Source organism: Cyprinus carpio, chromosome A12 (assembly GCF_018340385.1).
Source record: "Cyprinus carpio isolate SPL01 chromosome A12, ASM1834038v1, whole genome shotgun sequence".
In the NCBI taxonomy this organism is placed as follows: Eukaryota; Metazoa; Chordata; class Actinopteri; order Cypriniformes; family Cyprinidae; genus Cyprinus; species Cyprinus carpio.
In genome coordinates, this window is record NC_056583.1 from 4,261,855 (window position 1) to 4,333,577 (window position 71,723).

General features: G+C 36.0%; 1 protein-coding gene and 2 pseudogenes across 1 annotated transcript; 1 reads left to right on the plus strand and 2 right to left on the minus strand.

Moving 5' to 3' along the window:
- Nucleotides 1–3,109: 3,109 nt before the first annotated feature.
- LOC122147101 (histone acetyltransferase KAT7-like) lies at nucleotides 3,110–3,887 on the minus strand. The gene is made up of 3 exons (XM_042768235.1): nucleotides 3,737–3,887; nucleotides 3,521–3,610; nucleotides 3,110–3,351 (listed from the first exon to the last, which is right to left on the minus strand). The coding sequence occupies exons 1-3, from the start codon at nucleotides 3,884–3,886 to the stop codon at nucleotides 3,253–3,255; spliced, it is 339 nt and encodes a 112-aa protein (XP_042624169.1). The 5' UTR covers nucleotide 3,887; the 3' UTR covers nucleotides 3,110–3,252.
- Nucleotides 3,888–8,252: 4,365 nt separating this feature from the next.
- Nucleotides 8,253–29,691, minus strand: LOC109071155 (annotated as a pseudogene).
- Nucleotides 29,692–33,502: 3,811 nt separating this feature from the next.
- Nucleotides 33,503–36,211, plus strand: LOC122147102 (annotated as a pseudogene).
- The last annotated feature ends 35,512 nt before the right edge of the window (nucleotides 36,212–71,723 follow it).

Sequence of the window (71,723 nt, forward strand, 5' to 3'; positions counted from 1 at the left end):
TGAAACCATTGCAAAAGACATTGTTATTGAGTCATAAAAAAAGATATAATGCAGTACGGATGGAACATGTAAGTCCTAGTTCCTTTGTGAGGCGTCCATTTCAGAGAGCTGGGGTCTATTGTCTTTTGTGTTGCCCCTTTTTGTCCTCTTTGGCCTTCCACCGTCATCAGGTCCTTGTACATTCAAACAAAAGAGAGCCAGAGTAAGAATAAATAAAGCAAACATTCACTTTTCAAAAACATCCTGCTAAACAGTGCCTAGAGATGCCACATTTTACAATGTAATGCCATATACATTGCCAATACTCATATATAGGCCGTGGCACAGGGTCATACACACGAGACACAGTAGGGTAACACACAACACTAACAAATAATCCAATAACACTCCAATGAACAAGCAAAACACAAATGTACATTTACTGATGACCAAAAATAAGAAGAACGAAATAAAATATAATCACACAGTGACTTCTTGGAATGTCCTTTGTTCTATTGTGCTTCAATTTTTCACTTAGTCTTTATCTTTCCCCTTGCAAAAAACTGAAACATTTGACTGTTTACTGCTAAAATGACTACTGTAGTTGTAACTATTTACAGTTCATTTCGCATTTATGACTAATGCTTAACAAGGAAGAGTCAAATCGTATTTCACTGGTCAAATTGGTCGCGCAGAACATACTGCTGTGAGCACTAACTGTCTAAATTTTCTGTATTTGTTGAACGAATTGTAATTATAGTCTATTTTAATGCAATAGTTCTAAGCAAAACAGCAACAGTAATGGTAATTTACTATTAAATAACGCTTATTAAAAAAAATTGCATTTTTACTTTTAAAAATGTAAGAAATTAATTAAAGATTAATCCATTATCAGCAAAATAGTTGACAAAACACACCCTATAATTAAGAAAATATTATAATTATATATTTTACAGCTCTAAACATCTGTGCTTTTATAAAGTAAGAATTTTCCTGATACCGGTCGCTTCAGGACCAGATGCTTTCCCTTTCCAGTACTTGAGCTCGAAGTTGACTGCAAGAGTAGCTGACAATGTCCACAGGAATTCATCACTGCCGTCTCTTGAACTGATCTCTGAATCAAGACGGGAAAAAAGGGGCTTTGACATAGAGCACAGTGAACATGCCTCTAACATCTCCCTTGTGTGGCAGGGAAGCTAACTTACCCTTGATGGAGATCTCTTTGGCCCTTGAAGTTGCACATGTACCGCGCATCACTTCCCTTCCATTACTGCCGATAACTGAATGAGGGACCCAAATCTGAGAGAGGCGTTCTGGAGAACCCACCTTCTCTTCATCAACCTTCTGACGACAGGTAAGCCTAGAACCATGACAAACAAAGAAAGACCTGTGATGCAAGTGTGTGAGGAATAACATGCATCAGAGATAACGACATCACAACTGCAACCGTTCTAATAAACTCCAATATTAATGGGAACGGTTCAGTTTTAAAAACTTGCAAATGGGATATTTCAAGTACTGATGCCATAGAGCCTCATGTATCCATGTTGCTGACAACCAATGGTACTGCAGACTGCAGATATACAACTGGATGTCCACAGAATTTTAACATTTAATTGCAAATCTATGTGTGTGGCACTCATTCAGTTGCCAAAAAATTAATGTACATTTATTTGATTGCATTTTAAAATTTAAACAATGTTTTAAGAATGAACCTTAATTTGCTTAGCACTGTTTGAGAATACATTTGTTTCAAATTTTATAAGCCAAAAAAAAAAAAAAAAACTTTAATAGGCCCTTATTAGTGTAACAATTTTAGAATACAATAAAGGACTAATTACTAAATATTATTATTTATCTTTTTTTTTTTTTGAGCTGATTAGACATGCGTTTTTGATTATTAAAATATATTGAAGCATTAAAATGAAATATTAAAAACAAAATATGGGGAACTAAAATTCATAGAGGGCGTAAAACAAATTTGTCATACTTTTAATAATTTTTTGTTACGAATGTATCAGTTTTTCAGATTTCAAGTTAATTGGGGCCATGCTTTTAGATTACCGCTTGAGCTTCCAGAGCCCTGAATGCAAACTCCTACAGAGCTAACACGTACTCACTGAAATCAAGAAGCATCTTTGCCGTACCCTGCTCAGGTATTGTGGCTAGCAGAATTACAGGAAACATTGTAATTCATGAATGACGTTCTTCTCCTGTACATAAAGGAGAATCAGTTTTAGTCAGTGTGCCATATTACATGACACTCTTCTGTCTTGACTTAACATACACCACAGTCTAACATTTTCTCAAAATGTTCATAAAAAAATATCATATATTTGCATGTTCTGCTGGTTCGAAGACTTTCATGAACTCATAGGTGAAGTGCTCTCAGTCCTGGTTTATCACCCACAAAACAACTTAAGACTGGTGTAGATTATTATTTTTTTTTAATCACATAATTGGGCCCTTAGACTGGCACTCAAAAACATGCTAGCCGATGCCTAGTTACATATTCAAACAGAAAACGCAAAGATCAAAACAGATGTCTAAATTAATTGGGCCTTGCTTCCCTAGTTTACAGCAGCATCCACTAGTGTGTAGTCAGCTGCTACAGCTACACCAACAGTTTGGTTGACGCTGTAAAATTACAAAGTAAATGAAAGAAAAGGCGACAGGCTAAAACATTGATTTTCCATGTGATGCTCATCAATAACACTGCGGAACAAGCCACTGAAATAAACTGAATTAGAATGGGTTTATGGACAAACTTCCCTTGAGTTTGTGTGCTATGTTTTGTTGTCCCTTCAAGGTTGCTGTGGAAAGAATAAGTTCATCCCCCACTTTACTGAGACAGACTTAGCAGCAGCAAACAATATTTTTTTCTATATAAACATCTTGACGGACATGTTGACAGTGTGTCACGTATGACACAGAAAATTAAAGTTGTTTGCGTCTCATACCTTTCATTTTTCCTGTTCCTCTGCCTACGTCTCATTTTCTTTAAAACGCATTTTGTGTGAATAGCTGATTAGGACTAGTGATATGATTGGGCCAAAAATTATTATTTGTGCTGGCTAATGAAATGAAGCTTATGGCTGAAAACAGCCAAAAATTGGCTAATGGGAAGCTGGCCTGAAATGCAAATGTATTGACAGAAAGAGCTTATATTTTTTGAGCATTTCAGACCAGATCATGTAATTCACAACATGTAGCCTCAAGCACCTCATTACCTTTGAGAAATATCCCACGAGGTGACAGCCTGTGTTATCAGCTTCAGTCATAGACATAAACCAGGAAAGGCTCCACATCATAGTACAGTGTTTTATGGTCCAGAAACAGCTTGGCCAGCAAACAAAGATTCTGGCAGTAGATCTGTTGGGGGGGGATGTATAAAATTCATGTTTATCAAACAAACCCATCAAGAGCCTAGAAGTTCATATAAGAGCAGAAATAGTCAATGCAACAAATCAACAAACACATCCAGAACTCTTTACATTCAAACAGCCACAACCAATGCATTACATTAACACCCATTGCCCACCTTGTTCTTTTTCCCATCAACCTCAAACACGGAGATGGCTCCTTTTCTGTAGACTTCATCACCAGGAGGGTGTTTCCACACACATTTGGCCTGCACAGATCACATATGACAACATGTCAAATTTAACCTCCATATAGATTCAGCCAGTACTACCATTTGACTAAATGTTTAGACATGCAACCATAACAGAGATTATTAGAAAGTTTGATTTCATACCATGTGTCTGCGCAGAATGGTCTGACTCTTCATATACTTGAGGCAGAACTCACAGATGTACAGACGCCCCAGACGTGCGTATTCCTCAGGGTAGGGAGACTGGTACCAAGTGTCTAGCTCATAACGGCCAAACAGGATGGTCTTGATCATGTTACTGGCCCTCTGTGATCTGGACCCTGCAAACGCAGTTTCTCCTACAAACAACAAAAACCTCAGACATCACATTTCTACATAAAGCTAAATTAGCTGAAATAAACACCACAAGAACATGGGACACACAGTAAACTGCACTAAGTAATATGTGGTAAACGCATTAATAATCGTGATTAGTCTTTTCACCTCACTAACTCATAAGCACTATATATTATAGAAAATAAGGATCTCTAGCACAAGAGTTGAAACCTTTATTTAGTTCACAAAAATTGAGCACTATATCAGTTGGCTACCAGCAGGAGAAGCGAAACATATAAATCTGGTGCCCCCCCTCCAAAAATAAATAATAAAAACGGGGCTTATTGCTGAACCCTGTGGACTCCAGGATAGGAAACTTGTTAAATGTGTAAACCCACCTTTCGGTATGATCTTAATATAACCATGTAGACAAAGATCCAAGACTATGCAGTTGGAAAGAGCATAAATTTAGACATCATAGTTTGTGCTCGACAGTGTTCAGTTCTGTTGATAATTATTGAGCCAGTCTAGACAATGATGAATTGCTTGACTCTAAAACAAAAGTGTCTTCTCTGAGAGGCGCTGGGCCTAGGATATAAGGTTCATAAACCCATCCTTTCAACAGATCACGTATACTAAGTGGTTTAAACAAAGTTACAGTATACAATGTTATTCTGAATATATGAATACATACTGAACAATTAATAGAAGTGAGTTTAGTCAAACAGAGGGATTCGTTTGCCCCAACCCTGTCTGTGACAGTCTCAAATGCCTAAGTCAATCGGACTCGGCTCTGAACACAAAGATTGTAATGTCAGAAATGTAATTAATTTACAGGTAATATCCTCTGATACTAGATATATATGTTCAACAAAAGGAAAATGAGGCCAAAATATTCCCCTAATGGCATTTCCAAACATATGGGCTTACGTATAATCGAGTTTGATGTACTGCTTGCGTCAGAAGTACTCAGCCGAATTCATTTTGTTTGTGCTACATTATATCCATAACAATCTTCCTAGGAGGGCCTTACTAAGGGATTTAAATAACAGAATAAAAAATAAAACACTGTTTCATGAATCTTTTGCCTCTTCATGACGTAGTGAGGGGGCGATTAATCAAGACCTGGGAACTACAAACACAGGAGTCATTGAATCAGCAAGTCAAGTGGTGGTTATTATTTTGCATAATGCATATGTGAATTGATTGATCGGCCAAGAGAGGATGGTGTGGCGAGGGTGGTTTTTGGGTCTGAGAGTAGGGAGGGGGTGGTGCGTATAACTATAAAGCAGCCGCCACCATGTAAAAACAAGGAAAAGATCTGTGATTTCAGAAGGACTCTGCTGGCTGATAGATATGTACTGACGGGGAAAAAAAATCTGCTAGCTGAGGAAAGATTTTTCTTTTGATCTTTTAAGCTAATTTTAGTATTTTTGCCTAACGTTAATCATTTTATTTACACCCACTTTTGTTCCTGTATGGAGATTGGAAACTCTCAGCGTTAATGCTCAGCACCATACTCGCTCTTGTCTGTAGTGTTCAAGGATTGTCGTTCACTCTCAACAGATGACCAGGGATTCAGGATAACTGGGAGGTGAGTGATGGTTATTTGATGTATATTAAGGAATCATAAGGGTTATGATTAATAAAATAATGTGTTTTATCCACTACACATATTGGTACTTGATTTTTTTTTTTTTTTTTTATTCCAGTGTAAAAAACCAAAAATATACAATGCATATTCCCCATCCATCAAAATGCTTTGGTTGTTAACAGGATGAAACAGTGGAGGCGACACAGCCAGCCATAGTGGCCCCAGTCTACTCAAAACTGCTCGAATCTCAAGCCGTTCTATGGACTCAATGGGGAAAACGCTCCAGTAGATTTAGCTTTGGTTTGTTTGCAGTCTAGGGTATTCTAAAACACACTACAAGAATTCACATTCTGTTTAAGTTTTTAGGTATTATTGTTGCACGTAGTACAATACTTACACCAATAAAAAAAAAGAAAAAAAAAAAAAAATGGTGACTAATTTAGAATAGTGTAAAAAGTCTTAATGATGTTGAAAATAAGGCAGAACATGTGTCAAAATATTTAAACTATTAGTGCGCTACATTTCAGTTGTTCTTGCAGAATTCACTTTTTATTACTCACCAAAATTATTTTTTAAACAATTGTTAAAGAGGTATATTTACGATAATAGATAATAATAAACAGTTTGGACCGGTTGTAGTAGACTGATTTATTTTCCCACCTTTTAGAAGTTTTCAGCTGTGAAATGGAACGACGGAGCAGAAGGCAGTAAAGTCACCAAAATTAAATATTTCATAGATTACAATATATTTTTATATATAATAATCAATTTATAAAATTACTATCACAGTGGTTTCTGCAGGTTTTATGAGGTCAATTAAAGACTTAAGACTTTTTTAAAGAAAATTTAAAGAATAAATCAAAAGGGAAACACCATAGTTCTTAGTGGAACGTCTAAAGAGCACACACTGAGTTGTATTAGCAAGCTTGTTCGAAACATATAACCCCCACTGTATTTTAATAACTATTTTTGTCTGGTTTTCAGCGCAAATGTCTAGATTCTTAAATAAATATTCATACAACAATGAATAGATTCATAGTTCGTTGAAGCATCTAAACTCAAGCCATTCTCAGAAGGACTCCATGGCAGGTTTCACAAAAGGGGGGGTGTTTACTTTAAACTGAGCTAGTTAAATTAATATATTTAAGCAACCTTTTTACCAAAAAATGCTTTAGAACAAGAAACATTTAAGGTGTGCATTGACACAGAACAATGACACAGACATATTTTACGATAATGTCAGAGCAAGGTATTCCAGCGGAGAAGCTCAAACATGCATTTAGTCTGGGGACTAGCTTAAGCCTAGTCGGTGATGAAAACCGGGGGATATCTGTCATTTTCATGATCTGATTTAAGGATGTCCTTAGGGAAACCCAGACAAACTATTGAGGAAGATATTTTTTGTTTTTTTTTTGCCGTGTATGCAACATCTGAAATGCAAGCCTATGAATTTGAGATGTTCCCGCTCCTATTTGAGACCGTTCTAAAGCCTTCAAATGTGGACGGGACTTTTAAGACCAGAAGAAAAAAAATGTAATCCCAACAGGACTGATTTTGTGGAATGTCTAAAGTCTTGATTTAAAGACATTGTATTAAAAACGCACTATTCTCAAAGGGCTAAGGGGGACAGTTTGTTTGTGGGTGGGACTCATGGGCAAGAGATCTTCAGGAGGTATGGCTTTCCCATGCTCGTACTCTACACCACGTAGTAAATGTTTTCACACCGTCTCTCCTTAACAGGTGTTGGTAATTATTTGCCAAAGAAAATAAAAACGCATGTGTTTTACACAGCACTGCTCGGTTCTACAAGGTGAAAAAATGATTTTAATATTAATTTGCAGGTGATTTCAGACGAACATTCCAGAGTCTAGCAAACACAGCAATGGACAAATCTGGAGATTTGAACAAACAACAAACAGGGAGACTCTGAAGAAGAACTGTATTTATGCAAAAAAAAAGATGAAATGAACCCAAGCAGTTTGTGAAATAATGTTGTTTTTCACACAGCAGCAACTGCGAGAGGAATGGACACAGACTGCAGTGTATTACTGATGACATTATTCAGCCTCTATTACAGACTCCACGGTACTATTCGTGAATCACTATATCATTATTCTTGACTCTTAACTGGCACCAACATTATATTTCAAAGAACATCAGTTGGGAGTATTTGTAAGCACGTAAATGTCTTGCTTCGGTATCACAATGTGATGTAGATAAAAGAAAAGTATCCAAACAGGAGTTTTTTTTCCCCTCCCCAGTGCTGATTTAAAATAAAAAATCATTGTCACAAATAGCTTTCAAACAAAGAATATCAAGAAAATAAACGGTGAAGTGGGTGTACTTAACGCATATCTAAAACGTTTTTGCAAGCGGCGCCACCCCCCCCCCCCCCACACTTTTTTTACTACATTCTACCTGATTGAGAAACCATTTTTATGCTTTGGTGTGAAACAAAAAAATGTAACTGTAAAAATTACAATGCTGGGGCAATAGACACTACGTTGGCCCAAAGAAAAAGATAGTGAATGAATAAAAACTAAAATAGGCACCTGTAGAAACACAACAAGAGAGAGATTCACAGAGTTACAAGTGGCCATAAAGAGACCAAAAATGACACAAACAGCTGAAAACCATTGCAAAAGACATGGTTGATGGAGTCATAAAAAAGAGAATAATGGCAGTACGGATTTAGACATGTAAGTCCATTAGGTTCCGTTGGGAGGGGTCCATTTCCAGAGAGCTCGGGGTCTATGGTTCTAGTGTAATGTTGCCCCTGTTGGTCTCTTTGGCCTTCCACTCGTCACTCGGGTCCTGTACCATTCAGAAACAAAGAAGAGCCAGAGTAAGAATAATATAAAGCAAACATTTCAACTTTCAAAAAACATCCTGCGAACACAGTTGGCAGAGATTGCACTTTTACAATGTATGCCCATAATACCATGGCCAATACTCATATAGAGACAGTGCCCAGGGTCATACACATCAGACAGGTAAAAAATTAGGTACACCACCACTAAACTAATCCATAAACATACAACCACCTGACCACACAACACACACACACACAACAACCACACACTCCGTCCATTTTAAAATGCAGTTGAGGCAAAATCGGATAAGAAGAAGCGAAATAAAATAGATAATCACACGACAGACATTCTGTGACATGTCATTTTTCTATTGTGCTGGTCATAGGTTTCAACTTAAGTCTTTTAGTCTTTCGGGCCCCGGGTGCAAAAAACAAGTTTTTAAATTTGACTCTTTATACTGGGGGTAAAATGTACATACGGTCGTGGTAATCGTAAGTTACCTTTTCTTGTCCATGTTAGGTATCTAGATGCTGTTACACCAGTGAAAGGGGTCAGAAAATCGATAGTTTCACGGGTCAAATTGGTCGATGCAGGGGAGAACAATACGTGTACGTGGTGTGATCATAAAGCTTGGCTCAATAGTTCCTGGTTATTGGGTTGACGGAATAGTGCTATTATTCATTGTAGAGTCCTATTTGCATGCAATGGATTTCATACACAAAGAGACATCAACGTAATGTAATTCTATTAAAACAACTTTATTAAAATAAAATTGCATTTTTACTTTTAAAAATGTAAGGAAAAATTAATTAACTTGCGCTTACTCCATTTAGATCATAATCAGTTGACAAAACTACAGCCCTATAATTAAGAAAATATTCATCAAATATATTCTTTATTTTACAGGGCTCTAAAACCTCTGTGCTTTAATTAAAAGAAAGAATTTTCCTGATACCTGTCGCTCAGGACCAGAGGCTGCCCTTTCCAGTCTTGAGCACTGAAGTGGACTGCAGAGATGACAAGTCCACAGGATTCAACTGCCGGATCTTGACTGATCTCGAACAGACGGGAAAAAAAAGGGTGCTGTGAAGGCCCGCACGAGGGAGCCATGAGACGGTCGCAAGTTCAAATCGAAGCTAGAAGGAACCTGCCTTCTAGACCTCACTAAGCGACGCTCCCTGGTAGGTCCGGACTCAGGGGACGCCCAGTTAACTACCTTGATCCCCTGATGGCAGCATACTTCTCTTTGCACTTAGAAGTTGCACATGTACCGCCCCGCACGGAAGCAGCACTTATTCCAGTAGCTCCGATAACTGATGAGGCCCAAGATCTGAGAGAGGGCGTTCTGGGGAACCCACCTCTCTTCAACCCTTTTGACAGCAGGAACCTAGAACCATGACAAACAAAGACTGTGAGCAAGTGTGAGGACTAACCGCCTCAGAGTAGTGGATAACGACCATCACAACTGCAAACCGTTATCTGAAAGAATCCAATATTAAGGGAACGGTTACAGTTTTTAACTTGCAAATGGTTGTATGCAAGTACTGATGCATAGAGGCTCATGCTATCCATGTTGCTGAAAAACAACAGATGCGTACGGCAGACTGCAGATAAAACTGGATGTCACAGAAATTTTACATTTTAAGTGCAAATATATGGTGTGGCCATACTTGTTTGCCAAAAAAAATTTAAGGTTACATTTTATTTGATTGCTTTAAATGTAACAATGTTTTAAGCGTCTTAATTGATTAGCACTGTTTTGTAAACATTTGTTTCAAATATCTAAATCAGAAAAAAAAAAAAAAACTTTGAAAAGGCCATTATAATGTAACAATTTTAGAACTACAAGAAATGTGAATACAAATTACTAAATATTATGATTTCCTGTTTTTTTTTTTTTGGACCTGATTAGACATGCTTTGTGATATTAAAAATATATTGAAAGCGATTGTAAAGAAATATGTAAAATAAAATATGGGGGAAAACTAAAATTCATATAGGGCGTTACAGACAAATTTGTCAATACTTTTAATAAATGGGTCCTTACACTGTATCAGTTTCATGATTCAATTAAGTGGGCAGCTTTGATTCCATCTGGATCTATCAGATCAACTGAATCTGCAAACCTCTACAAGATAACACAGGTACTTCACTGAATCACAATGAGCATCTTTGCCGTAGCCCTGCCTCTGTATTGTGGCATAGTCAGGAGTACAGGAAACATTGTGATCGGAATAGTTCGTCCTGTACATAAAGGACGAATCAGTTAGTCAGTTGTGCATTTACAGGACACTCTTTGTCTGACTTAACAGACACCCAGGCAACAGTTCTCAAAAGTGTTACATAAAAAGTAGCATTATATTTGCATGTTCTGAGGTCGTGAGCTTATCAGAAACCTCAATAGGGTGAAGCTCTTCAGGTCTGGGTAGATCCACCCACCAAAACACTTAAGACTGGTGTAAGAGTATTATTATTTTTTAATCACATTAATTTGGCCCTTTAGCTGGCCACCTCCATGCTAGCCGATCCTTATTTACATATTCAGAAAAGAAACGGCAAAGATCAAAACGATGTCTAAAATTAAGTGTCATTGCTTCCCTAGTTAAAGCGCATCCACTTAGTTAGTCAAATAGCTGCTACAGCTACCAACAGTTTTTGTTTGACGGTCTGTTTACAATTAACAAATTAAGAAGAAAGGAGGCGACAGGCTAAAACATTTATTTTCCAGGTGATGCTCATACAAAAATAACATGTACTGCGGGAACAAGCATGAAAAACTGTAATAGACTGATAGTTTTGACTAGACAGTCACCTGTAGATTTGGTGCTATGGGTTTGTTTTGTCCCTTAAAGGTGTTTGCTGTGGAAAGAATAAGTTATCCCCCACTTCCTGCGACAGACTTTAGCAGAGCAAACAATATCGTTTGTTCTAGAAAAACATGCTTGACGGGACAGTGTGACAGTGGTCACTATGACACAGCAAAATTTAACAAGAGAAGTTGTTTTGCGTCTGCATAACCTTTCATTATTCCATGTTCCTCTGCCTACCGTCTCATTTTTTAAAAGCATGGTCAGGAATAGCTTGATTAGGACTCGTGCTCAGGATTGGGGCAAATAAATTTCAGTATTTGTGCTGGCTAATGAAATGAAGCTATGGTGAAAAACAGCCAACAAAAATTGGCTAATGGGAGCTGAGCCGTGAACATGCAAATGTAGATGGACAGAAAGAGCTTATATTTTTGAGCATTTCATGACCAGTAATGTAAGTAACAAACATGTCAGCCTCAAGCACATCATACATTTGAGGAAATATTCCCAGAGAGGTGACCCCAGCAATGTGTTATCACTTCAGTCATGACATAAACCAGGAAAGGCCCACATCATTATGTAACAGTGTTTATGGTCCAGAAACCAGCTTGGCCCAGCAAACAAAGATTCTGGCAGTAGATCGTTGGGGAGGGATGTATAAATTCAGTTATCCAAACCAAACCCATCAGAGCTAGAAGTTCATATAGAGCCAGAAATAGTCAATTGCAACAACATCAAACAATACAAATCCAGAACTATAGTTTACTTCCAAACAGCCAAAACCAATGCATTAACATTAAACACCCATTTGCCCACTGTTCTTTTTCCCATTCAACACTCAAACACGGAGAGGTCTTTCGTAGATTCATCACCAGCAGGGTGTTTCCAAACACATTTGGCCGCACAGATCAATAGACAACAAACATTGCAAATTTAACCTCCATATAGATTCAGCCAGTACTACCATTTGACTAAAGTGTTAGACATGCAACAATAACAGAGAGTATTTTTTAGGAAAGTTTGATTTTCAACCATGTGTTCTGCGCCAGGATGGTCTGACTCTTTCATATACTGGAGGGCCGAACTCACAGCTGTTACAGTACGCCCTAGACGGGAGGATTCCAGGGTAGGAGAATGGTACCAAGTGTCTAGCTCATAACGGCCCAAACAGGATGGTCTTGATATGTTCCTGCACTCTTGTGATTGACCCTGCAAAAGCAGTTTCTCCCCAAAAACAACAAAAAAACCTCAGGACATCACATTATACATAAAGTAAATAAGCTGAATAACACACAAGATACTTCTGACTGGACGGTTAAACCCAAAATCTAGTAAAGTAATTTAATACACGTAAGTATACCATCATGTGGTATTTTTATGAATACAAAAAAAATTTCTATAATTACATAACCAATCGTAGTGTCATAATTTAAATAATTAAATTATGACAGGTCAAATGCTGTTTTCTTTATTTATATTGATGGAATTGAACCAAGAAGTGAGATTTTAGTTGAGACTGCAGTGGGGCTGCACTGCTTTGGTCAGAGTGTGTAAACTGAGAGGCCTGTCTGTTATCCAGATCCTCTGCTGCCCAGGGCCCCTGAGCTTTTCCTGAGAGCTCCAGATCATAATCACTGGTGATGTTCTCCAGCAGCGTGTGGCACGCGTGGTACCGTTTATGTGGCTGTCTGTGGCTCCTGAACAGTCATAAAAGAACAGATGTAGATTGATCACAAGACAAACATCATAATACCACCCAACCCAACCACTAAAATAAATGGCACGTATAATTCATAAAAAAGACAAATAAACCATTTTTACCAAGAGTAAAATGTGGTTGCCTACAATATACATCACTGCAGGACACTATAACTTATATATATAAAAAAACATTAATCAGGGATGGAAACTCACCAAGTATTTTAAAAACTTTTTGTGAGCCTCCTTATTATTTTTAACTTTACAGGCGTGCAATACGTTCAATTTTAAAGATACTTTCATTCACAAAGATGACATGAAAAAAAAAAACGTATCCCTGGGGGAAACCAACGACTTTTAAGATGTAAAGAATTACCATTATAGAATTACCTCCTAACCAGTAGATGGCAGCAGAGGATCACACATTAGCTCAGGTGCTTTTCCACTCACTATTTTTTTTTTTTTTTATAATGTCGTGCTTCAAATTAAAAAAAAGCAAAATAAGCTAGAATGGTTAACTATTCAAATACTTTAATTACAAATTAAGTTTATTGATGTACAATAATTACATGCAGTGAATATTTTGAATCTTTTTAGGATTTAATTTAAATCTACACATTTTTAAAACATTTGCCGTAAAAAGGGGACACACTCTAAAAGAGTGATGTAAGTTTTATCTGTAAATACTCAAAATCCGGATATAATCAAGACTACCATGGTATGCTTTTTTTTTTCAAATAATGGGACAGATCTGCGAGGTGTGTAGGCTCTGTGAACCTGTGAAAACAAAAATGAGTTCTAACCAGAAGCTGATTCGACTACCCCGAGAAGCCGAGCGATCACCACACCTTTCACACCTCTGATGGCCATGCTTTCAAAAGGATTCTCTGAACCACTGTAAACAACATTATAAATAGAATATTTTGGTATTGGATCAACTTCGAAAACCAGAGCGGCCTTTTACAAAAAAACACACAGGTCATTTGAAAGGGAGTTGCCCTGCGGAATGGGTTCAGAATTAAGTTGGTACTGGTACTGTAGAAAGACTCCCCCTCCCAACCCCGAAAACAATTTTACCAAACTCCTCAGATCTACATGAATCCCGAAATGGCGAATGTTGCCGAAAGGTGAACAGTTTAGAAGTCCTTGCAATTTATAAACAATTTTAATACATCACTGAAAGGATGATGTTACCATGTACTTCTCTTTTGGTCTTTGTCGAGTCCAGAATCCCTCCTCTGTCCTCATCTCCATGACTATTTCTTTATATCGGAACTTGTCTGGGAGCTTGGTGCCTGGGAAAGAGCCAATGCAAATTAATAATTGCTGCATCCCACTTACACAAAAAGGTACATTGGGTCTCATCCAGATAAAGCTACTTCATGATAGCCTCATCCGTCATCACCTCACTGTGGATCCCACAGAATTTAGGGCTTTGCAAAACAATCACAACCTATCGTAGAAAATAGAATGGCACCATGCTGCTGACGTTAGGCCTTCACGGCAAGGTCTTTTAGTACAAAGCATGCATGCATTTAAGAGGCATTAACAACGTGTTTGATGTTTGTTTAGTGTTGATGCGAAAATCTGCTGGCGAGCACTACTGATGTCGAAAGTTAGCGTGTCTGTTCGCCTCGTTTCTGCCCCTGGGACTGCGCTTCTTCCTCTTGTTTCCTCACGCTCGATGGCTTTCACCTGAATCAGGACAACAAGCACCACCAAGATAAAACAAACCAGAGAAAAGTGCTAAACAATACGGAAAAGAATAAACCCCACAATGGCCCATGTTTAATAATCATTGTATTTTAGTGGTTGAACAAAATGATGTTTTTAACTGTCGAAGCTCTTTCCATGCAAGAAAAATATACAAAATAAAAAAGAAGAGTCACATAAAAGCAGACCAAGCAAATTATACTTAAACGGCTTTCTACCCCCGCCTACCCCCCTCTTTGCATATTGTGAGAGAGTTCCGTATTGGTATAGATCATCTCGGATGGGCCATTTCGCTGAATGGCGAAATGTTCGCTCATGTTTCGTGTTTAAATGTTCTGTATACAAAAAGAAATCAGGAACGTTTCCTAGATTGTAGCTTTAACCTGACAACATCATCCACTCAAATTTAAATGTTTTTAAAAAACTGTGAATTGTTCTTTTCATAAGCTCTTGTAAACCAATTCGCTGGATTTTCTATTCCGTCGCGCCACACTGTCACGCCCCGTGGACTACCATTTGGTAAATTATTGTAGAGTTCATTCCTGGAGAATGATCAGCGTGTGGGGTAGACAGTTGTCTCATTGGAATCCGTTGCTTTAGCTCCGTGACGTCCATGTTTCCTCGCTTCTGCCCCCCCCCTCCGCGGAAGGTGCCGTTTTGCGCCACTCGATGTGTGTGATGGATCCACCTGCCGGGAGTCTTTTGGTTCTTTAGGTCACGCTCTCATCCCGTGGGAATGCATTGGGGCTGGATATGTCGATTTCTGATTCGGATGCGGGGGCATTGCATGTGGGTGTTCCTGGGGGAGGATCGTCTCCTCAGCTCTGCTGCTAGTTTCACATCTGCGTGGGGCATCTTAGAACAGAAATAACATCTGCAAAACATGTAAAGGTGTCAAAAAAGAAAAGTGCATACACTCTAACCAAAACTGTAACGCCTTCATGAGAATACAGGAAGAAAAAGACAACACAGTCATGTCTTATGTTCAGTATGTGTGAGTTGTATGCATATTATCTCTCTATCTATCTATCTATCTCTATATATCTATCTATATATTATGTGACGTGTGTGTGTGAATCTGGATCATTTGTATATAATTTCTTTTTGAAGCAGGCTACCTTATTCAGCCGCCAAACTTTCGTGAATAAACTAACTGGAAAAAAATCTCTGATTGTTTGCTGATAGACAGTTCTTGCTGAGCAACACACACCCAGGTATGGTCCATTTATTGTATTTTTTTGAGTAACTTTTTCTTTATTTATATATTTTTGTCTGCAAATATATCTATGTGACTGTGTATCTATAGCCTCCCCCATATTCGTTCTAGTTTACAGCCCATCTATATTTATCATTTGAGGACTACAGATCGCAGTTGATTTATTTCTCATATTTATTTTTGTCTGCCCTTTATACTTGCTGATTCTCCGTGGCTGTCCCCCGCATACCAATTATATTTATTTTTATCTGCGGGCCGAGGCCGCAATGGTATGAGTTTCTGAAAAATGCCCTACCCCATTCCATGGCCCCACCCACACCTTCATCTCTCTATATTACAAGCCCCATAACGACGAATCTTGTGAAGTAAATCCCCGGAAGTAAATAACAATATTGGAACTTTCTTTTCTGCATTACTTAAGTTAATAACCCTCGTGAGACCCCACATTGACACAAAAAATCATTTGACACCACCCACGGCGAACCCGCTCCTAGCTCCTTATGGTAGACACCCCCACTCTCTCCTAGTATGAATTTCGCGACACACACATGTCCTATTCTCTTTAACCATATTAGTGTAAACATATGTTTCCTCTTTCTGATATCACCTGTCATTCCTTCTAACACATATGTCCTATCCACAGAGTATCAAAATCAACACTTTCTGGACGCGTTTTGGGACAACTGGCATGTTTTTGACGACGAAAAATCATATTACTAAAGCCCTCCCACCCAACCTTCCACCCCCTGACTAACCCCTGTCAATCGCCCCGCCACCGCTTAGACCCGCCTTCTAAGGACGCGCGCACCCCTCCTGCAACGTTTGAGGTGCCTGTGAGTGTATACCTCACACCCCGCTCTTGAATTGCACTGTCTTCCCGACTTGAATCAACTCGAAATCAGCCACGATTACGCTCGAGCTTCGACTGCACCTCGGCCCGCCTACCTTCTGCCACTGCTGGATCCGTGGTGCGCAGCCCAGCCCGGTCCCCCCCCCCCGCCTTGTGTATGAGGCACGCCAATAGAACGGTGTGGTTCACATGTTAGTGCAGAGCACTCGTCCAGGCCTATCCCTATATGATCTCCAGATTCATTCAGACATCAGCAGTTCCCAATCTGAACTACTGCCTGCTGTTCTCTGCAAACAGCCATATCACCATGCACAGGTAAACAAGTCAGACTAAATATAACAACTAAAGATGCCGACAACATAAATGCAGTCAAAAACATACAGAACATAAAAAGCAAACAGAAATATTTCACTATTATACAGTCTGAAGTGTTTTTTATACATCCCCACCTAACGATTATCACCTCTTCAGCCTGACTCTTCCCAAGCCTACAACCAGTCTCCCTGCCGACCGCTAACGTACAGCATTCCACTATCGTAGTAAGTACACAGCAACCAAACAGTCCGCTAAATTCACCCCATCTCACCACTGCTGATTTTCGACACGTCCCTGCAGTGTACCAAATGTTCGCTGGGAAACATTGTACTGTTGATACAATATGTATACACTCATAAATGTAACTAAACCAGCTAAGTTCGCAGGTTAGCGCGCCGCTGAGGCGGCTGTACACCAATCCTCGCATTTCTCTCACCTGTATCCGCGATGCTCTCCTCGATGAATCCAACCGCTGTTCTTTCACAAATAGTTGTCACAACCCGACAACGAGCTTCGTTCTCCTGTCCTGCACGAAAGCTTCAGCAGTGTGTGTTCAGAGTGTGTGTGTGTTTCCGGTTCGCACGATGTTCACTCTCGCGACTCGCGCCACACGAACCACACGGAGGAAGTGGACGGGGAGAATGAAAAATGGCATGCACGGCGTCGAGTACAGACGTTTAGAATGACTTTTGGGTTAATAACATCCTTATTTTGGATTTTATGAACATTGCACAAATATGAAACCTACGTTTTGTTAAATTTCACAATGATTTTTTTTCTTATACTACAACAACCCTTAAGATGATGTGAAATAAAAATGGATTCAAACTTTTTTTTTATTTTGCAATATAATATAATAATATAATAAAAAAAAGTTTTTTATACAGCGATCCTACTGTTCTATACAAATGTTGTTGTACAAAAACGTTTTAAATTATATGTTATGCAAAAATGTGTTTTTAATAGGGCTGTCAATGATTAATCACGATTAATCACATCCAAAAAAAAAGGTTTTGTTTACATATATTGTATGTGTACGGGGTTATTTATATGTATATATAAATACACACACATAAATTATATTTTAGAAAATATTTACATTATATACATTTATATATTTATATTCTTATATTTTATATTATATAAATATATTTAATATATAAACATAACATATTCTTCTTAAATATACATGCATGGTGTTATTCTAATACATATACATAACACAGTATCCCACACATATATTATGTAAACAAAACTTTTATTTTGGATGTGATTATCGTGATAATCATTGACGCCCTAGTTTTTAATATTTCAAACGCATTTTTTGTGTTAATTATTATACTATCTCGATATATATTAATTATATTAATATATATATAATATATATATTATACATTATTTCTCATGTTTACATGAATGTTCTTTTCTGTTCTCATGAAATAAATACTTTATTTAATGTTTAAACATTATAACAAGATGCAACTTTGAAATGCATTTGAATTTGGTTGAAAAATAACAAATAGTAATATAACGTGGCACAAACTCTACAGATGGCGCTGCAGGCATATTATATATTTGCAGCGAGGCCATTTTTAATGACATGAAACGGTTTCAGTAACATCAGCTTTTTTTGTTTCTTTTCTGTTTTGAGGTCATCACATAAAACCCTTTTTCTTCTTATAGAGTGACTGAAGGAGCACCACTGCCCATGATGAGCCTTTACAGTATTCTAAATGTTTATGAGCAGTAATGCTCATTTTGGGCCCCAATAAATTTGCAATAAACCTTTGCCATTGTGAGCTAGACTTATGTATTTTGGGGTTGTAATATTAATCTCATGTACATGTATTTAACTGTCTTTTATAGCCTTTGATTTTATTTTCTTCCTTGCAAAACAAATGTGACCCTGGAGCACAAAAGCAGTCTTAAGTCAGTATATTTGTAAAAATACATTGTATGGGTCAAAATTATAGATTTTTCTTTTATGCCAAAAATCATTAGGATATTAAGTAAAGATCATGTTCCATGAAGATATTTTGTAATGTCCTACTGTAAATATATCAAAACTTAATTTAAATTAATTTAACCCTTTAAATTAAATTAACTTAATTTTTGATAGTAATATGTATGGCTAAGAACTTTATAGGCGATTTCTCAATATTTAGATTTTTGTGTTGACCCACCTTCACGATTCCAGATTTCTGTCAACCATAGTTGTATCTTAGCCCAATATTTTTCCTTTCATAACAAACGTCATAAATCAATGGAAAGCTCTCTCTTGTCATGCTCGACCAGATTTCGTTGATTAATCTCCATTTAGAACTACAAGTTTGAGAACTTAAGCGATTCGGTTTTCGTGGTCAGGGTCACACTTCATCACTTGCCTTTGTCAAGAATCAAATTTAGATGTGTAGTTATTTTTCTATTTGGGATTTTAAAAATGCCACTAAGGAAATTGTGGTATGTATTTTCATATGCTTTATAGTGTTGTTGTTCTCTACATTAAAGAGTTTTAAAATCTGATGCACTTTTTTTTTCTAATGTGTGTTTGTTTATTTAAGGTTCATAAAGTGTTTTAACAAAGAAGTAACTGGACCTGCAAGTCACATTTAAAATTGTTTTTAATACAAAATTATTAAATGTTATATTTATCAAATTGTTAATGTCATTATTTTGTAAAAAAAAAAAAAAAAAAAAAAAAAAAAAGTCAAAAAATGCCAAAATGATTTTTATTTTTAGAGAATTTACTAATTTACTCAGTACATCAATTAATGTCTTGTGAAGTGAAAAGCTGCCTGTTTCTAAGAAACCAATCATGAAGGCATTTTGCAGTATCTTTAAGACATCACTTCTGGCTAAAATACCAGTCTATAATCCATAAAAACCTCTAGTGAAAAAGTCCATCCCCTGTTTGTTCTCTCACATTAACATCAACATATTTGTTTAGCCCTGTTTGGACTTAACAATTCTTGATTCATGAGGCCCCATCACTCCCGAAGGTGCACTCCTCTCCTCAGCACTCCAATGAGATGATTTTTTTTTTTGTTGTTTTACTAGATCGAAAGCAAATCATATTATGGAAACGCAGCCTATGTCTGGATAGCCGTCCTGTAGTCCCACATCGTATGATATATCACCAGTCCTGGCCCCCCCCTACATAGAGCACACACCCCACCCCTTAGTACTTATGTCAGCTCTAAGTCGGCCCTGTGGAAATTTTTAATCGGGCTGTTTGAAATCCTTTTTGATTTTCGCATCATTTCCCAACACCCCATCCCATGTTGTGTCCACCTAACCTTTAAGATGTTGTGATCATCGCCTTTTTATCCACTCTGTCGGCAGTCTTCCAACCACCCTCATGACCACACAGACACCTCAGGTTTTCTCGCCTCTTCAGCTCTTCCCCGCCCATGCCGCACGTCCCCTGTCCATTGATTAGCATCCCCTAGACTTTTGCGAAACATTCTTGAGTAAAAATCGCAATTCTTTGACATGGGTATCTATACGATGAGTATGTAGTTTGTATCTCGACCCTAGTGAGGTGTCGTAGCACAAATTATTTTACTTGTTTTTCCCCCTCCATGACCATCCACCTCACGTCTCACTATACTCTGATACGCCCTCGGGTGTATTCCCGGAATGCCATCGAGAATCTCACCCCATCCCTGGGCGTGCCTCGTTTCAGGCCGAAATATTCTTGGTAGTTGACCCGCCCGCCGAGGGACCACAACCAAAGCCCCCCTCACCATCCGCACGATCTCCCCATCTAACAGGAGGGACGCGGCATAGCTCCCAAAGTTCGTGAGGTTTCCCGCATAACGTTGTCTGCGATGGTGCCACAAGACAAAACCACAACCGATCACCCAGAGCCCACAGATTCACAATTAGTGAAGTGGCTTACGGAGACAAAGAGCTAGAGCAGTGAGAACATTCCCATTTCCACCATCAAGGCCAATATTTAAGAATTTCCAACCAACAGAGAAATGTTATAAATCTGCGTGGAAGGCGGGCGTATGTCTATATCGTCCTACTGCACAGTGGGAAGGAGCGTTTGAGTAGCTGAAGACTCTCCAAGGGACCACAACTGGAGGAATTGCAGAAAATAGTCTTCGGGGGCCAGAAAACCTAACAAAAATATTACTTGTCAAACAGCACACGAAATCCACATATTTGTTTTGGGAGTGGTTGTCAAGAAAAAGTCTCCTAGCTCATCCAAAAACAAGCTCCAGCATTCATTTATCAGACACAACTGGAACTTCAAATAGGGAATAATGGTCTGTGGTAAGATGAAACTAACAAATGAGCTTTTTTTAGCATTCAAACACTCAAGATGGGTTTGTTGTAAACAGGGATAAAAAGTTTACCCCATGTGTACAATGGGAAAATACTGCTGTATTTTTTGATGGTTGGGAGACCTATATTCTCTGCTGGAGGTCCTGGACATCTTGTTATAGACACATGCATCATGGATTCTATTATAAATACCACAGACTTCTTTTATATGGGCCACTTGTTTGCGATCTTCAACCGTACAAATAATCCAAAACACCAAACTCTCAAAAACAACCAAAAAGGGTCACTGAGCTAACCAACACAAGCTTCTGCTATAGCCATTCCAGGTCCTCTGACCTGAACTCCTACAGAAAATGAGTGTGGTGAGCTGAAGAGAGAGAAGCACCACTACTGACCCGCCTAGCGAGCAGGCTGAATCTAAAAAAGGGGTCTGTGAGTGCTTCTGTATGAAGGACCGATCTCTGATCTCTTGGTAAAGGTGTTCTCTAACCTCATCAGGCATTCTCGGAGCACATGTAGAGGCTGCTAAGCCTTGTGAATATGGCGGTTTCAAAAAGTATTGATAAAAAGGGTGCCGTTAAATTTATTGGCCAATGTGTATTAGAGAAAAAGCAATTTATTTCATAAATGATATTGCCACCCCATTTAAATTCTTATTATCAATGAAAGGTTAGGATTTTTGAGAATTTTTTTTTTTTTTTTTTTTTTTTTTTTTTTTTTTTTTTTACTAAAAGATCAAAAGAATTGATTCATATTTACCAAGGTGGCCACTATTTTTTATTATGACTGAATATTTATTTATTTATTTATTTATGTTTATCAGCTGTTTTGACTCATTCACAGCTGACACTCATTCCCTGGCAGAGGATCCATTAAGTGAGACAAGTGATGGAATGCTAACTTTCTCCAATTCTGTTCCCACAACGAAACAAACTCATTTACATCTGGGAGGCCTGAGGGTCATTTTGTTTGTGTTGTGGGGTCATGTTTGGGCGGCCTTAAGCTAAGCTAATAATACACTCACAACAGGCAATTTATGCTTTAAATGATCACTGTATTAGTTTTATACATGACAAATGGGCAGTGGGATTAGAGGCCCCTTTTTCTCCACTGACCAGCTGTCCATCCTGCATGCGCAGCAGGGTCTGTGAGCATAAGCGTTCACTGCTGTGCAGCCATGGACGGCACGTGCTCAACTCGTTTTATGCAAGCAGGATTATGCATAGCTTCTTTAACTCACGTCCAGCTGGAAAAAGGTGGCCCCCTTGGCTTGCTGTGTGTGTGTGTGTGTGTGTGTGTGTGTGGGTGTGTGTATCGATATAAGCTTTTTGCCATTTATTTACAGATCATTCATGCAATGGAGTGGGGGAAAAAAGCTCCAAGGCTAAGTCGTAACTTATACCTATATTTAAATTGACTCTTGGTATCATGTATGCAGAAGTCCATTGGCCACATCTTGTTGATCAGTCGCATTACAAAAAGAAGAGAGACCAACTCTCGACTCTAGCCTGCAGTGATAAAAAATGATAAGGAGGGAATGATTGCTGAGGTGGAAACAAAAACATCATATGATTACAGTACAAGGGTGTTGTGAGTTTCTTGCAGCAATTTTTTAAAAATTCTGTTTCATCATTTACCTAAATTCAGTCATTCCAAAACCTGAAGACTTTTTCTTTCTGGATACAAATAGGTATGTGGAACGAAATATGGGTTGTGCTTTTACATAAATTCACCTTGACAGTGATGCAACGAATGGGGACTGAAGCTTTTAGGACACAAGCCAAACATCAATGAATTATGAAAGCAGCGAATCCTCTTGTGCACTATTATTCTAAAAAATACCAAATGGGACACATTATGATGTTTAAATGTTGTTTAAGAAGTTGCTCACGAAGGCTGCATTTATGTGATCAAAAACTTTGGTAAAAATGTCATATGATGGGCAATAGTTTTAAAGTTTGAATATACGTATGTTCTATACTCTCATTACCATATTTGAACCACCCAATATAATTCTCCTGTGATGCAAAAGCTGCCTGTCAACATCATTACTCCAGTCTTCATTGTCACATGATACTTTTCAGAAATCCTTCTAATATGCTTTGATTGCTGCTTAAAAGTTTTGGCTGCTTAATATTTTGTGGAAATGTTATTTGATCTAAAAATCATGGGGGCAGTATGCTTTAACAATATGTACTGTAATTATGAAATTGCATATAAAATGTACTGATGTCCTACATAAGTAGGTCAGAAAATAACTTTAAATTTGAACTAATTGCATTTAAAATGAATTTAAACTATAATACATATTCATTGAATTGTAAATAACATGAAAACATTATTTAGTTCCTACTTAAGCATATTCCTGTTTTTATTAGTACTGTATGCTAATGTGTACTTCTTTTTCACAAGTGTGCATGGAAGTACATCTCACCATCTGATAGAAGAAATAAAAGTTTTACAGGTTTAGGATGATATGAGGGTGCAAAAAATAATGCATGTTAACTATATGTGTTAACCACTCTTTTTTTTTTTCTTTCTTTTTTTTATCCAGCCAATGGCCAAATAGCAGCTGGTGCATTGTTTGGGACAGAACAGCGGCTGTGTAGCACACGTCCAACCTGTAACCTTCAGTAAGGGTGAAAAAACATTGATAAGGATGTTTGTGCAGTCTGTGATGTAACGGGCTGGACAGATTCTCCAGGCCACACGCGCATAAACAAAATGTTCTGAACTTTGGCCTACTACGCCCGTCACAAACCCTTGCAGAAGAACAAAATTTAAACATGTATAAGAGGTTAGAGAAAAGTAGGCAATGCAAGTTAATATTTAAAAGCAGATCTCAGAAGGGAAAATTAATCATTGTGAATTTTTTCAGAAAAAAAAAAAGTTTGTTCATATTTTTTTTCATTATTATGAACAAACATTTTAAACAAACTAAACAATGCAAAGAAAAACTTTTGTGTTCTAAAAAAATTTAATACATTTTTAAAACCCACTTTTTCAATACAATGCATTCAATACTTTTCATACACTGAAAAAAAATGGTGTAGAACTTTACTTTTAAACACTTTCACTCAGAAATTACTATTAAATTTCACAATTAAACTAAAGAAACTACAAGTAACACATTAAATTAAACATTACATTTTTTAACGGCTGAAATACTATTTTCTTATAAAATGTATATAATGTATACATATTTTTTTTTTATTATTTACAAATGTAATATATATATATATATATTTTTACAGTGCACTAATGTAAGAAGCCTCTGCATCTGCACTCACTGGAACAGAGGCTTCAGTGATAAGCTTGAAAAGTATAAGTGAACCAGAAACAGACACCACTGTAAACATGATTTCATTATGCAACATCGTGTGCAGTTAAAATAGTCAGTAAGTAAATCTGAAAGATATGCATGCATTCATTCAGACTGGTAGCGGGATAGCAGGATAACGGATTTTGAAAAAAAAAAATAATAATAATAATTATATACTAGAGACAATATTCCATAATTAAAGTCATAAAAAGGACACCAAGAGATATTCTACATTATGACTGCGTATACGCACTTATAATCTTAATATATGATAGTAATAACAATAGAGTTTGAAACAGATATTGGAAAAATGAAAATATCTCCATTGTAAGAAAAAAATATACAATCTACTGTGAAAAGAATTTTTGCTGTTTGTTCATCTAAACCCAGTTTTTGGTAGGGTAGTAATGTGTAGCTCCAAATATTACACTGAATGAATGGTGCTATACATCTTACTCAGAGATTGCGAGCTGCATGATCCCTCTAACAACTGCCATATGAACAATGTACAGATCCCAGCCTTATGCACAGTAGCATGACTGATGGACCTTTGAACGGAAGATGTGAATGAAAGTTAGTCAGTGAATGGACCAGCCGCCCTTTAAAACCATTTCACAGATAACAAATGATACAGTGAGAGGAGCCGTAATAACCTGAGGGACTTGTCAACAACAAGCTCAAGTAATCTGGGAAAAGATCTGTTAAGAGGCTGATTACAGCCATATAAATTCATCATAGTCATCACAGGCAGGATGATTTCCATTAAAAGGAATGCAATTCTTTCAAAATGGAATTATTAGAGCAGTTTTCCACTTAATTTTTTTATTATTTCTATAAAGTTATTTTAACACACTCTTAGCGAGCTACAGATCACAACAGTGTGATTAGAACTTTCAGTGCATTCAGTCATCAACTGCTTTGGCTGCCGCGGAGCATAGATCGGCGGACGCGCACTGAGCGTCCGTTCACAAATATTCAGTGTTTTTCAATCATATAACGCTTTTTAGGTGTTCAGAACATTTAAATACACAAGTACTAAGCAAAACTCATACAGTTACAAATTTGTAAATACACACTGATATATCTATGGAAGCTGGCAATATAATCTGACAAACATGTTTTATTGATATTCATATACAGATTTTTTTTTCTCATAATCTTTTATTAATATTGAAATTATTTTTCACAAAACTGCTACACTGCTTATTACTATTTGAAAATCATTTGTCTGCAGAAATGATTGTCAAAGTCAATTAGATGACTACCAGAAAAATACTGTGTAGGAAAAGCACAACGTTGAGGTTATGAAAGTCATGTGGTCGCGAAACTCCCAAAAATTAAATTTTTTATGAATTAAAAAATAAAAAAAAAAAACACTCATACACAATTAATTTTTAACAGTCATTACAGTCATTATAAACATAAAAAAAAAAACCTTAAAAAGGTACCTTTTTTCTTGAACCAATATGAAATACAAAGTACATTTCAAAATAACTACATTTCTAAAAGATCCCCTCTCTCTCTTTAAATGTATATATGGTCAGAGGGCAGCTCAAAACTTTTTAAATGAAGTTTTGAAGCCACCCATCCTGTACATGCCATCTGAGGTATTTTATAAAAAGCGGCCGCGGTAAAAGTGTTTGTACTAAAAGCCACTGCATTTAACTTGGAATTAATCAGCACTACATGTCCTTGTTCATGCTTGCTTTTTGATGAAATATCAACATATGACTCCAGGAATGAGGTGCAGTGGGAAGCACAAAGACCACAGCGCTTAGTGCAGAATGATAGAGGTAGAATAAAGTAACTTGTGGCTTGCTTGAGAAAATGTCATCTTGTCTAGGAGCTGCAGCAGCACCAATGACACACCAATGCATCCCTGTCCTGATAGAGCGGCTGCTGTGTTTCCGGCCTGCTGTTTCATTGTAGCCCTGACAGGTGAGAGTCCAAGCCCCAGACCAAAAAAGTGTGCCCATGTTCCTCCAGCAGGCTGGCGAAGGGGGTGCTGTCAAAAAGGACCCAGTCTGGATTGATGCACCATTTTCTGGGCAACTTGCCAATGTCCACATGTAGATCCACACCCACAGCTTTCAGAAGCAAATAAAAAACCCACCGCAAAAAATGGCAGACACCACAGTCACGGAGATGTACTTCTTCAGACTAAGGCGCTGTAGATCCACTGCACTCTGGAAAATATTTCTGCTACTAATTATACCTGGAAATAAAGACCATCTATTGGGAAAACACTGATTGCACTATATAAAGTGGAAATAGTTATGCTCATTTTTTAAAAATCATTCTTTTTCAAAATTGCAAAATAGACGAAAAAACTATATATATATATATATATATATATATATATACTATATATATATCTATATATATATATATATATATATATACTATATATATATATAAACTTACTAATTATAGTATCTCAACAATACTAAAAATATCAATGATTCTGGTTGTAAAATGTCATGTAGTGTTTTACTCCCCAAAAATATATTAATTCATGATACTTTTATATAAAAAAAATACATATCTTTTATTTACTCTACATTAAAACATGTATTATAACCATTTTTTTTTTAAATAATAATTGAGATGTGTACACTCACATGTATTAGAGGTGTAACATTTTATTTTTTTACCTAATGGTTACACTACATGACATTTTGACATTAGAAAAGTTTTGCTTGAAAATGGTATACAAGTTTTTTCTAAACCAACATGAATATAAAAAGTACATTTCTAAAAATTGACTTTAATCAATTTTCCCTTTATTGCATGTTGAACACTCTCATGCATCACTGCCCCACATATGAAAAAAAGAAGATACCTACCTGAAATAACTCCACTGATAACTTGGTGTGGGAAATGGGCTGCCAGATAGACTCTAGACATGCACACCAGTAACTCCACAAACCCAGAAGCATCCAGAGCATCAGCTGCAAAAATCTGAAAGCAGACGTTATATTAAGAGTGGTTTTCTTTAGATGATCAAGCACAGATGTCTCAGACTCACCTATATTAGCCAACCGGAGGTGGTTTTTCTTTCAGCGACAATGGAAAAGCACTGCTGTAACCATACACTATTACCAACACCCGCAGAACCCATGGCCGTGAACCCGACGGGGCTCCCTAAACGAGGCGAAGAACCCAGACACACATTGGTGAAATTTGACGCAGTGGCGCAACATTTAAACAAACATAACAGTAAGATAACAGATTAGAAAATATCAAATCAAGAGATTGTGGGTTTCTATTTTATTTTTAAAAGCAAATGTTTGTTGTATGAGAATTTTGTTTGCATCAGAGAGCCTAAACTGGTCTGCTGGTTTCTCAGGCTGGTTTTAGAGGACACTTGTCAGGCTGGGAGACCAGATAAATCCCAACTGGAACAAGATAAGACCAAGCCAAACCAGCTTAGGCAAAATACCAGCAGCCATTTAGATAAAATATCAGTTCCAGGACATGTCATTTTATGGGCCTTTTTTTAATGATACAAGGGTACTTTTCAGGTCAAGAATGTAGCTGGATACTTTCGCCATACATGTGTAATATTGAAGTAAGTAAATACCTATAACTTCATTCATAAGGCGGCCCTTAGCACTGGAACAACCGATAAAACCAGCGACAGATCCCATTTCACATGAAAGATTAGAACAGCTACCTTGCTTAAATTGCATAAATACTGCATTTTGGAGCGAGAACAGGTTTTGATTGGAGATTCACTTACAACATAATGCATGTAATAAGAACGGGGATGTAATGTTCAATCGAGCATACCATGGTTTATTTGTGAAGTAAACTCCCAAAGGTTAGGGCTTTTTTTTTACTGACCAGAATGAAATGATGATTTTTAGTTGAAACAATTTTATTATGTGAGATTTTAAAAAGGAGTCTGTAGAGTAAAAAGCCTTTATACAGAACCATTTGACCACAAAAGGCTGTGACAGACCCATCAAAATCAAGTATTTCAGATAGTTGTGCAATAAATAGTTTAATATACCTGGTCCAGTTTCACATGTGATGGAGAATTGCTGCAGTTCAGGACGTTTTATAGGGCCATAAAACCTAGTCTCATGCACCCACCAGTACGGCCTCTCACCAAATAGCACCCTATGAATATATCATAAAATAATATTGAAATGCATCATTAAAAATCATTTAAATCATTCGTTTAATTGTAGAGGAAAGAAAAACATGCATCATAATAATTCATTTAAATTAAATAATATATAATAATAAATGTAAAAAACATATACTCCAATATATGTTGTTTTGTCACTTTGAAATATTATTTTTTTTAGTGTAATACATTGTAGTGCATTATCAGATATATTATAAATTCAATGATCAAGTTTATTCATATTAATTTTAAACATTAATATTACAATTATTTTTCATTAAGTAAATATTATTTAATTCATTATAAATCATTAAACTGTTCTATGTTTTCCTTGTGCTGCAATATTTAATTTATAATAATATATCGATAGTTCTGGTATTTATTAACTGTAAAAAAAAAAAAAGTCAATCCTACGTCAAGCATTTTTTAGCTCTGATTCTTTTTTTTCTTAATAATCCAAATATGTGAACTACAATACACTGGGCGTCATATTGATAATACATTAAATGATCAATTGTCAAAAATGAGTTATTTCTATTAAGATTAGTTAGTACATCAAATATTAAATAATTGTTTCCTATTAATTATTTGTGCTGCAGTATTTCATTTTATAATATTTCTGATAATAGCACCAATTTATTAAACTGTAAAATTAGTTTTTAAGATGGTAAATAAAACCAACATTCCTGCAGATGCGTTTTACAAAAGAAAATATGATTTTTCTACTTGAAAATTTTGTTTTAAGGGATTCACAATACACAAACCGATGAGCATCTCAACCACTTCCTTAGCGAGGTTTAGCCAGTCCTCCAACCACAGCCCACCCAGAGAAGGTTTACCGCCGATGTCCTCTGCGCGGAGATGAAACCAAATGGGGAAAAAAAACACAAAGAAAGGTGGTGTGGAGAGCTGCCACAAGGACCCCCCCGGCAAAAAAAAACCCCCCTGAAACAGAGTCTCATAGTCAGGTACTCCGTCTGCTGGAAATGGACAGCTATGTTCACTCCCCAGCTGTGGATCAGGTCCATCTCTGCAGTCTGAGATCGGGACTGCCACGTAACCCTGGATAAAGTGTTCCGAGACATAAACATACACAGGCACACAGGAATGGGGATCAAACTGCAGATATGAAGGCAGCCTGCCGGAGGCTTCGTCCAGCAGTTTCTTTTTCTAGTTGGACTTTATTCAAGGCTAGATGGATTGGTTTTTTTTGTTTGCATGTTGACTGGAGGACTCAGAGGCCCTGGGTTCAGGACCTTTCACCTGTGATGGCGTGATGGGACATATACTGATAAAATGCAGTGGACAGGCTGATTAGTTTGTGATGTCACTGGAATGATACATTCTTCACAAAGGCTCTTCTAAGTTTTTAATGTGGTTCTATCTGGCTTGTGATCATTTATCCAAATCTGCAAATGGGGAAAAAGAATAGACCATACTTTAATCATATGAATAAATTATTTGAACCATTTATTATTTCTGACAGGCAGATATTTTGTTTTGGTATACTTCATGAGTACATTGTCTCTCGGAAGCAGATTTTGAGCTTAACATGCTCAATATAAGTATATTTTATAAAGAATGCTCAACATACTTTAAAAGAATATACTTGCATGCAAATTGAATGTAGGTTTTGGGAAGCACTTTGCATGTTGTTCACAGTTAAAAGGGAAATATATAATAGGTTGCATTTATATTAGATGCACAATTAAGCTAAAATTTAAGAGTGTTTTTTGACCCACCTAAATACATCTTTATGTGTATTTATATATAATTATTTCTTCTATCTTTGGTTAGAGCTGAATGTAATGTCAGTATTATTGTTTATGATAAAGCTAAAACATATACTTGAATGGTGTTTCAATTGAAATGTGTATGTTTGTATATTTCAATATATTGCTTTGCATTTGTAACAGATTAAGTTACATTTTATTCATTAAAGTATTACCTTAACTACTTATAATCTTAAATGCTCAACACTACTATGTTTAAAAATAAAATCAAAGTACTTACATGAGCTTTCTACTATGTTAGAATCCAGCACAACAACTTGAGTAAACCTAAAAGCTTCAACAAAACATTTGAAGAGTGTACTTAAGAATGTAATTTAGCGGGTAACTCCACCTCCAAAATTAAAAATTCTGCCAGTATTCCCACTTACCCCCATAATGCGTTGCCCAAACCAGTAAAGCTCTGTTAGGTCTTGACTTTGGTTAATATATTTTGAGATAAAAGCCGTGAGTCTTGTAGACTGTCCACTAGAATCGCCAAGTAAATTGCTACTCGTCAAAGTCCAGGAAGAGTATAAGAAAGACATTGTCAGAATAGTCCATCTGCCATCAGTGGTTCAAACCATAGCGCGATTATGAAGTGGCCCAGGCATACTTTTGCCTCAGCATGGAAGTAAACAAAAACATCGACACTGTTCAACAATTAGATTTCCTCCATTGTCTCTCCATCATATAGCAACATTTTGGAGAATATCCATGGAATGCAAGCAGCTGATGCTCTGCTCAGCGACCTGACACAAAGGATACGATTTTCAGTTTTATTGCACCCATTTGATTGAGAGCGAAAACGGTGCATCCGTGCAGCGTTAAATAACACAGAAGAAGCGACACTGCTTGCATTCAGCAGATATTCTCAAAATGGCAGGTTTGAGATAGTGAATTGGGAAAAGTAATTCAGTGACAAAGCTTTAATTTTGAGGTGTGATATCTTCTTAAGAAATATGGACATGACAGTTCTCTCTTTAAGTGGGCCACCATTAGAGTATTGCTTTTATTTCAGTAATATTATATTATCTAAAAGTAATTAAAAAAAAGGACTAAAATGAAAACATTTCTTTTAGATTTGTAGGTACACTATAAGTCGCATTCTATGGAAGCCCCATTTCCACCACTGAATAAATATAAAGTAAAGATAATTCAGACTTTTTTTCCACTTTCAGTTCGTGCAGTTTATCTTGCAATTTTGACTTTCTTTTTCCTCATAATTGCGGTTCATATCTTGCAATTCTGATTTTATTTTTTTCCACAATTGCAAGTTATGAACTGCAAGAAAAAGAGATCAGAATTGTGAGATAAAGGAAATCCCATATTACCTGTTTAATTTTTTTATTTAATGTTGGAAGCGGACTTCCTCATATCATTCAATTCAATTCAAGCTACACTCTTTTTTTCACAAAGGTTTGGATTTGGGGGAAGTGTGTGAAGTCCTTGGGCCCCACTCTTGTCTTGGCACCAAAATATCATAGAAACAGGGAGTGAGAGCTATATTGATTAGCATATTGAAAAGTGACAAATCCAAAATCACTTACAGTGCGTTTTGTACCAGGAAACACCACTATAATTTTTCTTCTTTTTTTTGTGCAAAGATGGTCTGTAGCATTTGGAAAGATGAACAAACACTACAAGTATCAGATACAAATGACTAACAACTAACAAAAAAGCCTTGCATTGATTACAGTTATGCTTGTCATGAAGCATCACTGATCAAAGTAATGATTGATTTTGCTTATGTATGCACGTGTAAACAAACCAATTCAACACAAATCAGCAAGTGCCTATTTAAGCAGTCTGAAAGCAACAGTTTCCCATAACACTGACATTATCTCCTAAATAGGATTCCCTTTTTTTTGTTTGGGTACATTTTGCTCTAGTTTTTCCAAAAAGTCAAAAATAGCGTGGAGTCTATAGAATAATCATAACCATGCTTGATTTGTCAAAATAAATAAAATAAAACTTGTTTTACAACAGCACATTATATTTCAATTTGTAAAGTATTTACACTTGTAATACTGTTTTTTTCATGCTGATTTAAAATTCAAAAATGATTTAAAGGGATACTCCACCCAAAATTGAAAATTTTTGTCATTAATCCTTACCCCCATGTCGTTGTCATTTCATCTTTGGAACACAATTTAAGCTAGTTTGGATGAAAGCCGGGAGGCCCCCTGTGACTGTCCCATAGGCTGTCCAAGGCAAATAAATAGTAACAAGGTCCATAAAGGACTATGAAAAAGATTAGCTTCGATCAGAATACTATCTTAAATTGATTTGCCGAAAATAAACGGACTTGTTACGGGTTTGGGCAGATGGGGTAAGTGATTAATAATTATGCTTTCTTTATTTTCATTTTTGGGGTTGAGGTAATCACTTTCATCTAATAACATTCTTTTTGTCATACGGTAGGAGTTAAATATATTGAGTTTAATTATATATATATATATATATACTATATACATATATATATATATATATATATATATATATATATATAATATATATATATATATATATATATATATACTATATATATACTATATATATATATATATATATATATATATATATATTATTGTAAGAATCACTCATAACCTAATGCTTTATAAATCATGCAAATAGACAGATTTTTGAATATTAATAGATATATTTATATATCTTATTATTAAATAAATACATTTTATATTTATTAGTACAGACACACACACACACACACACACACACACACACACACACACACATATATAAAATAGGATATATTTAGAAATAGAGTTACAGATGTTGACAGAGGTTGGATGTGTTTCTGAGGTCATAAGATTAGTTCAATGACTCACTGCTACGTCTTTTCTATGTCCTTTTTCTCTTGAACTTGTTTGTGCGTTATCTGTTCTGACAGGACAAACACGGTCTTAACTCTGACGTTTTTTTTTCTGTTCCACTCTGTGTTTTATTACACATGTGCAAGGTTCAAAGATCGTTTTGTCCATGCGTTGTGGTAGTGGGTCTGCTAGTATAAAACCACAGGCAGGCTGGAGGACTATCACTCTTGACCAGCTCTATAACACATAGTGCCTTAGAGAAAGTCTAAACATGAATGCTGTGATGGACACATTGCACGGGTTTGGAGTGAAGTAGCACCCAATACCTGCAGACCCACATTACAAAGATGCCCAAGGATGGTTTCTTTTCCGTATCCCTTTGCGGCAGATCTGAGAACACCTTCTTCATCTTCTTTCCCATCTGGTTCCATCTGAAAGGATCAGTCGGGGATCAAGCTCATCTGGGTGGCTGTGATGGGAGACTGGCTCAATCAATGGTCTTTCAAGTGGTAGCAAAAGGACCAATAAAGTTTTAACTGTCAAATAGAAATCATGGTTGAATTTTATGTTGTTTCTATTCATCTATTTAAGGATCCTGTTTGGAGAACGATCCATACTGGTGGGTCCATGAGACTTCTTACTACATCAACAGCTCAACGCCACATATTGAGCAGTATCCCACGACCTGTGAGACCCGGCCCAGGTGCGATCTTTCTCCCTCTAAAGTTCCATACTAATCCATTTATCACCTGTTCCCATCATACACCCAAAGAGCACTTGATCACTTAGCTGCTTCTTGCCCGTGCAGGAAGCCCATCTGGTCATGCTTTCATGGGGGCTGCTGGTGTTTACTACACATTGGTCACTTCAATCCTTGCCATAATGCTAAGCAAAGAGAAGAAAAAAGCTCGTCTAAGGGCCTGTAAGTCAATCTTTATCACAATGAGACTGTTTTCACACCGCTTCTGTTTCAAAATAGATAGTTTACCTCTGCAGTATGTTTATGATGTACTATCTGTTTTTTAATCAGATACTTGCGTGGTTCACTTTGGGCCTCTTCTGGACGGTCCAGGTCTGTGTTTGTCTCTCCTCGAGTCTTCATCGCAAGCTCATTTCCCACATCAAGTTTTTCCGCAGGATGTATTTCAATTAAGCGGTTCAGAAAACCAGAATTTAAAATATCTATTTTCTAATTTAATATATGTAATTTCTTCTTGTGATGCCGAAAGCTGAATTTTTGCAGCATCATTACTCAAGTCTTCAGTGTCACGTGTCCTTCAGAAATCATTCTAATATGCTGATTTGCTGCTTAGGAAACATTTGTTTATGTTTGTTTTACTGCCTTAATATTTTTCTGGAGACTGATACACTACCATTCAAAAAGTTTGGGGTAAGTAAGAAATAAATAAATAAATAATTTTATTCAGCAATGATGCATTAAACTGATCAAAAGGGACAGTAAAGACATTTAATATTACAAAGTATTTCTATTATTATATTCTTTAATGCTTTCTATTCATCAAGAATCCTACAAAACATGCATCACAGTTTCCACAAATATTAAGTAGCAAAACTTTTTTTTCCAACATAGACTATATTAAGAACCATTATAAATTAATTAAAAGTAATTAATTGAGCACCAGTAATAATTGATAATAACTGAGGAGCAAATCAGCATATTAGAATGATTTCTGAAGGATCATGTGACACTGAAGACTGGATAATGATGCTGAAAAATTCAGCTTTGATCACAGGAATAAATTATTTTGAAATAGAAAACATTACAATCTTTACTGTATTTTTAGATCAAATAAATGCAGCCTTGGCGAGAATAAGACACTTCTTTTGAAAACACACAAACACAAATTGCGATTATTCTAACTTTTGACCAGTAGTGTACCGGTTAAAGAGGACAAAAATGTTACAAATGGCTTGAGGTAATAAAATGAATGAATTTTATTCTTGTTTTTCACAGGCATGGTTGTTGCCGAGGCCTTCAACAGACAGAAATGGATCTACAGTGCCAGTCTAAAGAATTACTTCAACATCACACTGTTCCTGCTCTCTTTTGCGGTGGGCCTTGTACCTGCTTCTCAAAGCTCTGGGTGTGCGGATCTGCTGTGACTGCCTGAGAAAGCCCAGCGGTGATGCGCGTCAATCCAGCCTGGGTCCATTTGGACACCACACCGTTCGCCAGCCTGTTGAGAAACATGGGCACCCTGTTTGGTCTGGGACTCGGCCTTCACTCCCCACTGTACCGCGGGAAAGCAGAGAAGAGCAGCAGCGCTCAGGTCAGGATAGCCTTTATCATCGCCCTCTCTGTCTCTGCTGCATCTCTTGATACCATCAAGCCTCCCACACACACCGGCTGCCCTCTTCTACCTGCTGTCTTTCTGCAAGAAGCGCCACCGTTCCCCCTCGTCACGGTCAGCATCATCCCGTACTGCATGTCCGGAGCCCTCGGTTTTACAAAGCAAAAAACAGCTTTAAGCTGGGAAAAAGAACTGCACAAGACTGGGAGCAAAACTACACAACTATTTACAGTATTTCAAACTAGCGTGTTTTCCATGGTTCATCCCATCAGTCCAAGGAACACTGCCAGTGAACAACTTGCCTGTTTGAAATCGTGTTTTCTAACTAAGGGATGCAGATACTTACAGTTTAAATTAAGCACTGTTATAAACACATTACAGTGGTGCGTTGTGGGAGATAAAGATTTGTAGAGTTTTAGTGTTTTTTATATTAGTGCCTTTGGATCTACATGAAAAGGTCTGGCATTTGTGTTAAGTTCTTTTTGAGAACTGAAATTATGAACTAGAGTATATGTATGCCGGACAACAAATTTTGTCCATCCTAAGATGTGGACTTTTTTTGATGTATTTTCTGTAATATTTTATTTTTTTGGAAATGCTTTAGGTCATTTTTAATAAAACACTGAAAATATATCTTGCTTAGTATTGTTGTTTTCATTTGCTTTTTTTTTTTTATATATACTTTCTACAAAAACACAAAGTTTGTTGACACAATGTATCAAGATTTTACACTAAATTAAATTTAGAAATATATATATGAATGTATTTTAAAACTACTAATATTTTATGTAGTATATAAAATGTCATATGAAAGAATTTTAAAAACTGATTATTGCATGTTACCCATAAACACATTTGATTAATCAAATCAACTCCAATAAAAAACAGTGTGAGTCAAGTGTGGAGCTTATCTGGTTGCACTATAAATCCATAGCCTCAAAAAACAATATCAACTGGAAGATTGTTTATTAGCACAAGCTCTGTGGTACAGTAGGGCATGAGTAAATCATACAATACAGTCTTCCATCAGCTTTATGTCTGGGTGATCACTGGCCCAATAAAACAAAACTACTGCTCTAAATGTACAGTATGTATGCGCACTGATTTTTTCCAGGCCTGTTCTGTGATTTGAAATGGAACAGTTCACCCTGGAAATAAACATTTTCATCATTAAATTTGGTTCTGTTCAACACACATACACATCCCAAAGACTTGGATTATAGCACATGACATGGAGAGAGCCAAAAACCTGCCAAATTTAACTGTATGGAAACGAGTGGCTTGAATGTTCTGCAAAATATCTCTTTTTATATATCTATTTTGTTCAACAAAATAAATTAAGTCATGATTTTGGAATTACATGAGGTTGAGCAAATGATGACATAACCTTCAATTTCAGGTGAACTGTTCTACTTTGACAAAAAAAGACATAAAAAGACAACACACAGCCCAATGATTCAAGAGCAGCATATTACATACATACATATATGTTTATATATAAGATGTCTTACTAGAAACTGCTGCTAGTTTCTTCTTCTTATGCATTTAATTGAGTATTTTTTGTTTTTCCAATGAATTATGTGCATTATGGTGATTTCTGAAGGATTACTTCAAATGAACAAAAGCAAAAAATAAAATATTAAAACAATTTCAACTTCACGGGCCATGGAGTCATTTAATTTGGATCAAACTGAAGACAATCATCAAACAACTCATTCATATAACCCTGAGTTGGTACTCTTCAAATTACACATTGGTACTCTTCAAATTATTACTAGTAAAATTAATTAAATGTGAACGTCCAAAACATCACAAGCTGGCTTTGATGCAACAAGTCAGAAGTTTAATACACAGTATAACTAATAAAACAACAAAATGAAAAAAAAAGAAAAAAAATGTTATTGTTTATTATTATGGTATTTTTTTTGAAGACCAGGAAAAAAATAGTTATGAATTGGATCAAAAACAGAAATGGAGCCTCTATCAACTGAAGGTGCATCATGATGTGTTGCGACGTAGACTGTTTCATTGACTGCAACAAAAAAATCTAGTTTTGACGTGTCACAACATGATGCATGTGTTTGGTGTAAACAGAGTCTGGATGATCATGACAGCAGCTGAATATCAGTGTATGTCTGCAGTCCTTTTATTCCTCTCCTGCGGTGAGTTTGCAGCTGTGCTCCTTCAGTAAAGCCTCAGCTTCTGCTCTCTTTACCAAACTATTGGCTTTACCCTGGTAATGTCCAGCCTTTCCTTGCTCCTTTACCCTGCAGCAGCTCTGACACCCTGCACACAATGACACCAACACAAGACAATGTGTTTCAGAAGAGTGGCACCTACTGGAAGAATCACTGCACAACATAAATCCACATGCAACCTTGGAAAAATGTGAAAAAATTCAATCATATTTAATATAACATCATTGTCTTGACATGCAGTGGTGCATAAAGTCAACAATGCCAAAGCAAAGGAATATTAGCAGAAAAAGTAAAAGTAGTAGCAACGTAAACTAGATGGATGTGTTATGTCTGTGTGAAATAAGCTGTATTTTATGTACCTGGCGTTCACGGTCTCTGTCATTTGAACTCTTTATTTTTTCAAGTCAGTGTATTATTGTGGAATCAAACTATCTGAGAGGTGAAAGTCACTTTACATGCAGACCAGACGAGTGTTGCTTGTCTAAGTGGGCAGTTCTTGAGTCAGATTAAGCTGCCACTTGAATAATAAAAAAAAACACAATTAACCTATAAAGCCTACTGTATCAGAATATGATATGCAAATTCCTAAGGCCCGTAAATGATCAAAATGACCAAAACATGAAAAAACATCAAAAACCTGTTGTACACAATCTACTATATGCCTTCTGTCATCTTGATTGACAGTTTATGGTTTTTTAGTAAGAAAAAGCCCTTTTAGTGGTTCATGTGTCTTTTTGCTATAAAATCTTTACTGATTTAAAAGTAAACACAAGAATAACTTTTATATTGTTAGTAATATTTGAAGATGAACGCTTACTGGACTGAAGCAACTTAGGTTTACTTAATTATCCATACATACATTTTTTGAAAAATCATGTTAAAATTTGAGTATCATATTAAGATACTGTACATGAGGTTTTTGAGGATGCTTATCTCTCAGTCATCATTACAGTTAATTAATAGTTTGACCCCACAACTACAAACTACAGCTTTGATCAATCAAACTAAGAATTAAAATCATCTTATAGACACAATTGGTAACAGACAGTTTGACATGCTATTTACAGGCATTTTTAGCAAGTAGTCTACTTTACTGTTATCCAGATCTCATGATTTGCATTAAGTGATTACTGTAAATCTCAGCAAACTGCACAAAATTGCATGTATTTTGCTTAGTTTGGGCCTCGTGAATAAAATGGGATGTTTTTTCTTCTTTCCTTTACCCGAGTATGATCTCCCATATTCGTACTCTATCCTACTATGAGCTCATAAAAGCCTGATGTATCAAAACATGAGCTTACAAGTAAAAAAACACATTAGATCACCGTTTTTCTAGACTTTGTGTAAAGTTTCAATAAACTATTCCATTTGAACAATTTTGATTTTGCTAGTATTTTATTACTGTCAGTACTTTCACAGGCAACATTACAATTGGGGATTAACTAAGCATGGGTCTCAACCGAGGTCCCCCTCTCAGTGCCGATATTCTCAGGACCTCTGCGTACAGGAAGCATTCCCGCACCCTTCTCCTCGCCCACGGTCAGAAAGTATCCCTGTGTCCTGCACAAACACAGCAATGATAGTGTAAACTACGCTCCAATCGTCCAGAATCTGTGATAGCATCTGCAAATACAGTCTGTTCACTTAAAAAAAAGAATGTTGCTTCACACCTGAAATCCAATTTCATCATTCATTCGCAATAATTTTCATGAACTCATTATCAACATCTTTACTGTGAAAACAATGAGGCTTATTTTTAGGCAACTTGGGTTGAACTTTCGAATTCCTAATATAGCCTTTAAGTTACTAAGGCTTCAACAGGAGGAGTTCAACACACCCTTTGTGTACGCTGAAGAGTTTCCTCTGTCCTGGTTTTGTGTTTTGGAAGTTCTTGCGCTATCAGAACAGCCATTGCCCTCCAGTATATTAGATTAACTCTGTCAGCGAACCATAAAGGTTAATTAGTAATAATCGCAAAAGTGAAAGATTAAACCTTGGTTTACTGACACAGTAGGTTTACCTTCCTGAAGAAGTTTTGACCGTCTTCTGTATCTTGTCCACGGCATCAACCATGCTCATCTGCACCCTGTCCTAATCAAACCAAACCGACAAACTTACTCATGCTAGAAAGAAACAGCAGCCAGGTTCACTTGACCTCTAAACGTCACTTGAAGAAGGCCGTCCCAAGAAATCCTCACACCATTATTTTCAATGCCTTGGTAACTCTTTTCAGGCGCTATTGCAGCACCATACTGTTAGCCCAAGTCATAATGAAGATCAGGTAATGGTTTTATTCTTCTTCCCTTTTTCCAGTCCCCAAAATTTTGATAACCTAAAGATACATTTTTTGTTGAGAGATTCAAGAGTAGAATTATCTCTGAATATACCCTAAAGACACCCTAGGTTTAAGTTAAGACAGGGAGAGGGGTGTCTCTGATCCTGACAAAGGTGACGGTGTAGCGTCTGGACACCATCACCCGCAGTTACGTCCGCACAGCAACATGTTAGGCATCGACAACATCACATTTCCACGATCCTGATGGGACCAATGGACCAGTTCGCCTTAGGCGTGTTCATCCATGCGGACCACGGCTTCTCACCTCTTCATGGAGAGAGATGCAAACAATTGGATTTTTTTGTGTGGTCAAAGTAGAAGTGAAAGTTGAAGACAGTATTAATGTTAAAAATCAGTAAAGATATATTTCATTAAACGTCACAAACCAAAAGATCTTATTACATTCTAAAATTTAGGAAGAAAGATAATAAAATTTTAAAAATTAAATGTGTTGTCCACAATTAAGGAAAGAAGATATAAAAACATAAAAAAAATAAAATAAAATAAGAATAAAGGCAACTGGAACAAGAATGTTTTTCCCTCTTATCGTCATATAAGATGCATTTTTAAATTTGCTTTTTAATTTCAGTTTTTGTTGTAGTTAGCTCAGTTTAGTTTTTATATTCTATTAATGATTTTATATATTTTTATCAGCAATGCCTTTCATTCCTTCAAGATGTTTACAGTAAAAACATTTATAATGTTATAAAAACTTTCTATTTTAATAAATGTTCTTTTGACTTTCTATAACATCAAGAACACTGAAATAAAAATGGATCATTGTTTCCCAAAAAGCATTAACCAGGACAACCATTTTCATCACGAATACTAATGATAAAGGTTTTCTGAACTGTACATCAGCATATTAGAAAGATTTCTGAAGGATCATTTGACACTGAAGACTTTAGTAGTGATGCGAAAAATCATCTTTGCATCATAGAAATAAATTATAGTTTTAAATATCATGGTCAGAACAGACAGAAGAAAGAGTTATCTTTAAAATTGTAAAAATATTGTCACACTTATTACGTGTGTAACGACGTTTTTGATCAAATAAATGCAACCCTTGACGAACATAACAGATTTTCTTTAAAAACATAAAAAATAGTAGCAACCCCCAAACGTGGTGTATATTATAGTTTTTCCACTTTGGGATAGAATTTATTTTGCTTATGTAATTTTTGTTTTGTTTTAATTTTCAATGTTACTTCATGTTGTGTCGTTAATACTTTTAATTATTAGTGCGCACAAGCATTACTTGATTTAAATAGACTCTCTTGTTCTGTTGTTTGGTTGTACAACTTTTAACTGTGTAAATGTTGTTGAAAACGTGATTCCCTAAAAACGACTAACAGATGCATTTCCTGCAGAGGTGCACACATTGCCTTCCGCCACAGCATGATCATCAATGGACAGGAGAATGACAGGCTACTGGAATGGTGTGCCCGAATCTTCGTCATTCAACAGCCACCTCCAACGCTCTCCAGCTCTCCAGGCTTCACTGTGGGCTGTGTCCAGAGCTACTATGCGGCTACCGCTGGCGTCCCTAAAAAAAAAATCCCTGTATTCCAATGCATAGCCAGCCGGAGGTTTCACAATTTAGAAATCAAATAACTATTTCCCCAAATCATTTAAATAGATCCGGCCAAGGCTTCTTACCAAGATTCGTTTTGTTATCCAAACATTGTAAATCCCAGCCAAAGCTGTGCTCAACCTTGTGTACCGTTAAAAATGCACAATAAGCATGTGATAACATGGTTTAAGCCTTCATTTTTAAGCCCTATAAGCCTACTCTAATCATATGTTGATATGTCAATGTCTAAGCATCAACATGATCACGATTTCGCGCTGGAAAAACCTGTTGCACACAATCGAGTAGAGTGCCTTATGGTCATCTGCTGATAAAGACTTTTTTTTTTTGGAAGTAAAAGGCAGTGTGTGCGTTTTCTTTTTCTTTTTTTTTTTTGTGATATTGTTAGTAATTACTGAATTGGACTGATCAACTTAGGTTCACCTTGATTATCCATATCATAAATCAGTTTGTGTCCTCTCACAGTCATCACTGTATTGCATTTGTCATTTAATGGTTTGGCAATAAAAACCACATAGCTTTGATCATAAAACAAGCATTATTCATCATCTTAAATGAAGCCAAATTAGTTAGGGAAATAGCAACAACTGGTATTTTACAATGCATTTACGTAAGTAGTCAAAAAACACATTGCAACATTTTGTCTAAATTTAATTTTTTCCCTATTATTATTGTCAATTTATCAGCTGTTCCAATGTTTAAAGAAATAGTTCACCGAAACACAGCCTCAATCCTTCCGCACCCGAATTGCTGCTGCATGGGGTCATAGCGCCGCATCACCCGTTCCATTTTTGTGTGCACCTCCTCGACCTCATCTCATAGCAGAGCTGATGAAAATGCACCGCCTCTGACCCTGGTCTCAACACACGCAGGACAGGGACCCCTCCAACCGCCCATAGAATCATCAGGCTGGAAATGAAAAACCACGCAAAATCAGTCACATTCAAGGCAACATATATTCCAGGGTGAATTTTTGTTCACATACTGTATCTATTTACCTGCATGGCATGACATGTAGAGAGGGGAAACTGCCCCTGTCCTCCGCCTCCGGGAACAGAATCGTGTCTTTCAGTTTTCAGCATTAAAGCCCGTCATCTTTTGTCTTTTCTTTCCATTATTCTCTAGTTAATTTCTGGCAAGGCAACGCAAGACACCGAAACATGTGGTCGAACTGTAAAAGGAAAGTTGACAAACAACATGGACTTTTATTATTATTGTTATTATTATTATTTATATGTATTTGACTTGAACTTGACAGTGACAAATGCATTCTAAAGTATCTTAAACTATATTAATATTAATATCAGCATGTGTAATTATTCCCCATGAACTGTATGCACCGAAGTAAATTCTCTGCAGCTGTCACTGTTGTACATGTGCTGTTCATTGAAAACACTGCAGAGATGTTCACAGCGTTCAGATAATGTTCGACATACATTGGTCTGGCGATACAACGTGCAGTGAAATATCATACAGTCTGAAAAGCCATATCCTCTTGCATATGAACAGTTTGCCCTCTGACACTGGAAAGCCCATGTTTCGACAAATTTTAACGTACAAGTGATCTGTACTTGCTACTACAGTAAACGGCAACCAAAAGTTAAAAGATGGACACCGTTTTCAAAATAAAAGTCTCAAAACGTAACATTAATTCAGTGTATTACTTGCGGTTTCTTTCCAATTATTCATGAAATTTACTAGCAATTCCTGAGTGAAAATCGTTTCCTAGCATTTTTCAAGTAAATCTTACTTTAGAAGTGTGAATATCAATGCATTAAAAAAAAGACATTTAAATCACCATTTTGCTACCTTTGTGATGAAATTAGTTTAAGCTTCATTTAACCCTATAAAGCCTACTCTATCATATTTGTTATGTAATTTCTAAAGCCCTCTGAATGATCAACATGTTGTGGAAAAACCTGTTGCACAACAATCTATAGATGTCTTATGTCATCTGCTGACTTAGCCAAAATACTTTTTTTAGTAAGTAAAACAAGCAGTGTGTGGATTTTTTTTTTTTTTTTTTTTTTTGTGGATTACCATTTTGCTACCTTTTTGCTATATATTTGGCTCATAATGCATTTTGAAATACACGACGTGAAAATGCAATCCTAATGTCCTAACCGTGAGTCTAATGCATTTTTTAGGAAAATGACATTTAAATGATCACGGTTAACCATTTCTACTTGGCCATAGGTTACATATATCTAATCAATTTGGGTAATACATTTTCAATTTAGTTGCGCCAAATTATAAACCGTTTACAATTAGTATGTAATTTACATATCAAAGCTGTTGGGGAAAATGGCAAATGTACATTATATAATTTAAATTTTCATTTGCCTTTTGCACCAAACATTGCACATAGTGGATAATGAAAAAATGCACATTTAAATACAGAAATACATTTCCATTTTGAAAATTGCATTACTATTTTTGCACAGGCTATTAGGCTGCATTTTAAATGTAATTTTGCTACCTCATACTTTAACTGACCAGAAGCTGGCGCAATTGACCACCAAATGACATTTAGACTAACTTCGCCTATTTCATGGAAATATTATATTACATGTTTTAAATGCGCGTACCAACGTCATATATATAAAGTAGGCTACTCATAAAACGTCAATATGCGTGGTTGCATGTGTATTTATTTGATATATTTATTCTAATACATGTTAGGCAATATTATTAATATTCAATAAGAATACTGCAATAAGTCAACGGCCTATGGCAGGACGTTGCTTTCAACTGCAGACAACAGCTCATTAACTGTGAAATGATATGGCACGACTTCGATTTTCCCCATTCTCATCCTTTTTGCTCTCCCCCTTCATCGCCGATTTGCGTTGCAACTCCCAACACATGCGTAGTGAGCGGCCTAGACACGCTTCATTACGTCTGCAGGCTCTTCAGAGTGAGGTTCTCCAAGATGAAGCTCAAGGCACATGCGTGCTGTGGGTCTGTGAAGAAGAGCGCTCGTGGTAAGGCTTTAGAAATCCATTCACTGTGGTTCGCCGCGCGCGTTTTAAACAGCCGAAACTCGAACATTCGAATGGCGTTGCGATCATAGCGGATACAATCTTTCATCTGTTGATCATCGCAACTTTACGAATGCGGACAGTTTACTCTGATTCATACATGCATACTCGAGCTTGCTGGTGTAATGTTGTTGTCCCATCTGTTGCGAATTCATCACGGCGTGTGTGCATGAAGGTGGAAATGTTTGATTTATGTTGTGTTATCGAGTGGTGGCACGGTGATGTTTGGGTTGGAATCTCTCTCAAGATGCCAATGTTAGCCTACTAGCATCCTCTGTGGTACGACTTTGTTTTTTTTAATTTTTTTTTTTTTTTTTTTAACTAATCAGTTTGATGAAATCTCAGAAAAGTCCTTGGCTACAGGTTACTGGCTATGCATAGCTGTCATAACTGTAAATGTCATGGAAATATCATGCATTTTGTGATCAACTTGGGCAGGAACCCCGGAATAATGGATCTTTGTAATATAAATTGAATTGTTTTTGCATTGGTTTAATTTGTTTTTGTACTTTTCTTTTAACATTTTCAACCAAGAATGTGATTTAATGACTCTGAAAATCTAAAACCGTGTCCAACCAAAAGTTAACTATAGAAGTGTTATTGCAACATGGCCAATATTTAAATTCTATACTATTTTGTCAAAAATAAAAAGGAAAAAGGAAATCAATAGTTTTAAATGTTACAAGCAAGTTTGGGCATCCTGATATTAAGTATAAAAGACATTTTATAAGTATAGGGAAAACTAAACTATTTTGTCTGATAAAAACAAGTGCTAGTGTTATTAAAAATGAGCTTTAATTAAGTGCAAAATTAAAGCAAAGAGTTTACAACAATAATTTCAATTAATTTCATACATTTTAAGTTGTATAAAAAATAGATTTGTTAATGTATTATGAACAGACTTGAATTACCTGAACAATAGTATATTCATAAAATAACATGAACCTAGATTAATACATTCTCAAAAATGGTGAATTTTTTAAATAATTTTGTTAATTTGTTAAAAACATTAACTAATGCTAATAAATTAAACCTGACTCTAGGGTGTTACGATGATGAAAATGTAAAAACAGGTGTGCAAAATGAAATGAAATTGGCCGGTAAATAAAAAAATAAAAAGTTTTGTATTCAATGGATGTTATTTTATATTTGATTAACTTGGAAAAATGAAGAAAAAAAAACATAAAAAAGCACAATGCACTGTATTAATATGAAGGAATTTTCTGTACTAATTATTATTATTATTATTTTTTTATTTTTTAAGTTTGCACTTCATTGCATTGTGTTTTTATAGTTAGTGTGGAAATGTCTGTAAATAAAATGGATAAATTTCCTGGCAGAAAATTACCAGTACATTTTCTGTTATTTATTTATTTTTTACAGTGTAGTTCTGGGGCCCGTTCTTCCTATGTCGCTTATTACATCCGAGATGAAATGTCGCATCCAAGATGAAATCATCGCGCTAATCAGGTTCTGGCTAATTCGGTTCTTCGAACACACCTGCTGTTGATGATAAGTATGGCTGGATTGAGTTATCAGAGATAATTGCGCGTTCGTGGGTTTGTTTTAAAAGGGGCTATGTATCAATACTCGAACCATGATCAGCAATGCAGCGACTGGCTGGTGGCAAGACAGCGACGTAATGACATCATATAATTAAAAAAAGACACCTGACAGAAAAACTTTACTAATTTCTTGGACTTTAATAAGGAAACAGCCAAGTGAACAAAACTACATAAATGTTATAATAGAGAAATGAAATGTGCCCTGTATTTATTTTAATTTTTACATGATTCCCAATTATTTACATTCACGATTTCTAATATTTGTACAGGCTTTACATTTTTAATTCAATGTAGTAATTAACAATTAATTTAATTTTATATTTGAACAAATTTGTTATGTTATGTTACAGCATTAATTAAAGGGGTCATATGATATTTTCCACATACTGTACATTATTTACATTATTGTTTCTCCTCTATGCCCCGCCTTCTGAAACGCGTCGATTTTTACAAAGCTCAACGGTCTGAAAAGTGAAGTGTGCTGTGATTGGCCAGCTATCCATTGCGTTGTGATTGGCTGAATACCTCAAGCGTGTGACCGAAATGTTACGTCCCTTAACATATTGTGATGCCCTGTCCGGCCGGAGCACGAGACATAAACATTAAAACCCATTATAAACATGATTTTTTTTTAAAAATCATTATTTTCTGTAGTTTGGAGTAAAAGAATATGTTGACATTCTTTAATGTCCAAAAAACACATTCTTTTTCAAATATTGTACATTATTGTAGGTTCTCTATGCCCCGCCTCTCTCAAACGCGTCGTTTTCCTACAAAGTCCCTCCTTCTGACAAGCGGCGTCTGCTCTGATTGGCCAACTGACCCAGGCATTGTGATGGGTCCGAACACCGCAAGCACTCGTCGGAAATGTAGACGCCCCTTTGCATAATCGTGAGCTTCATCTTTCAAAATAAATGTAAAGACCGTTAATAATGTCCTTAGTTTTACCATCAGTTCAAGCCGGAAAGGGGAACAGAGACAGTGATGAAACTCCTATGTGTTTGCAGTACACAAGCCACAGACGGTTAAGACAGCTGACTCCACTGTGTGATCCTCTCTCTCTCTCTCTCTCGTCTCTCTCTCTTCTCTCCTCTCCACTCCCTCTCTCTCTCCCTCGCTCTCTCATCTCCTCCTCTCTCTCTCGCTCTCTCTCTCTCTCTCTCTCTCATCTCACCCACCAAACACACACACAACGCGCAAAACTCATTTGAACAGTCATAGCAAATACTTAAACTAATAACAAAACATACTACAGTAAGCTGATTCAGATTTTTGAGATTGTTGTAGGGAATTGAGAATTATATTAGAGTCTAGGTTCACACGTTCCACAGGTTTAGTCTTTGCAACTTTACAGATCTTCTTTATGCACCAAGAGCTTGTAACACTCCAAAGAGTAAGGAAAAATTGAAATCACATCATATGACCTCTTTAAAGTTTCTTATGGGTCAAGATCATGTCATCTGCATCTCTTTCACTCCATCAAGCCACTCCCATAATAGCTGTCATCACTCAAATTAATGCACTACCTCTACATTATCTGTATAGCATATGTGTAAGACTCGAATACAATTTATGAAGTAATTATTTTTATGACATATAAATTTTTCAATAAGTAAAAACTGGCTGTGTCTATAGTATTAAACACTACACAACATATAATGTTATCTTTACATGAATTTTTAAATGATTATTATTTTAAATTATTGTTCTTGGATCAGTTTGATACTCTTGTGTAATAAAGTAGCGGTGCTCCCCGAGCAGGTTTAAGCTTACGGACCTGTTGCTATGACAGCTACTCCTGATGAGCTTCGAAGAACCAAATAATCCAAGATCATGTCAAATCATCAACAGTCAAATCCAGCTAACTGAGTTAGGGACGTATGAAGAACGGGCCCCAGGACGGAGCGTCACATTATTTACCTCTTGTATCTTGTATAATATTGTTTATTTAGCTGCATGACTGGAATAAAACCATATGCTTCAGGTTCAAAATGGTATTTTGTAGGTTGAAATAATGCTGCATTTGTCTAGATGGGTTCAGTGCAGGCGTTCTCAGATGACTAATGACTAAATTTAATTAGGATTAAGCAGGAGACATTTATTAGCTGGTGGGAAGACTGGAGCCTGTGGTGATCTCTGGGTAATTGGATGTCTCTCAGGTGTGTGTGTGTGTGTGTGCGTGTGTGTGTGCGCGTGCTTGCTCTGGAAGTCACTGGAAACACAAGGCCTGCAGCTGGGCTTCAGTCCCAGAGGGCTGAACTAGAGACTTACAGAAATGTGAAAATTTGCTGTTTGCATGCTGTTGTGTGTCTTCTCTGCAGAAAGTTATTCAACTTTTCATAAAGCTGTTTCCTGTTGTCTAAAAAGTCAGTTCACGTGAAGAGGACAGAGTGGCATTCGCAACAAAATGATCTAACCTCAAATTTAAAGGGAGTCTAAATGGATACTAGTGATCCTTATCAAAAATTGTTTAGCTTTATCTATTAATGAAGATGAACTTTGTGGTTCCTGACCTCAGGCTTACGTTTAATTTTTTTTTTCTTGTGTGGTCTCTCTGTGGTTGTTGACACTCATATAACCAAGAGCTCCAGGCTGTTTATGGAAAATATGAGACATGCGCACTGTGTGGAGACACATGCTCCTAATATAGACTTTTACTGTGGAAACTGTAGTGCTGTCAAATGGCTGTGGATAGTTTGCCGCTGGCACACTCCAGTTAAAGCATGAGATTCATGTGTGGTGCAGAATTCCACTTATTCACTGTAGAAAGTGAATTTTCGAAGTAAATGACATGGATTATTGGAGATTTTATACACACACACACACCACAACACACACACACACACACTACAGGGTTAACTAATTCTGATTTTTTTTAAAGTCGACTTTTATGTGATGAAAGTTCTCAAAGATTTCTGCTCGTTCTAAATCAGATCCAGATAAAGTAGAACAGTAAAGATTACATTCATATGAATGCATTAGTGTGAGCGATTGCGTGTGTGGAATTAATTCTACCAGGCAGCATCTATCTACTAGTAGTGAAGCTGTGGGATTTAGTTAAGAAATATATGCTTGAACTTTTCAGTTTCTAAGCTATTATATTGAGAAATCACAGAACAATGTTGACAATACATTTCCGCACTGAATGATTCTGTGTGCACGAAATCAGCGCGTGATGTACTTGCTACTGTTCTATAGCCTATGTGTGTGCGTTACAGTAAAGCAGTGCATTAGATTAGAAGGTGATTAATTTACTGTACAGACTTTTGTTCTATTCGAATGTAAATGCCCTGCGAAGTGGACATCACAGGATATTCCGCCATGATTCCAGTTCGAAGCGAACGTATATGTTCCATTCAAAGTGCATTGAAGTGTGTGAGACATGAATTTAAATTGTATTTATTTACAGAGGTATATGATGTCACACTTGTCCGTGTGTGAAGACGTGGCGCAGCGCAAATCTGTGAATGCTGATTTAAGGGAGCATTTACACAACACGTTTTTAACTAAAACTGAAAAACTTTTCATGCATTTTAGCTGTTCACTTACACAACAACAGCATTTTTGGGGCCTGAAAATGCAAACTTTACAAGTTTTTGAAAACATTACCATTATCACCAGTAACCATTTTGTTAAAGGACAAGGAACATGCAAACAAGTATTAGAGATGGAAGTTGTCAGGAAGTTAACAATTGTGTGTTGTTCCACTTAGTGATTCTGAGTTCTGATTCTTTTAGTACTTTGAAAGAAGTCCCATATAAAGATGTGTTGTTTAAGTATTGTGTGGCCAAATCGGTGGGCGGGGCTAAACAGGCAGTGATGTAGAAGCAGGAGTTGATCATCATCTGCGGAGGCAGAGTTTAGCCACACTATTACGTCATAAAGTGTCACATTCCACAACCGGTTTGGCAGACTGGCTTCAATATAAGCTGTTTTTAGACTTACGAGGAGGTTTTGAGTTCTGAAACTTACAGGATGTTTTTATAGTACAAAGACTTCTTGCATGTCAAAAAATAAAGGGAATTTTGATTTCTCAGTTCATGACCCCTTTATAAAGCATTTTGAACAGAATGCAACATGTGCATGCAACCTGGCAAAATAGACTCAACCTTAAACTACAATTGGGCGATATAAGTTTTTCAGGCAGGATCACAATATTATCATGGTTCTTTGTCATTATGGTTTTTGAGTTGATGATCAGTAAAGCATATTTAAGAAAAAAATACAGAATGGTACCAGAAGTTAAATTAATAAAAGAATGACAAACCATTTAGTCTCGGGTAAGTGATATTACCAAAATATTATTTCACAGAAATAAACAATACAGTATTTTTTGTTATGATCAAAGAGTTCAATTAAAAACAGTAGGACAAATGCATTAAAATCAAGGGTACAAATGAGGATTCTCAAAAAAAAAAAAAAAAAAAGAAAATCAAGTAATTGATCTATAGCCTGTGGTTGTATATTATAGTTATTCTGAGGCAGTCATGTGATGAAGCTCTCAGTGTTGGAAAGGCCGGAAACTGACTCTCCCCAAAGACTCTTATCGAGTGAATGAGGTCCAGTCTTGAAACCTTAAACCAGCAATGAAGGACCAGACAATGGAAAATCTATCTTGTTCACATTAAGATTGGAACAGAAAAACATTAATAGACATTAGGGTTGTGACAGTGAGGAGATTTTTCCCCGGTTAATCGACATGTGACAACGGGGGTGGAGGGTTGGGTTCGTTGGGGTTTTCCCTCTTTTCCTCGCTTTACTTCGCTTTTAAATAGCTTATAATTGCCCATGCGCATTTTACGTTCACGTTCAAATTAGCAGCAGTTTGGGGTCAATCGCTTGAGTGGACAACAACAAAACAGTACTAATTCACTTCTGTTAGCCTAACCATAGAACTTTTGGTAACAAACCGAATAGAAGTTCACCATTCTATAGGCCTTATATAAAATAAATAACTTGCACAGTTTAAATGTATATTGAAAAAATAAATAAATAAATAAGAAACAGAACTTTTATTAGCAAAACAAATAAGAAAGCTTGCACGGCATACACCTTGATGTAAAATAAAATAAATTAAACAAAGTTTAAATACAGTAAAAATCAGCAAACAAACACTGTGGAACCAGATAAATAAGAAACAAATGTTTAAAAAAAAAAAAAACATACAAAATCACCTTAGATAAGCGGCAAAAGTCAACAGCCCTTTCAAAAACAAAATACTGCCAAACAGGCACTTTTGCATTTTGTTTCAAAACTAAATCTTAATCTTAAATTGCAGTGTTTGTTCGCTAACTGAATTCAATTATTTTTATTACTATAAAATAAATCAACATGACGTGGGGGGGGGGTGCTGCGGTGGTCTTGTGATGTAACCAGTGTTGCGGCTTAACACCGGTAATACCGTCAACAACGAAGTAATTGTCCAAATCAAATACAGTATCCAAGCGTCCTTGCTTTTACTTTAGAAAGCGTAAGTTCGTAGTTACATGTAGTAACAAGTGTGTGTGTGTGTATTACTCATATCAAAAAGTGCAATTTTAATTGCTCTGTTTCACCTTTCAAAGCCAAGCATGCAGAAAAATGTATCTGTATAAAGCAGCGCCTCCCACTTCTGACTTTTTGAACTGCTCGAATTGAGGTGTTTCCCAGTTTGTGCTCGGGTTTGTTGGTGTGAACCTTAAGACGTGCTGGTAATGCTAATTCACTTTCAGCTTATGGAATGTGTGTGTTGAGGAGTTTCAGAGAAGACAGACAGTGATTCAAAGACTCAATGGGTCTATTGTGGTCTGTCCTTCTCCATCAGCAGTGCTGTGGACCATCTTATTCTGACTTGTAGTATTAGAGTTGAACATTTAATTAACCTTTCACATCCCAGTTTTTTTTGGGTTGGGTGATTATAGCAGAACAACTCAATACAGCCTTTTCTTATATGCGTGTGTATGTATATGTATATATGCACCCATATAACAATGATGATCAGTAATATTTACCCAAATACCTACATATATTTTTAGATTTTTGTTATTATTATTATTATTATTATTATTATTAATTTATTTTTAAATTTTGGTCAATGTTGGATATTTATTTCCCATCTCAAGTGAGTGCTTAAAGTAAAATAAAATATATTCAATAAAATAAAAATATTTAATTATTGTATTTTTTTATATTTTATTTTGATTTGTTGTATTATTGATGTATTGGTGTATTATTATTATTATTATTATTTTATATTTAAATTTTATGATTTAATTATTAGATTTTCATCAACTTACTAACCAACCCCCTGCAGTATCCTCTTGAACCCCAATTTGGCAAACCCTGGTTTAAAGGATAGAAATATTTCTTTATTTTTTTCCCCCTTAAATCATTATAGGCAACAGGAACATCCCTCTAATTGAAATCACATTAGCCTAACCACACACTACACACTTTTGATAAGCCCTCTGGGCTAACTGAGAGTAAATCTGATCTACAGGAATAGGATCATGTGGCGTAACTAGTATCTTGGCATTGGGAATGGAGTGTTTTCCTAGAGTTTGGATTTTGAGCTGGTTCTTTTGGCATTTTAACAGCTGTCGGAAAGGCATGGCTCATGCCTGGCCCAGGAACTTGAAGAATGTTAATGCCACAGAATGAACAATGAACATTTTAAATGTTGTGCAACTGTGAAATTACATGATGTATGTTTGAGAAAAAAAAAAATCTAATATGTTTGAATGGGTCTGGTGATGATTCCAGTGGTTTGCATTCCTTTGAGACTCTCGTGGGCTCCTTGGGACTGTGTGGCGTAGGACAGCTGAGTTTGTGATGGAAGATATGTGCGCAGGAAGCAGGAGAAAGTATCTAAAAAATATAATGTTACTTTTATAGATTTTATGTTTTAAGGTACAGTTATTTTTCTTAAAAAAATAAACAGTTTATAGTAGTTATGTGTGAAAATGACAAAAAATGATATCTGAATATTTTCTGGAATCTTGTCAGTAACGATAATTAGACAATATTTTGCTGAGCGTGATATTGTGCTGGTACTTTGAGCGGTTTAGGACTGCTGTGGACAGCTGACCTGCAAAGCTTTTGACGTTCTTCATATTCTGTGCAGTGGTTATTTTGCAGGAGTAACAGAAATTAACTTTTCCAATATGTTTAAATAGATTTTTACCTTTATAAACCCTATTTTTTCTCTAACCTAATTAAATGCATGAATTATCTTTTGTGTCAAATTTTTAAATTCAAATACTGTAGTAACACACTATAGGGCTGTCACCAATCAAATGAAATCAGTATTAACAAAATTTGTGTTTGCAATGCAGATATGGCATAGAATCTGCATCTGAAGTGGCATTTAGATGCATTTACACAGACTGTTTAATGCAGGACATGAATGCATTTAACCTTAATTATTTAACCATTTATTTAACCTGCATTTAACCATTTAAAGGGGTCGTGTGAGGTTGCTAAAAAGAACATTATTTTGTGTATTTGGTGTAATGAAATGTTTATGTGGAATGAGGTTCAAAAACACATTATTTTCCACATACTGTACATTATTGTTTCTCCTCTATGCCCCATCTTTCTAAAACATGTTCTTTTTTACAAAGCTCATCGATCATAAAAGCGAAGTGTGCTCTGATTGGCCAGCTATCCAGTGCATTGTGATTGGCCGAATGCCAAAAGTGTGTTATGGAAATGTTATGCCCCTTGCCATACTGTGACAAAAGACAAAAACAATAAAACCCATTACAAACAAGCCATTTGTTGGATCCAGTGGGGACATAATTACGGATTATAATGACTCATACTGTGTTTTTATGCATTGCGTTGCATCCCCCCAGCTCTGCATATTTTGCATGTCTCTCTTTCTTAACAAACCTGATTCAGATAATCAGCTCGTTAGAAGTGTGCATGAACTGTGTTCCCATTGACATGGTTCCTACACAGTGTTCATTGCTCCCTACTCCCTGAACAGGGGAAATCTGTTGAAGTGTACCTCACTTCTGAACATTCATTCACAGATTTGCGCAATGCCTTCACACACAGAGAAGTGTGACATCATATACCTCTGTAAATAAATACTATTTGAATTCACGTCTCGCACACATCAATGCACTTTGAATGGAACTGGAATCATGGCGGAATATCCTGTGATGTCCACTTCACAGGGCACTTACGTTCGAATAGAACAAACGTCTGAAGCCACAAGAGAAACATACAAAATGTGCAGAGCAGGGGGGCTCGAGGACTGGAATTGAGAACTGCTACTCAAAACTCCCGTTTGAATCATCAGTGGCAAATCCTTTACATATGTTAACGTACTTACAGACTGTGAGTTAGAACAGCCGGCATTGTAGTCTTTTTTTCCCAGGATTAGGAAACAATCCTCCATAAAATGTGCTGCACATACATTTGAATATTTTGGTTGAACTGTTCTGGAACAGTGTTGTAAATACAACTTAACCACTGATTTCTAGTTGTTTCCTCTTTTGGAAGGCCAAACAAAGTAGCTTCGCTTTCACAACGAAACAGTGTCTCCACAACACGGCGGTGGCGGCAACAGTGAGAATCAAAGGTTACTTCTTTCTTTTGCTTGAACGTTTTCAGATATTTTGGATGAAAACCGGGAGGCCTGTGACTGTCTCATAGACTGCCAAGTAAGTTACACTGTCAAGATCCAGAAAAGTATAAAAGACATCGTCAAAATAGTCCATCTGCCATCAGTGGTTCAACCATATCATTATGAAGCAACAAGAATACTTTTTGTACGCGAAGAAAACAAAAATAACGACTTTATTCAACAATTCCTTTGTCAACAGTCTCCTTTGTGTCTCTCCATATCACCGTATGCTGCGTATGCTCTTCTGTATCAGTCACGCCACAAGGGTGCGCTGTTTCTACATGTATTTAGCTTTGATTAGAAAGAAAACAGGGCATCCTTGTGGCGCGGCTGATACAGAAGAGCATACGCAGTATAAGGTGATATGGAGAGACACAGAGGAGACTGTTGACAAAAGAATTGTTGAACAAATTGTGTTCTGAAGAGGAACACAAAGGTTTTACAGGGTTTGGGAACGACATGGGGTAAACATGGTGATTAATGACAAAATGTTCATTTTGGGGGGTGGAATATCCCTTTAAGAACAGTTTTGTGAACTCAAATCGATTGCCTAATTGAATTAAGGCATGAGGATTAGTAAATGATGATGGATCATCAAAATTTTGGATGAACTTTGAATGTTTAATGTTGAGAGACCTTGACCTTTTAATTTCTCAGAAAAGTTACTAAAAAGAGAACTAAAAACTTGGACAGTTGTTTAATGGCTGAAATATTGCTGAAATATGATATGTCAATTTTAATGTCATGTTATACCTTTGTGTGGCCACAGCTGCGTTATCATAACAGTTAATCTCATTTTTATGGTTTGAATCTCAGTGGGCCATTCTTTGTACAAATCTAGATAAAGCAGGTGAAATTAGCTGACACACGATACCTGTGGGAGTTAGAAAGATGGCACGTTTACTCAGTCTCACACCTTCTGTTTGCTTTGCAGAGTAGAAACTGCTCAGTAACTTAAAACCACCTTGTTAAAAAGGCTGTCTGAATTCTATTGATTGGTTAAAGAAATCATCTGATCTACAGGCTTGCATTGTTATTAGGTTCCGTCTTTTTACCGAAAGTTTCAGCGTAAATGTTATCTTAAGGAAAAGTGTAATGTGTGTGCCATGCTCAAATAAGTACCTAGCACAGTTTCTAAAATATAAAGTCAGCAGTAGGTTATAGCAAACTGCTTTGCAAACACATGGTATGAGTAAGTTCTGATGAAACTTCACTTATTCATTGCTGCTGTTGAGTGTATTTTTGTAATGAGTAACCAAGTAACTGGATTACGGAGTGAAGCAACTTCCTAAATTTACATGTGGTCTTTCTTCCTTTAATTATCATCATTAAGTAAATTAATTGGTGGGGCTACTTAGGAAAAGCAGTCAAGAAGTGTGTGAACTCCTTCGATACTGCTTAAAAAGCATCCCAGGATGAACCTTGTAGAGATGTTTAAGTGAACAGTGTGGCGATGTCTGGTTAAACATTTGCCAATACATGATTCTCATGTTGATATGTTTTACATCATAGTTTTTGTGACATTAGTTATTCTATTTTTTAATAGAAAGTATAACAGGAGATATTTTGAATGTGTAATATTTGATAGCCTGATCATAAAATGAGTCAAGAAAGGGATGTCAAAAAATCTTGTATGACTGAAGGTTTATCTGTTGCATTGGAAATGGAGGGTTCAATTTGGAGTCATGTATTGTGGGATACAATATTTCACACAGTGTGCTGTGTTGTATTGGGTATAGCTAAGCTGAAGTTGCATCTGTAATTTTTTGTTAATTTTTTTTATAAAACCAGTAAAAGGCACAGAAACTCACTGCAGGACTTTTGTAAAATTGTACATCAGCAGTTCACTATAAACCTGGACGTTTGTCTGAAATTTGACACAATTGTGGGCAGCAACCTAAAGTCAGGTGATAATCTAAAGTCAACCTAAAGTCTAGTAATAATCGTTAAAATTACAGAATATATTTTGAGGCAAAGGTCTTGCTAAGGGTTTTCGGTTTCATTCAAAGTAATTAAGTCAACAGTTTTTTTTTTTTTTTTTTAATAACTGAAGTAGGGAATGTGCCATATCATACCATCCACGATAATACCGGGTATACATTTTACATGATAAAAAAACTGTCATATCGCGATATCAGTGATATAGCGACGCAGTAACTATGGCCCATTTTACATTTCCTAGTGCGCACAACAACAACACCCCAAACCCAATAGGTGTGTTCGACTTGAAGCAGCGCTGCGCAGACTGATCGGTGTATGACATCAAAGTATCGCACGAGCGATTCTAGAGCATATTCGAGCGCACACTCTTACTGTCACAAGGTGCCTCCATGCAAAGTCATTGCCTGATAAGGCAGCTAGTCAGCTGCCTACGCTTTCAGACGCAGACACTTTAAATTAGGTAGTCTGTCATCAATGACAGTATCTCATTGGAAAAGGATGAAAAACGCCCTTCATTTTGTTTGCACTAATAAATGCTGCTGCCTGCCAGCTGCAATCACCAATAAAAGGTTCCATATTTTTTTCTATATCATCATAAATATAATTATCACAAATATTCTTGAAATATTTTGATATAATTTAGAGGCTGTGTGGTGGTACCCAGATCCCCACCCCCCCCCCCCCCCCCCCCCAACCTGAAGGATATGTGATATACGGTATTTGGGGTTGTTAAGGCTAAAAGAAACACAAATTGATTTGATGATAAATAGCTGGCCGACTTTTACATTTGTTATAGTTAATGTATATAGTTAATGCTAAAAATTAAAAAAATAGTCATTTACCCTTATGTTGTTCCAAGCCCATAAGGCTGAAGACCCATAGTTAATTTTCAAACCCAAATTGATATTTAATGAAAACCTGAGAAGTAACCAAAACTTAAAAGTTCATAAAGGCATTGAAAAATTAAGCCATATGAATCAAGCAGTTTAATCCTAGTCCTGTGATTGGATACAGTCTCTTTCTATGTTAAACAAATGATGTCAACAAAAATGAGTGTCGTGTCATTTGATCCATAGCTCTAACTAAAGCCATTAACTAAAATTCTAAGCTCATAATACATGAACAACTTGTTTTGTTTGTTTGAACACTGTATATGATTACCCGGATTATTGTTTTACAGTTGTTCTAGTCACTAAACAGTTTTGAGCATTCTGTTCTGGAAAACAATTAATTGAGTTAATGTATAGCTTTACTCATGACAGTTGATGTTCCCAAAGAAGCACATGAGATTACATGGCTTTGAGCAGGTGACTGGCTCTAATGATGTTGGTGGTATGGAGTTCAATTTTTCCATTCTCTAACAGTGTTCCACATCTTTATTTACCTCTCTAGTTACCCGTTTATGTAATTGGCAGTTGCTCAAGTTTTGTGCTGTCAGAACCCTTATGCAATTCTGTCTAGTTAAAACTATAAATTCAAACCTAAAAATCTTTTATTTGATGTTATCGTTTGCAGTGGCAACTGAAACCTCTGTGGTTTGGTTTGTTCTTTGTTGATTATCATTCTTGGGTTTTGACGACAGTGTTGCAATAGATTGTTTGCTTGTTTAAATGGATTACTCATTTAAAGTTTTAGAAATAATATCTGAAAACCCTAAAAACTCCTCCCACAGACCTAGACTTAAGTTTGTCCTTGTTTCTCAGAGGTTGCATAGCACTTAATGTAACATGCATGGCATCTGCAGACGCCTTATGTGACATGACTATAGAAAAACAGACTAAATCAGTCTTATGCACTTTATTAAGCCATTAGTCAATGATTACAACAGCTGTTTGACGTTAAATGTCACTTTTTTTTGTGGGTGTGTCTGGAGGAAAAGGCTATGTATATGTGTCATCCAAAAATTAATATGCATTAAATTAGAAAAAAACACCTTGAATACTTGCCTTTTTTTATGTCATTAATCTTCGTATTAAATATATGTTTGTTTTGCAATCTATTACATTTATTTACTATATAATTTTTTGACAATAAAAAGTGCCTGTCCTTTCATCTCATGTTTATTGCATGAGATTTGCATTTTGCATTTGCATTGCATTTATTCCCTTTTTAGAATTTTTATTATTATCTGGCATGTAGCCAGATAATAATAAAAATTCTAAAAAGTAATAAAAATAACAATCTAATAAAAATTTTCTAGAAATCTAGAGAAAAAAAGGTTTATAAGAAAGTTATGCTTTGCAACTGTATAATGCAGTATAAAGTTCAATCTGTATTATTATTAATTTGCAATCAATTTACCTATGTTGGCTAACAACCGGTGATTTTTTTTTTTTTTTTTTTTTTTTTTTTTTACATACGATAGCTATTATTTGTGCAAAGCAAGGCATTAAAATTTAAACAATATGACATCCTAAATTATAAAACGTTTCAGAACTGAGCAGTTTAATTTCATTCCCCAACAGTAAATTGTCTGCACTAGAGCTGGTGCAATTACTCGAAATACAGATTTGATTTTGATTTTGGCTTCCAACAATTATGAAAATAAAAATAATATTTCCAGTGGTGTTCTCTTTCGCTCCTCCATAAAAGCCCAAACTTCACATACAAATCAGTAACGTGACTTCCGCCAAATGGGACATGCTTTGATTTATTAAAGTTCATCAGATTTTATTTGTTTTTGTTTTTAAAAGTGTGAAAGAGAACTTGCACTGTTCTTTGGGAGGGTTTTCTGTGCATGCACTCCAACAAGAAACCGGACATGGACATGTAAATTATATTTTAAATTAATTAAACAGTCAGATATGCACAAAAATGTCAAAATACAAAGCGCTTGGTGATTATTCACATAAACATATCTAAAGTTGTTTGATCTCATATGACCCAGTGTAAGCGTATACCTGCAATAATGTAGTTTTGTGCATAACTTTGTGGCGCTGGTTGTGCAAGACTGTAATTCAGCACTTCCCCATATGCAATCCAATAGAATACATGCTTATGAGCTGTGCAAACAAAACCAGAAGAGTGTTGGAATGTTTTACAAAACCATAAACAAAAATGCTGTCACGTGTAAAGGCCCTGATATACTCATAGAGGTAAAAAGAAGTTTGATATAAGCAAGCAGCAGTTTACAGTTACCAAACATCCCGACACTACTGAGAGTGGAATTTAGATGATTGTGTAAATGTATACTGCATGCTTTGTAAAAAAAAAAAAAAAAAAAAAAAAGCGCAGCACAATAAAAAAATGACAATGTGGTGGGAAAACAGCAGTTAAGAAAGCATCAGTTCATAGGGATGTGGATGTTTGCATGAGCTCTACACTCCAGGAAAGACACATCATGTCACGTTTATTTTATAACACTTATCTGATTGTTTTTTATTTTTTTATGTTATATCTTCACTGTTATATATCGAACTGAGAAAATGCAGCTGGATAAAACAAAAACTGTGTCTGTATTAATTTCAGGCTGCAAAGCAACAAAATTTAATTATTATAAAGGAAGGTGATTCCTTTCTAAACCCACTGAAAATGAATATGTATAGAAACATGTCTAACTGAATTTTTTAATAAATTGGAAAAAAGTTGACATAAATAAAGCCTAAGTCATTTCATATATATCTATATATATGTGGTGTGTGGTGTGTGTGTGTATATATATATATATATATATAATTATAATAATTAGTAATTAATTGTTCTAATAATCATTAGATTAGTAGATTATCAAAAATAATCCCCCTAACAGCCCTAATAATACCTTTGAAAAAAAGATGAGGGTGAGTGTTTATTTGAGAGGAGAAAGAGTGCTTTCAGTGTGTAGTCAAAGTTCCCATTCATGGGAAAATTCAGTGACCGTGAGACACCATACAAAGCCGACCCGCTTAATCCATTTTATGGCTGACACTACCCCTCATGTTGCCACAAATCCAAATGTTTCCATATCACAATATTTATGTGTGTAAACTGTTATTTCTTTTGTAAACCAAGCTTTGTACTCTATTCATGTCCAAATATCCACATAAAATAGCAACCTTCACCTTCTCATTTTTTTAACCACCACCAGTGGTGGTGTGTGGGTTGGCACGTGCATGGCCCAGCCCTGGTATTTTAGTATTATCTTTGTTCTTTCCAGCAATGCTTTTGCTTTAAACCTTCTTAAAAGTTATCAGTATAGCATACATCAAATGTTTTAAACGTTTACCATATACATTAATATCAATATCAATTAATATCGAAACCCTCCAAGGCCATTTTTAGTACCGTCGGGTAGTAGTTAAAAACAAGATAATATATGAAAAAAAAAAAAAAAGGATTACTCCCAGTCCCATAGAGTTTAACACGAATATGCTTGATATGCTTATGACCAATCAGAATGAATATATTCTGAATAGCTGATTAATAAAAGTGGTGGACAAAGCAGCTGTGTAAAATAAGTGCCATTGTTTTTGTTTCAATGCATTGATGTTGCGCAGTTAACAGTAATGATTTCATACGCGTTTGCTTTGAGGTTGAGAAATTTCACACAGGAAACCACACTTACAACGCTGATATAATTTTTTGCATGTGAGCCATTTCATTTATGTTTATTGACATAATCAAAAAAATAATAATAATTTGCGTTTGCATAATCATTTCAGATCAACTGAAAGTTTTGCACTTCGCTTTACACCTACTCTTCAATATAACTTCTGTTTCTTGCAAAATGGGGAGGGTTTCTCATATCTAAAGCAATTTGTGTGTTATATAGCTTGCAGTCAGCAACACATTGTGGCAGGAAGAAGGCCCCTTGGCAAGTGTGTGGCATTTTTGAAATAAGGATCCCTCCCATTATTTCTGTGCACATTTGCAATTTGATGTATGATTTCCTGGAAAACAAGATCACAGTTTTGTGAATAACGAATATACAACCCATTTTGCAGAGACCTACTGAACTGTTTTTGCATTGTGTTTTGTCCACATTTGTTTATTATGTAGTTACAGACCAATCGACCAACCCTAAACAGCATGTAAAAACAAAATGGACTGTCACTTTACATGTCTGTTGAACGGTGTTCTGACTTGTCTATGTAAATTGTAAATTGTTCTCATCCAAAATGAACTGTAGAGTGGACAGTTTGCAATTATAGTCACAATTAAGAAGTAAGGAAGTAGTGACAGATTTTTTCCTCGGTATTTTGACGCACATCCAAGTGGATTATCTAAAAAAGAAAAAATGTTGGGTGGGGACTTTTATTCTATTTGTTGTTTGAATGGGAATTGAGATGTGTGGTCGTGGCACTCAAAAGTTGAAGCAGATGAATGTGTGCTTGCAGGAAGGAGTGGGGTTTAAGCAGAGTAAATGATTGGAGAAAACTCTGCTTATGTCACCAAGAGAAGTCTGTTGTTTCACCAGAGGTTCCCAGTTAATGACATTTTGATTAAACATACGATTAAAAAATTGATTTGTAAAAAATGTAATGTGTACAAGGATGAATTGTTGTTTACAGTAAGATTTATAACATACATTCAGAAAAATTTCTAAATTTCTAAATTTCCTTTTCATGCCGACAGTTTTTTTTTTTTGTGTGTATGTGTGCATCACTGTTACATTTTCTCATACTTAAGGGTTAGTTCATCCAATATTAAAAATTAGGCCATAAATTACTCGCTCTCAAGTCCTCCTAGGTGTATATGGACTTTCTTTCTTTCAGATGAATCCAGTCGGAGGTGTGTTAAAAATTGTCTTTGATCGTTTTAAGCTGTTTTAATGGCACTCAGCGGGTGTTTGCAGTGCTTTAGTGGAGTCCCAAAAGAATTAAACGAAATCGACCATCCATAAAAAAAAAGGTGTCTCACATGGCTAACAGGGGGTGAACAAAGGCCTCCTGTAGCGAAGCAATGCGTTTTTGTTAGAAAAATATCCATAGTCAAAAACGTAACTAAGCACTTTTAATCTGACGTGCGCCAACATTTGTACACCGAAGCAAGCTCCTGGAGGAATGATGTATGAGGTCGGTTTTTGTCGAAGGCCCCGGTGAGGTCTCGTGAAAAACCGATGTTGTGTTAACAGGAGGCAAAGGAAGCAATTTTTCCTTAACGTTATCAAAGGAAAACCATCCTCCTCTTGGCTTATAATCGAACTCATCTGACTTTTCCGTCTGTACAAAATCCTCGTTTTGGTACTTCTAATTATTGGGACCGTTGTTTTGGTTTAATCTCTCCTCCTGCGCTTCCGCGTTTCGTCAACTCTGAGCTGCGCATGCACAAATCCGACCTCATGTTAATTTTTCCCTGAACTAACTGCTTCCGTTTACAACAGTGAGTGCCAGCTAGATTAATTATTTAACGTTTTAAATATGGTTATTTTTCTTAGACAAACACATCGCTTCGCTACAGGATGACGTTGTTTCACCCCCTGGATCCGTGTGAGACACTTTATTTTCATATTTTTATTTTATTGTTTAATGGATGGGTGCGTTGTAATTCAGTTCTTTCTGCGGTGAGTTTGTGGCCCAAATGGTTAGAGAATTGGACTCGTAAACCCAAAGGTTGCGGGTTTCGAGTCTCAGTACCGGGCTTGGGATGGTAGGTTAGGGATTGTGAATTTACAGCGCTCTCCTCTCCCACCTCAATAACCCACGACTGAGGTTGCCCTTGATCACGGCACCGAACCCCTAACCACAGACAATGTCAAAACTAGCCCCGTTTCATACCGGTTCTGATAGAACAACTAAAAACCTGCATGTTTCATGCCAAGCCAGTAGTTGGCCATTTCGCTTTGTAAAGAAACACTACAGGGCCTGCGCACAGACCAGTAAGACGGAACACAACCATTTTGCACATTCAGGTTTTTTTGTGTTTACCCGCCGATAACGACCAAATTCGTTTTTCAATTACTTTGCACTTGTGAAATCCGGTGTTACTGGAAATAGAAAGGTTTTTTGTTTTAGTGTGAAAACGGTGTTTGTTGTAAACACCACCTTAAAGATGTAAACAACCACTGGCGAATATGAGGTTCTTCTGTGAAATTGTAGTTATTTAGTTATGTATTTATTTATCTATCTATCGAGCTATCTTAAGTCGAAAGTGCTACCACAACCTGTGTTAACAAAAAAAATAAAATAATAAAAAATTCCACCATATGTCTGGGCTCAATCATAATATCATTGTGCGATGCTAAAAATGCAAAAGTTGTCACAAAAGTCCGGACTGTCAAAAGTCATAAAAAGAATCATCGGGGGACTTACACATTGTTTCATTTACTCATATACTACACAAGTAAAAATACAAAAGTTTTGTTGAAAATCGTGTAATTTGTGTTATTTTTAAACTCAAATGGAAAAGCTTTGAAGACCTTCCCGGATATAGAGACTTGGGTATTCTTTTTGACTCAACCCTAAACACCCTGGCAACCGTTTAGCAACACGCCCTAGATGTTTTGCTTGGGCAAGCATTAGATAGACGTTTAGTAAGTGTTCCATAGGCTCAAGGACGATTTTCATGTAGGGGAACCAATGAGCTCATGGCAACACTCCCTCACTAATGCAAGCCAGAGAGATATTTCCCCTTCCCCCACTGCTGTAATGAAAACGCCCTGCCACACCCGTGGAAACACTGGGAAAAGCTCCTGGAATTCTTGCAGTCAGACGATGCTTTGGTCTTGATCATGCGTTTCTGCTCCAGCTCACAGCCGTTCGAGAACTAAATGTGCTTCTGTCTGCAAATACACAAAGATTCATATACAGGAGGTTCTAGGGGTTCACGTTTGCTGTGTTGACTGGATGGTTTCTGATGTTCTGTAGTTGGGAAAAAGTTTCTTTTAAGGAGATGGTAAATATGCTGAACCCCGGGAGGAAAGTGAAATTCTGAGTACATTTACATGTTTTTTAACTTTACCTGTCTCATAACGTTAGTTTTCTGCCGTTGTTGCACTCTTTAACTATGAATCTTGAGTTGTTTCATGCGTTTGCTGTTGTGTACATTAAAACCAAACACATTTGATTGAATTCATTTTTTCATCTTAAGACTTTTAAAAGGGTCAAAGGATTAGCCTATTCTTAAATGCTTGAGAAGCTTATATAATTTTGTTATTTCATAATTGTAATGATTTTACTGTTATTGTATTAACTCTATTTCATCTAGTTACAAGGCAACATTTCACATTTTCATTTAGTTTAACTTTTACGATACTTGAACTTTGTTTGTTTCTGTCATTTCTATTAGTTTTTGTTCTTAAAATCTATATTGTTTTTTTTAAATTACAGTTTTAAACAAAGACTGTAATTTGAAAAACAATATAGTTTTTAAGAAGAACAAAAACAATAGAAATGACGAAACCACAAAGTGCAAAAACTTAAAATCACATTTAGCAAAACATTAAAGCAGAATGTATATTATATTATTAGGCCTATTTATAGTATCTCTATAATAGTATCTAAACAATACTAAAATAACACTGGGGGAAATTATTGGAAATAAATGCTTTTGTCTTTTCTGTTACAGGACCGACATCTATGAAGAGGCTGTAGATGCATGTCATATTTGGATTAACACCTGGAAATTGTGAGCTGTTTCTCTGCAGAGGCATTCACATGTCATGAGCATGGTCGGAGAAAGACTTTGTGCTTCATAGCATGTGTGCCTATGTCAGATTCTCCATTACGTTTCTACCAGCTCAAGGGCTGATATGAATAAAGCGCGTCGTGGTCGAGGAGGAAGTCTCGCTCTGGCTGACTGATCAGGGCCTGCAGGAAACTCAGAACCATTAAGAAACTACGACGGACCGGCTTTGTTAAGTCTTACAACGGATGACTTCAAGAGTCACCCCTCTCCAGGGGGCCATCAGATGGTGGTCATCTGCTCCTGGAAAAAATTGGGGAAATTTTTAAGATCGAGCATCATATCGACGTCCCAAGAATGGCATGCCACGGGCCATGGTTTGAATCATAACGGGAATTCTGGGAGTGCCCGGGAAAAGGGTCCCGAATGGCATGGTGGGTGGCTTCCACAAGGAACTGGTGAAAATTCCCATACCAGACCAGCTTCTCCACAGTTTCCTCCCTGATGGGGAAGATGCCGGGCTCTTGTCTATGCCTTTTGCTGTTCGTCTTTACCACCGCATCATTTCTGTGGTCCATGAACGTGTGCCTCCTAAAGGGGCATCTCCAACCTCCCTAAAGTTCTTTGATTTTGACCCGTGGGTGGGCTTTCACTTATGCGAGACAACGGAATGTTTCTGATGGTCTTGTGGATTTACATTTAGTCTCTTAAAACCAAGTGAGTTTTTTAAGTGTGCCCCTGTGTATGTGAATTTCATAAATGTGTTTGTGGTGATTCTCTAAAATGCCCGGGCTATTTCCCCCCAATTCAAAAAAAAATAAAGTTTTTTTTGCTTTTGGGGGAAATTTTTATTTTTGAAAAATTTTTCATGCAATTTAAGCATTTATTTAAATTAAAATAAAGAAATGAGAATAATATTTATTGATTACAGAAAAATTTCTTTTTTAAAAATTTATTTTTAAAATTTTCTGAAAATCACAGTAATCAGAAAAAAATAATTTTCTTTTTTTTTGCATGTAAATGAGACTTTAAGAAAATTACATTAATGCAAAAAAATGTAAAATATTTTCTTCTGTACTGTTATAAATAAAATTTTTAAAATAATATTTTTGTGGGAATTAAACAATTTGTAAAGCAAAAAAATTTATTTCATATGCAAAATTTTTTGAATTACATATTTCAAATAATTTAAAAATTTGTGATTGTTTTTTTCTAAAATTTTTTTCCAAAAAAAATATTATTTTCATTTTTGAATTTAAAAAAAAAAATATTTTTTTTCTTTTTTCTATATAAAAGTTTTAAAAATATTTTTATAATTAAGTACAAAATTTTATTAAAGATATTTGAATGAAATAAAAATAATATTTGTTTGTGCAAAACATTAATTATTTTACATTTTATTTATATTTTTTTAAAAAAAAAATTTTAAATTTTTGTCAATTAAACCTTTTAATCTTCCTATTCGGTAAAATATGATTCTCATTTCTGTCGGTAAAAGATTTGAATGATATTTTTTTTCATGGGGTTTAAAATGAAAAAAATTTTTTAAAGACTTGAACATAATTGTTCTTTTATTTTCATTACCAAAAGCCCCTAGTCTTTTTAAAGTAAAAAAAAAAAAAAAAAACAAAAAAAAAAAAAAAAATGTGTTTTTTCTATATAATCATCATTGAGAATCATCATGTAAAATGTCTGGGTGTCACATTTTGGTAATGAGAATTTAGAGGAAAATGTGCTTTAATTGTCGTGACTGTACTTTCACGATTCAAAACCTTAATGAATAGACCAAGTCTAATTTCTTGTGACAAAATGTGACTTGCTTGGACATGTGAGACGCACTCTAGTAGTACTGTGTTTAAAATATTAAACCACCACATCTGCCTTCCACAGATCAATTGTTGGCCGACGGTTTCTTCTTAGTTGGCACGCTCTACCTCTACAGGTGCATCACCATGTACTTCTACTCTGCCAGTCACTGCCAAACACTTCAAATGCTCTCCCTATCGGGAAAAGTGGCCGAAGCTTTCATTCTATCGTCGTCGCTCTCTTTCCCAGTCTCATATTACTTGTAGGTTCTTTTTAAACATTTGTATGGAACGCTTATAAATACGCGCAACTAGCCTGTTTGGCACAGGCAGCTTTTTGGCCAGTTAAATCTAGGCATACAAAAAGGTTTGTAGGAATGAAGGAAAGGATATGAACGGGGCCCTTGTAAATCTTTAAAAAATAATGACTAAGAAATGCTTATCACAGACAGAGTGGGCCATGGATGTATTGCATTTCTTCTATGAATTTTAATCCCAGGAACTTTCCTTCCTGCGGTTTTTCTATGTATGTCTCATATGATAGGTTGATGTGGACCATATATATGTTTTTGAACAGTTGATGTATAAGTGCAGTTCTTTTGTGGACCATGACCTTTTATACATGTTCTCTCGGGAGCAGAGGTCAGCAAAGGGATCCTGTATGCGTACTTTTTTCAGGTTGCATGCTGAGGAAGCCATGCGTTCATATGGAGTGTGGAAAATGTGAAGGTGTGGCTATTTTCGCACTTGTATTTCCCCCGTCCAATTCACTGTTATGCTCTGGCACAACCATACTTATATTGAGGGAATTGGGATAGTGTCGGAAAGAATAGCTGTGACGGACCCTTATTTTTGTACTTTCATTTATTTTTCACATTACTTTTATGAGTCATATAGAATGGAGGTTTTTACCAAACACCTAGCATGAGAATGGTTTTTTTTTTTTTTCTAATTACTATTGTTATGGAACATGTTACTGAAACATATTTTATGACAATTTAAGCACAATTTCACGAAAATGATAGATTAATCCCACAAATAGTATCTCTGTAATTCAGAGAATAATATTTTCTATGTTTAACTGAGTTTATGGACTACAATGTTATTTAATAATTTTAATGTCAATTAAAGCACTGATTTTCCTTAAATGATCATTCCCGTCATGCAGGCATATTATTCTCATTACGGTAAAGAAATGTTAATAAGTTATACAAGATATGTAGTTCATATCGAGCCGCGCGCTATCTCTCGAGGGCCTCTTTTTATGGTTGTGATGTTAGCGAGTCTGCAAATCTGCAAATTTCATGGTTTAAGACAGACTCCCCCCCCCCCCAAATTTATACCTTCTAACCTCTTAGGATTTTACACTAGATTTACGCTTTTACAAGAATGTACACTGTGTTGACGCGTAAATTTGTATCAATTTGTACATGTGAATTTTGCCGGGAAAAAAACCCCCTACAGGAAAGAAATTTTTTTTGAAAGGGTAAAAAGTTTTTTGTCATTTAAAACATTTTTGTGCCACACACAACGCCAGGTTGTTGAAACTTGCAGCTGTTCACCCCCCAAAAATTTTTTTAAAATAATAAATGATTTAAAGAAAACCCCTGGGGAAACCTATTTTGTTACTAAAAATTAAAAACAAAATTGTGTAGAAATTAAAAAGGGGTTATTAAGGTTAAATAAAAAAAAACCTGTAAGTAAAGTCGAAAGGGAAAATGGGAAAAATCTAGGGAAAATTAATATTTTTTCTAAAAAGGAAAGGGAACTTTTTTCCACACATGGGCCATTTTTCCCGGACTTATAATCTAATCGCATGTATCGGAAAATGAGATATTTTTGGGAAAATGAAAGGGTTTTTTTTTAGAGGTAATCCTCTTGTTCCCATGCTGACAACCACGGGGGAACTGATGAAGCCAAAAAAAACCCCCACACATTTTAAAAGGAAATCCAAACCACTGGACCTCGGGAAAACCTTTTTATAAAACCCAGCAACCTTTCGCTTTTTATAAAACCTTTTTTCCCTGTTGAGATTTTGCTAAAACCCAGAAAAAACCCCAAGAACTTTGTTTTGGGAGCCTGGTTTTTTTATGTCAAGTCCAAAGGGGTTTTTGGGTTTGTTTTGGCTCTCGAAAAACCCATGGGTTTTGTAGAGACAAAATGGGAAAAAACTGAAAAAGGTTTAAGGTTTTATGGGGAATGCATGAGCTAATGTTGGTTTGTTGTTTCGGGCAGCTTAGGTACGGGGAAACTCAGATGCGGGGGTGATAAAATGCGCGGAGGAGGCTGCCCAACAGGCTCCATAAAATGTGTGGAGCTACTGTACCGGCCACACAGTCATGTCACCCTCACTTTTTCTTCATGAAGGAGTGTGAGTAACTCTGCTGGAGGAGCATTTGAAACAAAAACCCCTCCTTTGTGGACAGTGAAACCAAGTTTTTTATTTTACAGTTTTACCAAAAAGTATTTGATTTTATGATGCCTTAAAAAAAAGTAGGGAATTTTTTTGCCTTTAAAGATTAGGTTTTTTATTCCGTTCTGTTGGACAGATGGGAAAATAAGCAAAATAAATGTATATTTTTCAACCAAATATATATGTTGTGTTGGTGTTAATTATATATATATATATATAATTATATATATATATATAATATAGTATATTAATTATATTATATATATTTTATATAATATATATATTATATAATATATATTACCACACCAAACACAATTATACATATATACATATATACATTATTTTAAAATACAATATATAGACCATACAACATTATACATACAGACATCAACAACATACAACATATATAATAATATAGATATATATATTATAGAGATAATATATGTATTATGTATGTATTTATGTATGTATATATGTATGTAGTATATATATATGTATGATGTAAGAATATATGTATATGTAGATATCATGTGTGGTGTGTATGTATATGTGTTGTTGTTGCGTACTGTAGTCTGTGTGTGTGTGTTGTGTATAAGGTATATATATATATATCTCATAATATTATAGATATATATATATTATTAGTCAACCATCAACACACACATTATTTATATTGAGGACAATATTTTCTCAAAATGAGGGTATTGCAAATATATTCTTATATATTATATTTATTTACCTGTGTGTTGATTACATTTTTACCATATTACTTGCTTATGGAACCTCTCATCATTGTGGGCCCTTTTGTCTTTCAAACAAATGGTGTGAAAGTTTTGTTAATTTTATCATGCACTACAGGAAAGCAGCTCCGATGCAGAGAAATATTATTTTAATACACAGGAAATTGTATTAGAATGTATCTGTAGGGGTATAAGAACATATGATTTGTGAATTTATAAGATAGAACATATTGATTTTGCGGACTTTCAAATTAGCATCCTGGAACGTATAATACTATGTATATCATGATACTCAATCGGAGTTCTAATAGTCTACATTTGATGAACCTGCATATTTCCTTCTAACAAAACTCTGAAAACTTTATAAATATTAATCTAGAATGTTTTCATACAAAATAGATTCAGGATCCTTGCGTGAAAGTTTCACTTTATCAATGGTTTCACTAAGGTTCAGTGGATTCACTATGGGTTAATGTTCATGTTTATTACCCATATGCATCCCGTGAGTGTGTGAGATATGGGAAGATGGGGTAAATATATTTAAAATAAAATGTAAGTATTATCATTAATAGTCTATTTCGAGAAACGCAGAAAGTCACTCAGTGGATAGCTGGGTCAAAATGGCCCAAACAACAAAGGGATCAGTCTTTTTATATGTATCTCTCATGTATATCTCACGACTATGGTATAGCTAATGTATGACTAAAAATTCTAAAGTTAGGCTTATTTTGTAAAGTTTAGTTCCAATGTGCTAAAAAAAATACCGTTAATGCTTGTATCTTCAGATCACTTCCATTTCTCTTCTGTATCTACACTCTAGTTGTTCACTATTTTTGAGCCATAACAGCATTGAGCAGTTTGTGCAGAAATGTGCTGAAATGCTCAATGCAAAAAAAAAAAATCTTATTTGTCCTCAAAATACATTTTGATTGACTTTATGTAAGATCTTGCTTGCTGTCTGTAGATTTTTGTCTAATTTCAATTAGTTTTACTATTTGGTCAACTCAAACTGCTGTTCTTCTTGCATTTAGCCTTGAGGCAATATAGTCGATAATCTTATGTTCTAACATTATAATAGCCTGATTTTCCTTGCTCCTCACACAGATTCTCACTAGACGGTTCTGGTGGTAACCACTGGGGCTGTTGGGCTTCTGTGTGCAATAGGATGTTGGTTTTGCGCGCGCCTCTTGCTCAGTTCTGACCACTACCACCAATGTGGATGTCGGTCGTGGCTGGTTACTTCATCACCACACGTCCTCTTCTGGTTGGTATTCAGACAATGGCCCAACCAACAGAGTACGTCTGTCTTTTTTGGGCAGCCCCCCCCCCCATCACAAGCATGCCAAAATTATCCAGGCCGA

Bases quoted from the DNA above. Each gene is read 5' to 3' on its own strand.
- LOC122147101 (XM_042768235.1), bottom strand. From the start codon at position 3,886: ATGATCAAGACCATCCTGTTTGGCCGTTATGAGCTAGACACTTGGTAC. The intron at 3,611-3,736 runs GTATGAAATCAA...TGATCTGTGCAG, and splicing joins CCATTCTGCGCAGACACATG to GCCAAATGTGTGTGGAAACA. The intron at 3,352-3,520 runs GTGGGCAATGGG...CCCCCCCAACAG, and splicing joins TTGATGGGAAAAAGAACAAG to ATCTACTGCCAGAATCTTTG.